This window comes from Macrotis lagotis, chromosome 6 (assembly GCF_037893015.1).
Source record: "Macrotis lagotis isolate mMagLag1 chromosome 6, bilby.v1.9.chrom.fasta, whole genome shotgun sequence".
Lineage (NCBI taxonomy): Eukaryota > Metazoa > Chordata > Mammalia > Peramelemorphia > Peramelidae > Macrotis > Macrotis lagotis.
The window spans coordinates 129,294,152-129,366,240 of record NC_133663.1 but is presented as its reverse complement, the minus strand read 5'-3'; positions in this window follow the sequence as shown (position 1 = coordinate 129,366,240).

The following is a 72,089-nucleotide window of genomic DNA, read 5'->3' as shown; positions in this document are numbered from 1 at the left end:
GTGGAATTTTAAAAAATGAGTGAGAATTGAACAAAGGGGGAAAGGAGGATCCTATGGTTGTAGGGAATAGTGAGCAGTGCATACAGAAGGGGCAGAGAATAGTTCATTTTGGATGGGATGAAAAGCATGGAGTAGAAATGAAACTATGAAACAAATGAGTAATGAATTTTATGATATTTTAAAAGTTTATCCTCCCCTCAAATTGAAAGTGGCACTTCACTTATACAACTAAAAATAATTTAGGCAACCAATCCATGATGGTGCCATAAAAATGTGAGAAAAATAATCTAAAGTCATTCTTTACAGTAATCTAGAAATGTTGAAAAGTTGGGGTATTTTCCATAAAAATATACCCACATCCCATAAGTTTAGGCCTGGGTTCTGTTAAGAGACATAGTTATTTTTAGACAACAGGGTCTTCTTCACAATTGATTCAATTTTTTAACAGATTTTTGTATCTAATTAAAAGCTTTAAATTCAAGTCTTCTGAAACTAGAGTATTGTATCACAGAGGTGCTTGAGTCCCAGCCATCTTTCTTTATGACTTTACATCAGCTGTCATTTTGCAGGTTCATTTTGGTGGCAGGAAAATTAATCTGGTAGGGAGGAAAATCAAAAAAACCTTCCCATGTCTGCTCTATGTGAAGTCCGAAGATCCCATTACCCTTTTCATAACAGACTTACACCAGTGCCCTTAGCTAAATTTCTGAACCTGATTAAAAAACCTGGGCAAGTGAAATAGTAATATTCATAAATTTATACAGACACTTCCTCTGAATGGAGTTCCAAGCATGAAGAGCATCGTATCAATTATTTTCCCAATTTCACTTTAAGTGGGGGGGGTTATGACTTTTTTTTTTAATTAAAAGTATGGATTGCCCAAGGCTGCTACTTAAGAGAGTCTAGGGGGTGGGTTTCTCTAGTTTCATTAAATAGTTCAGCTTCCAGTCCTTCAGCCCTGGGTCTTAGCTCACCTAAGAATACCTATAAATTGCAACCAACTCTGTTACCCATAGCAGAGCCTTAAAAGAAGAAGATGGGAGAGAGAGGCATCAAAGTTACAGCTGGTAAAACTTGAATTCCCAGAGTCTGCTTCTTCTAGAAAAGTAGATGGTGTTTTGGGAAGGATCACTCTATATCTATTTTATTCTCTTGTTCTTCCTGCTAGATTGGTATACCCATCTGCAAGAAAATATTTGTTTCCTTGTTGTCTGTTCCATGCAATGCTGCCAGGAGAAAGTGAATATCTCAGTCATAGGGACTATAGAAAACAATCTATTTGACAGAAGCATAAAAATCATAGTTTTAGAGGTAGAGGGGACCTTTGAAGGTATCTAATCCAAATCATGCATTTAATAGAAGAGGAATTGAGGTGCAGATTATTTGATCCTTATTCAAACAGGATTAAGAAATGTGAAATTCTAATTTAAGGCCTATGACTCCAAATCTAATATTTATACTACACCTCAATATGCCCTATTGTATGATTATAACATATATTGTTTTGCACAACCATGATATCTCAGTAAGCAAAGATGGTGTTTCTATCAGATCTAATACTCTGCTGCCTCTGAGAATACTTTGTTCTTAGTATGGCTCAGATACCATCTTCGCATATAAAGCCTTTCCTGGTGTCCTCAGTTGCCTCTCTACCTCTGGAAATTATGAAGTATTATTTGATCTTTTCTTTGTATTTTCTTAGTAGTTCATTTATCCGTGTTAACTTATCAGGCTTGCTATATGATTTCAAATAGCAGAATACTATGATCTCCAGAGACTTAAAAAGGGGAATCACTCAAAATACAATGAAGATGAGCACTATAACTATAACCAGGCAACAATGTAAAATAAATAAGGGGCTGTGAACTAGAACTGACATATAAGATGGCATCAGGGTGAAAAATGACACAAAAGAATGGTCTAGACACATATCAAAAATGAAAGAGAACAAGTAGGCCATTGGGTTTCTGGAATGAACTTATGTGAAGATATAAATGAGTTCCACAGGATGACAGGAATACAAAGGATGTGATCTATATCTTTGGAGGAAATAACCATATTGATAAGATCAAAGGTCCATTTAAGCAGTACTTCTGCAAGCAAAGAAGTTCTGCTACTCATTCCCTATCCCTGTACTCCCAAACATATACATACACACCCTATTCCATTTATATATCTCCTGGAGGAAAGAATAATTAGAATAATAACTGCTTCTAGAGTCTCTATTTCTCTGTTTCTAGAGTTGATAGTCTGTTGTCCATATTTATTATATTTCTAACCTCAGGGGGAGTTATGAGGATGGAAAATCAAAATTCATTCCTTGTTCTATTCTGTTTTAAAGTCAATGGACACATATTAGGGAATGGGAATTCTCTGAGACCCTGTGGATCTCATGCCCCCAATCCAATTCTAAGTCTGTATCTCTGGTCCTAGTTATAGCTAGCAGTCATGACAGCATCTCTTTAAGACATGAGCTGAAGATTAATGACTGTCAGAGAAAAAAAAGCCTCTAGCTTAACACCAAGGCTCTGTTTTCTCACATGATTATTGTCCAAAGGAATCACCCTGTTTGATATTGATGATAGAATTTTTGCTTGCAATGGTCATTCTCAAGTTTATTTCAGAAATACTTTTTTTTTCCTCTCCTATTGGTCAAGGTTATGTCAAATTCAATAAACATTTGCATAGTTCTAGTTACTTTTAATTGATAGTTATACTTTGTAATGTCTCAGTGCCACAACAGTATTCATTTGACTGACAGATGAGTTTAACTTATGCGTGAATTTATTTTACAGGAATACCCATCCTAGAATTTTCCAACATTAGCTTTTCCTAATCATATTACTTTTCCCTATCAGTGGTATTTCATATTTCTAATTTAGAAGTATATTTTATGAAATTACATATGAGAACTATTAGATGCCAATCCAGAGAACTATATTAAATTTGTAACTTATTTGTATTAACATTTCCTTATAACATTAAATAATTCTGATATCACATGACCCATTCTTTGGATGCCCTTTAGCTAATTTAGCTACTTCCAGTTCCCTTACTTTAGAATTGATACAATAGTAACTATTATATTTTCATAGTAGACAAGGTAACTTAAAGACTAAAAGCCTGGTGTAAACAGATACAGTACCTACTTCTAGAGATATAAAGTTAAATTGTTTGAGGTTGGGGGTTTTGAGCTGAATTAGGGCTAAAGCTGATCATGGGACTTCACCAAGTCCTGAGTGAACAGCCTCTAGGTTGCCTAAGAAGAGATGAACTGGTCCTGGCTGAAAATTTAGAGCAAATTAAAGTATTCATGCTGATTAGTTTTCAGATTTGGGCCCATGAATGGCTGCTACATTTCCAACATAGTTTCAAATAGAAAAAAAAATGCAAATGTGTGTCCTGGATTCGAGAAATTGATCAATAACACAAAGCAAGTCTGGATAATGGGCAAAAAATAAGAAAAAATAACAATCCATTACATACATATATATACACAACTGAATGGGAAAGGAGAAAAGAAGACCAACATATGTTTCCTAAATTTTATTGTCTTAGAAGTAAATAGGATAAAATTTAAACTCTCCAAAAGAATAACTATAATTTATTACTCCAACAAATACTTGTTAGCTGAATGAATGTAAGGACCATTTATGGTTCTAGTTTATATGCACTGTTTGTTACACTGTTCTATGGGCTGATGACGATACAAAATTTATATTAGAAATAGCCCCTTCCTCATGGAACTTATCAATTACTAGAACAAAACAAAAAAGCCCATATAACTGCAATAAAAAACGGGCATGATATACATGAGCAAGGTACAAGACAAAGAGCTATATCAGAAAGAAGGTTATCTTTGACTAGGAGAATAAAAAACTTTGTAGAGGATATTTCTTTTAAGCTCAATTTATCAATTAAATAGACATGTTAAGGGACAGAGAGCAGTATAGTTTGACTAGCAGAATGTGTGGAACAAAGTACATTTATGAATAAGCCTGGAAAAGTAGGGAATTCTTTTTGATAGTCTTTCATCTCCACCTAAGGTTCAGTGTGGCTGCCATGAAAGCCATATCAGGCTGCTGTCATATTGAAGATTATGCGGACATAAAGATTCTCAATTTTTGAAGAAAGCCTTCACTACATTAACATTTTGTGACTCACCATCTAGAAGGGCATGCCTGAGCCAGAGAGCATTATCATTATTTCATATAACATAATCTAAGGTTCTATTCCTTACTCATTTCTTCTCTTTATTCCAATCAATATAGTTTCAAAGGTCTTTTTGTAGTCAGTTGTAATTTAGTGTTCTCTTCTTTTGGAGGTTTAGCATTCTTGATATTGTCCTATAGAAAAAATGTCTTAGTTTTGTTTTGTTACTCTGTTCTTGCTTCTGTCATCTACAAATGTCTTAAAAATTAAATATAAGCTTCTTTTATAAATTTTCAATGCATCCATACTGGGTATCTTAAAATAACTCTTCCTTTTCTTCCTATATCAGAATTATGTGTGATGGTGTCAATAGAATTCTTGGTCCCTTTTGGTCTAGTTTCCTCAGGAAGATTGACATCTGACCTATCCCTCCTCTGAATTCTGTTAAAAATCACTGCACCATCTAAAGTACATATGACACTTTGCTCAGGTTTCTTTTCCTTAACTATCAAGCAACTCAATTCTTCTAGCCCTTAAATAAATGTTTTATAAGTTGAATTGGTTTGTTTGGTTCCCAGAGTGAAGAGAAAAAGGCTACACATAATGAATGCTTTTATTCCCTAAAACCTTTGTTTGCTTTCATACTAAAGATGAATTTTAAGGAACTAGGGAAGGGAGAGTAGAAAACCTGTAGAAAAAAAGTTTATATGTAATATAGGAAGTATAAGGGAGGGAGTGAAAAGGAAGAAAGAGTTGACAGAGGAAGGACTAGTTAATGTGGGAGAAAGCTTTAAAAAGTGAGAAATTAACTATTGAGCAATGAGGGTTTGACACATGCTCAGATGATTAACTGATGCAGTTTTTATACATTTTGATGTTAGTGAGCTTGCTTCTGGGAAGAACATAGTGGTTAAAATTAATAGTTTTGTAAGTGATTCTGGTCAGCTAACTATGTGAGAAAGGGAAGATCTTTGGATTCAGAAGAAGCCAAAAAGGTCTATCAGCACCAGTTGCTTCTTTTTTTTTTTGCCTCATTCACTCTTGGGGGATCTTGGTGACTCCTCTAGCAATAGTGAGAGCCTAAGTAGTAAGCAGAAAGATCTTGATGTCTTCTCTCAACCAAGAACGTGTTGTGCCACCCATCCTACTACAATGTCCTCAGTTGTTGGGGTTTTTTTGATGTCCTTTTTTAGGTGAAAAGAGTAGTCTTTCAAATTCGGAATTTTGCAAATTCAAAAGAGCAAGCTACAAATATCTCAGAATCATAGGCCAGCATAAGTTTTTTAGCCAATACAGAATCAATGCCTCAAAGATCAAGAACTCATCTTTGAGCATGATCTTCAGGACCCTAGTCAAATCAAGGTTAACTAGCATACAAGAGAAACCAACTAGAGAAAGAACATTCAGTGGAACTAAAGCTAAGAAGGAATTGAGCTCAATTTTAAGCCTACTCCTGCAGAGAGCTAATGGTATAATGAGCAGTCCTTTCTCAGGACATTTTGGAATGAGGGAGAACAATATATGTATATTTGTTCTTATCTTGTCTTTGAAATAAATATCCTTTTGTAAAATTCAATCAGAGTTAAGTGGTTAATTGAGGTGGAGATCTAATCAGTGGCCCCTTTACAATGGAGGAAACACATGGGAATCAAAGACTCCACATTAGTGGAGTCTGATTGCAGTAAAGGAGAACTACTCATATTTCTTCTTAAAACCCAGGGGTACTTTCTGATTCTGAGGGGCAAATGGAAATGCCTCTGGGTCTAAGATAGAGGCCTTGATACTATTACCTAGAAATCTACAAAACAAGGTGGAATGTTCTTTTTAAACAGTTTTCAAGTAAAGATAAAACAATAGGGCCCTATTTCTATATTATGTATGGTGTCCAGCATCATCCCTAAGCAAACTTTAAAGAATGAAAGTTAAATAATAATATCAGTGAGTAACCCATTAAAAAGAAATCACTGGGTGGCTAGATGGCGCAGTGGATAAAGCACAGGCCTTGGAGTCAGGAGTACCTGGGTTCAAATCAGGTCTCAGACACTTAATAATTACCTAGCTGTGTGGCCTTGGGCAAGCCACTTAACCCCATTTGCCTTGCAAAAAAAAAACCTAAAAAAAAAAAAAGAAATCACTTCCTTCTGAGTTTTCCATCAGGATTCTTTTCCTCATTCTTCCTCATTGACTTTTTTTAGCTTATATAGTTATAATTGGTATATGCCCCATTCTTCTAGTTCAAATTGTTCAAGTTTTCATTATTTCATAAAACTCTCAAGATTTCGTTGCATTCTTCATACTTTTCAGTCTTGATGAGAGCAGTGTGACAATTTATTTAACCATTTTCTTTATTATTGAATGTTTAAGTAGCTTGTGATGATTTTTCCAATTGTATAATATGTGAAAACCAAAACAGAGTCCAGGGAAGCCCTCTCCACCTGAAGCTTCCTTAGCTAGAATAACAGCTAGCATTTACATTATGTTTAAGAATTGCAAAACACTTTATAAATATTAACTGATTTGATCCTCATAACACCAGGAACTAGTATTATTGTTCCCATTTTCCAAATTATGAAAGTGAGGCAAACTATGGTTAAGTGACTTATTCAGGGTTACACAGCTAGTAAGTGTTAGAGACTGGTTTAAACTCCAAATCTAGCATTCTTATTCACTGAACCACCTAGCTGCCCCCCAAATGTAGGTTCAAAATTTAGCTCTATTCACAATTCAGCAGACCTTTAATAAATGATTTATGCTTTCTCTGAATCTCAGCTTCCCTATTTCTAAAATAGAAGAATGGGACCAGATGGGTATATGAAGTTGCCTTCTGCTCTCAATTCTATGATCCTAAAAATCTTGTACAAAAGTCACTCTGCCCAAGTGGTCAATGTTACTGTGAAGAAGGCTGCATATCATGGTTACAATAACTATTCTAAGGACAGAAGTTTTTCCACTGTTATTATATTTTAGATGTTCAAAATCACTGAGGCAGACCAAGTGAGCTGCAGAAATGGGGCAGGTGGCTGATGCTACCACCCAAAGGATATCTCCCACTCTGAGGTTGCCTATAAATAACATTTTTAAATACAGCTCTAAGTAGTAGACCCCTTAGATTCTGACTGTAGAGATGAATATTTTCCTAGGAAGGAAAATAGGCTAGCCAGGTTAGGCTTTATCATGTTAGAGAAATGATTCTACATAGAAATCCTGGATAGATTTCCCTATGTTTCTATCAAGTTGTTTTTTTGTTTTTGTTTATGTCTATGTTTTTTCCTTCTATATTGTGAGAATTCCTGGACAATGCTTGCTTATTGGGACTTTGGGGATTTTTGTAGTCATTAGCAACAAGATGGTAAGAGTTTACTATGGAGTGAATTGGCAAATTTACTGACAAGTGAATGGGTGAACATCACCTTTGACCTATTCACCCTTAAGCCACACAGAATTCTGCCTATTGTCAGTCTTGTGGCAACTTCTTCAATCTTGTTATTTAGCAATCAAATCCTTCAGTTCTTTCAGGGTCTGGGAGTGAAATGCTTGACATGGTAACTTTAATGGCATGCCAGATGGCATGCATGTCCATTCCATCAATTCTCCCTCCCCCCTTCTGTCCTCCTGACAGAAGTAGTAGCTTCTCTCTTGCTGACACAAAGGATATTAAGACTGTCTAACTATATACTATTTAAACAGCTTTTTGTCAATATAAACAAACAGGATTAAACTCCAAAATAAATGAAAAATGTCTAAATTCATATTCAAAATAAAATCATTAAGGCATTTCTAGACTCAGGCAGGTTTTTGGATCAGGATCCCTTCCTACTGTACAATCCTGTGATTCTAGGATAAGGGATCAAATCCTGCAGGTAATGCATTTGTTACTGAGTCTGCAGCTTGCCATTCCCTCTGAGGACACAGGATAAATGCACCCAACAAGGATAGAATGGATAGGAAAAATCTGCCCCCAAACAAACTCTGCTGAAGCAAATTTAGTGAGAAACCTACACGTGAATATGATTTGTATACTAATAGGACACATTGGATTATAGTGACATAGCACTGTCTCCCAAAGCTCCTGCATTCAGGATACAAAACTGACAATTGGCAGCAACCCAGGTTCTAGCTCTTGAAACCAGAGATGGGTTGGAGAGTTGGCAAGACAGGGGTCCTCTCTGGCTGCAGGTTTATGTAACAACAACTACAGCAGCAGCAGCAGCAACAACAACAACAACAAAACAACCTCAAATGATCCCCAACTTTAAACTCATGCAGTGTCTATGAAAGTATCCCTCCGTGTCAGAGCTTAACTTTATCTGTCAATATGCTTGCCACAAGGTTTTAGATGAGCTACATAAATAAACAATGAATTAGGGCAGCAATTGAAAACTATTTTGCAGAACCAATTTTTAGGATTTTCAGTTAATGTCTCTGATAACCAGTATCATAATAGATAAAATATCTGAAGCAAACTCTAAAGAGAGAGAGAGAAAGAGAGAGAGAGAGTGTGTGTGTGTGTGTGTGTGTGTGTGTGTGTATCTGTGTGTGTATCTGTGTGTGTGTGTGTGTGGTGACAATGTAAAAGTTTGATGCTAGTGAAGAGATATATAGTCAAGAGATATATCAAGAGGATAGTCTGCCTCATCTTCCCTGTATCAGTTCTCCAGTTGTTTGGTTTTGTATTTCTTCCTCTATGAAGCAGAATTCAATCAAAGTATTATCAAATCTCCTATATAGTCTAAAACTTCAGATTCCAGCTTTCATATACTCTTAAAGGCTTTCTTTATCTCAGTTCTAGATTTTCAGAGGCATTCCTGAGATTTTGTTTCTCTTTTTTTTGTGTTTCTGTTTCTGCCTCTCTTCCCCTTTTCTCTCCCTCTTCTCAACTTCTCTTTTCTTTCCCCTTCCTCTCCTCTTTCTCCCTCCATTTCCCTTTTAAATAAAACTTCTTTCTTTTCTCTCTCTCTCCTTCCTTCTTCCCTCTTCCCTTATTAAAAACTTGTGAAGCAATACTGTGTTAGAGAGTTGCCTCAAAACCACAAAAACTTGAGTTCAAAATTTATTTCTGACACATACTAACTATATGACTCTTGACAAGTCATAACCTCACCAATGCATAACAACTTACAATATTGTAAATCACAAAGTATGTGCCAACCTGGATTGGTAGAGTGAGTTTCTCAACCAGAATGCTCTATAAACAATGAATTACAGATCTAGCATCTATGAAAAATTTAACATTGTCCATCAATATAATTAAACTTGTTTGGAAATGAATAATACAGTATATTTTTTCAATCACTCCTTTCCAAGTTTCCATCAGGATTCTTCTACTCATTTATTCTCATTCATTTTTTAGCTTATACAGTTATAATTCGCATATGCCCCATTCTTCTCATTCAAATTGTTCAAGTTTTCATTATTTCATAAAAGATTTTCAAGTTTTCCTTGCATTCTTCATGCTTTTCAGTCTTGATGAGAACAGTGTGACAATTTATTTCTTTTACTTTATTATTGAATGTTTAAGTGACTTGCAATTTTTTTCCCAATTGCACTAGAAAATAACACACTAGTAAAATCTTTGAATAGCTGCTTCATTTTTGTTTGATTATGGCAATACTTTCTTGGCATAATTCTACTTGCTTTCTTCCTATTGATTTTTTTCTTTGTTATCTGACCTTGATCCTATCTTGCAACATGTTTGTATTTTTAAATTCTATAAATAATATAAATTTTATTGGAACTGCAATTAACATTAAAAAAGGAAATACTTCAACTTAACTTGGTTCTTTTGAAGATTTTGGCCTGAGAAATGAAATGATTTAGCTTCCCTACTTGACATCATTAATACAATAATATCTGTTAAGGACTTTAGAAACTTTAAGCTACAATTCAAAGCAATCATGTTGTTTTCCAGATGATAGATTAGAAAGGTATCTTCAAATCTACTTCCAGTTTCAATCTGTCCACAAAAGGGTAAAATCTCTATCTAGTGAAAGGATTATTTTTTATGATTTTGACATTTCCTCTATAAAAGTATTTATTGTTATTGTTCACTCATGTTAAATTCTTTTGACCTAATGAACCATACTCTATGAATTTTTCTAGTCAAAAATATAGGAGTGGTCTTCCATTTTTTCTCTACTGGATTATGGCAAACAGAGATTAAGTGACTTGCTTAGGATCACACGGCTATTAAATGTCTGAGGCCACTTTTGAACATAGGTCTTCATGATTCCAAGACCTGTACTCTATACATTGATATCCACCTAGCTGCATGTTGGATGGTTGTTGAGATTTTTTTTTCTTTTATTCAGACTTCTGCAAATAGAAACATCAAATACAGATAATAATATCCAGTCAGAGTTAGATAATACTAATTTAACCTAGGGTTTGAGCCTAGTTATTTGCATAAGACTCTCTGCTTTGGTGTACTCTCTTCAAGGCAGAAGCAATAATTAAAAGGTCTAACCTTTCCTATGTTTTTATACTAACTCTGACCCTCACTCATGGAGTGATAGTTCTCTCTACCAATGATGGAAATCTTATGCAAATGAACCATTCTTAAATCCTCTCATAGTGTATATTTTCATAGAGCAATAAGATTTATAAGAGTTCTTCCCCAAAAACAATTCTGAGAAATTAGCAATCCTAATATTTTCATTTCTGTTTTATAGATGAGGAAATAGAGACTTAGAATGACTTGACCATAATTTTTAAGTTTGTAAATGATGGAGTTGGCATTAAAACCTGGGGTTCCTATCTATAGGTACAGTACTTTCCATTATGCTTTGCTGTCAGTGTTAAAGGTTTTTCCATGGGAAAAAAAACAAATTAGATGTCAATTGAGCGCCATATGTAGCTAAAATGTTCATTGTCCCAATTTTATTTAGAATTTGAGGCAAAATTTTAATATTTTTGTTATTCTTTCAACCTACAACCAATAGTCATTATAATATCTTTTGTCTGAAATCTGAGCATCACTTGAAACCCAGGGAAAACATTTCTGGCATACAAATGTATACCACTGATAGTATACAAAGCAAGCAGGCAAAAATAAAAGGATTTTTTGAATTAAAATTTGATTTTTATTCTTCTAACTGTAATTATTGAACATGGAGTTTCACTTTTGAAACTAATTTTGGAGCAGCTTACATTTAATTATGAGTATGAAGCAGGTCAGCAGGATCCAAAGAACAATCATGCTAGGGCATAAATCAATGAAGAAAGACTTTTAAAACACCTCAAATCCAGACCCTAGTGTCCTGAGATAAACGGTAGGGAAATTCTCCATCTCAGTAATGTTTTCTTCTAATCATCCTCTCTGCTATTCTAGTCTAATTGGAGTGGATTCCTCTCCATCCTCAATTTGAGTTCTGCCATGCCATTAATTCTTCCAGGTCCTCATGCTTAGGAATCTTTTCAACTCTCATCTCTCTCTGTAGCTTCCCTATCTTTCTCTATTAGAATTTAAATTCGTTGTATTAGAATGTAATTTTCTTGAGGGCTCTCCCCCACTAGCTGAGAGTGGTATTTATTCCTAAAATTTTCCATAGTAAATTACTGGGACCTGTCCTTGGTACATTTCACATTCTTCCTGTGACTAAATCTGAATGTCTGTTGACAGAGTCCATGGAAAGATCATGGGTTATGGTATCACAGGACAACCTGGTTTTACATCTGTTTTCCTTTCATCTATGAAAACTTTGGCAAAAATCACTCATCTGAACTTACTTTCTCTCATGGAAAGTGAGAGGGTTGAAATATGACATGACCTAGGCAAATAGCAGAACTTAGAAGGCATGAATCAAGCCTTCCCGATCCCAACTGAGACTATTGTGAGCAAGGAAACTATGATGAGGATCTTGGGCATGTTAGGATTACTTTGCCCGTAAATAGATTCATCTGAAACCTTGCTATTGACCCTTTGGGTAAACAGAATATATTTGTTTTGTTTTGCTGTTTGCTTTTATTACTCTGGCAATGAGCTTCTGACATCCCAACAATCTTGGGAGCTGCTTTTAACTGGGGGCATATTAATATCTTTTATATTAAAGGGCTCTTAGTGATCTATCTCAGTATTAGATGCAAAAACCCAAGCTGGTCAGAGCAGATGAATTCCAAAGATTCCTTTAGGCTTAAATCCTATACTATAAACTAATAGCAACATTAAACATACATGAGAGCTCAGTTAATGAAAATAGATCAAAATGTAGACATAATAACAACACTCTGAAAAAGGAGTGGATAAAACAAGAAAACAGAAACAAGTTTCTAGTATGTAGTTAATGCAATCCTCAGAGTAATAATTATAGCCCTAAAAACATAGGGAAAAGAGGATTGATGAACTGAATATTAAGATTAAAAAAATTACAAAAGTGATATATATAAACCAAAAATTATCTAGAAAGGGGAAATTTTTAAAATTAAAAGTGGAATAGAAAAATTCAGAACCAAAGAATTGATAAAGTAAAAACTGCTTCTCTGAAAATACCAACAACATCAAAAAAAAGAACTTTAGCTAAACTATTTAAAAAGTGGAAGGAAAATCAAATTTACAAATTTAATGAACAAAGTATAATCATAACAGTGAAAAATAAACAACTTTCAGAATTATATATATATATATATATAAAACTAAATGAAAACAAAACTAATCATTGAAAAGAAATACAAGATTATCTACAAAATTCAAACCAATGAAGTTAATAATTTGCCAAAAATCTTAAATAATGTAGCTTCAGATTGAGGAATTAAGCAATCAGTAATGGAATTTTTGAAGTGGAAGGAAAAATTCCAAATGAATTTAAAGAAAAATTCAACCAAATTTTTGAATAAAAATTAAACAAACCTATTCCACACTATTCCCACAAACTGAAATAGAAAGCACTCTAGTCATTATTATTATGAAAAATTAAACAAGCCAGTGAAAAGTGAAGCAATGAATGAGAAATATAAAATGATAGCTTTAATAAATAATTATTCAAAAGTCTTAATTAAAAGACTGACCAAAAAACTAAAAAGATTACAAAAACAACAAAAACCTTACTATGAGCAAATTGGGTTTTGATCAGGAATGTAAGAATGGTTCAATATGAGTAAAATAATTAGCATAGCCTTTATTAAAAACAAAATTATCCAAAACCATCAATATAACAACTGATCCAGAGTAAACCTTGGATGAAGTTGAGCCCTCATTATTCTAACCAGCAAACAAAACCTAACCCTTTCCCCCCAAATCCCCTGAAAACTACAGACTCAATAGGATACCACAGGGTTTTTATTGAGTAGGGGAGGTAACAAGATCACACAACACTTGATAATCATTTTGGCAAATATGGGGGAAATGGGTTAGAAGCAGGAGAGACTTGAGACAAAAACAATTAGGAGCCTATTTTAATAACCTAGATAGAAGGGTAAAGAATCCTCTCCTCTATTTGGACATGTAGAGAAAATTTGAACTGACAGGCCAACAATAAGCATTTATTAAATGCTTACAATTTTACAGGCATACTAATAATTCCTGGGGAACTAAATGTTATTAAGCTTTGCCATATAAATAGAAAGTCAGTGCTTGCCCTCAAGGAATTTACATTCTAATACAACGACAAATTTAAATTCTAATAGAAAAACATATCACACAAAATCAAGCTGAAAAATGGGGAGTAACATAAAGAAGACTGTAATCCAATGGAAGTCAAACAAAGAATGGGAATGAAGATGTCTGTGCCATGCTCCTTTCCAAAGATTGAGGAAAGGTAGTAAAGTATGGCTCCCAATTTGGACCACTATTCTACTCTACTAAACTGAGGCATTTGGCATAAAGGACCAGCTTTGACCTCTATATGACTTGCCTTTGATAGATAGTGCTATGTCACCCTAGGGAGGTCACTGAAATACTTAATACTCCAAACGTTTTCCTAATGAAAATAATAAGAACTAACACTAATATAGCACTTTATAAATATTTATTCATTTTCTCCTCAAAATAACTCTGGGAAGTGGGTACCATCATAGAGGTTGTGACTTGCCTAGGGTTATATTGCTAATGAATGATTAAGGCTAGATTTGAATTCAGGTCTTCCTGACTCTGGGTTCAGCACTCTGTACCACTTAGCAACCTAAGACGATAATTTGTAGAACAAGTGCCAATTTACACTGGCTATTTGCTCTTCATTTTTGTACAGGATAGGTGCTATCTTGACTTGATTCTGAATTGGATTTGAATGGGGCAGAGCTGCACAAAGTCATCGGCCTCACTCTCTTCCATAGTCATCAAAGTCCAATGGCAATACAAAATCAAGATGGCTGGCAGGAGCCTGTGGTGCAGTAGGTGACCTTGGCATCTTCAATGCTTGACCAAAACTCCAAACTTTCCATAGCACCTGCTTCAGTGTCTTCTGAGCATGAAGCCACAGGTGAGAGTTGATTGAAAGAGGCCACCAAAAGTAGATTAGCAGCTCTGAAAAAGGCATAGCAAAGCCTCCCACCAGAGGAACTCATTTTCCCTGAACACCCCAGCAAACCCTTCCAATCCCTATCCTCCTCTGGCTCCAGATGCTTTGTGTTCTCTGCATATCCATTGTACAATGGGGATAGGGAGAGAGAATTACTATATTTTGAGGAAGAGCTCTGAGTCCTAATCAAGGCTCATTTGAGACCTTGAGACTTTACTATGCCAATGAAATCACAAGACTAGAAATAAGTAAAACTCATTTAAAAATAAAACATAAAAAAACCAAATCTCTACTACAGGCTGAGTCCATAGTTGATTTTCCCATTGGTTTCAATGAAAGCTTTTCCCCCATAGAGATTTTTCCCCCTAAAGGGTAATTTGGAGGAGTAGTTCTATCAGTGTTCTATCAAAAAGAAAAATAAAGGAAAGGACAAGGCATAGTGATACAAATTTTGCAGACACTCTTTAATGACCACAGGAAGAAGAAATACATTATGAAAATCAACATTTCCCTTCTAAGAAGTATGAAAGTGGTTGTCTTAGTGGTCACCATAACTAGAATCATATGCTAGTCAGCAGTTGCCTGAGGAGGTAAACGATGGCAATCCCTGAGTGACCTGAAGTAGGTGATTCAGAGATTCTTTCTGAATCATGAGTCTAACAAAGGGAAATAACTCTGGTACTGGAGTCAGTGGAACTGCACTTAAATTCCATCTCTTATGATTGCTGACTGTGTGACCTTGAACAAGTCACTAAGCTTTTCAAGGCCTCAATTTCCTCATTTATAAAGTGAGAGGGCTGGACTAGATGAACTCTCAGGTTCTTTCCAAGTCAAAATCTATGATCTTCAGATTCTATAGAACATAATACTTTCCAACACATGAAAACCTAAGTGATGAACATTTCTAGTGACATAATCAGGGACAAATGATACTTCCAGAAAGGACTTTTCAAAAATTTTGTTGAGGAAATGATGTTGATCTTGGCAGCACTCTTAAAGACCAAGGGACACAAATGATATTTTCATCATTGCTGCAGTGTGGAAGTCAGAGTTTATGAAGATAAAGGAGGGTATATGATGTGAACAGCTGGCTAAGAGGACAATTTCAGAGAAGAAAATTTGACTTTCTGAACTATAGCTAATTTCCTGTATACTAATACAACAATAATGGGCTCTTGGCCAAGAATAGGTCTATCTAATAAAGATTTGGAAGAATGTAATTTGCTTAAAGAACAGCTGATTTGATTAGAAGGATTTTTAAACTTGATTTTTTTTTCTTTGAGACAGCATACTAGGGTGCTAAATGTCTTAGAGCTGGAATTAAGATGGTAACTAGTTGTGTGACCCTAAGTAAAACACTTTATCTCAATCTCAATTTTCTTGTCTATAAAATAAGTAGAATAACAACACCTGACTCACAAGGTTGTTGTGAGGATCAAATGAATTAATGTATACAAAGTGTTTTTTTCAAACTTAAGGGAATTGTATAAATGCTAACCATGATTATCATCTCATCCATGAGTTCTTTTGTCTCTTCCGCATATTCCAAATGTTACAACCTATAAATGTTATTCTTGTAAGATTTCTTCTATTTCTCCTTCTCCCCTCTGACGTTGTAACTACCCTGGTACAGACCTTCATCACCCCATAGCTAAACTACTGCAATAGTCTGCTGATTGGTCTGCTTGCCATAAATCTTCCCCTGTTACAGTCCATCACCCACTCAGTTATCAAACTAATTTTGTTAAATGCATGGATCTGACAATGTTATATGCCCTCCCATTCAATAAACTCCAATAGTTCTCTTTCAGCCCCAAGATTAAATGTAAAGTCCCCTTGTTTGGCTTTCAAAGTCTTTCCTACTTTTTCTTCCCACCTTTCAAGTATTCTTACAACTTAACAACCCCACCCACTACCACTGCTTACTCCAGTAATACTGGCTTTTATCTTCTGAATTTTCACTAGATGCCTCCTAAACCTGGATTTCTAATCCTTCTCATTTCTGCTTCATGATTTCCTTAAACCCTAGCTAAAATTCTGACATGCAGACATTTGTTAATACATATTTATTATCTGATGGACAATTCATTAAAACACTTGTATGACTTCACCAGACTGCCCAATCAAACAAGATAGATTAGATGAACTTTAAGGCCTTTAAGATCTAAATGTTTATAATTTTATCCATTTGAGCCTTATAACAAACCAGTGAGGTAAGAGCTAAAGATTTTATCATCCTCATTTTACACATAATGAAATAGAAGCTGAAAATTATGAGATTATTTGCTCATATTCATACAGCTAGCATGCATCTGAGGTGGGATTTGACATTGGGTCCTCCTGATTCCACCTCTAGTCTGAAAGTTCAAAAACCAAATAAAACTGCTGTTTATGATGGGGGAGAGGAGAGAATGATAATATATTATGAAGAGAATGCAGAAATATTCATAGACAAGATGGGATAGGAGAAAATCTAGTCAATATAAAACCAAAACTTATTAATAAAAATCTACTGTTTAGCAAAAAAACCAAACAAACAAACCAAATTGCTTTGATGTATGTAATAATTTAGACAAGAGTCCCAGATAAATTTTACCTTTGGTTCTTTAAGTTACATAAGAGACATAACTTCACCTAAATACCCGGAAAAAAATCTAGGACATAATCATTAAAATTATAATTTGAAGTCAATTTAAAAGGAAAGTATCATTGCCTTAAAGGAACATGAGTGAATTAACAATAACTTATGTAACAGTTACGTGGCACAGTAGATAGAGCACCAGCCCAGGAGTCAGGAGGACCTGAGTTCAAATGTGGCCTCAGACACTTAATAATTACCAAATTATGTGACCTTGGGCAAGTCACTTAACCCCACTGCCTTACAAAAAAAAATAGAGTCACTCTTGGAACAGCTAGGTGGTACAGTGGATAGAGTACCAGTCCTGGAGTCAGGAGTACCAGATTTCAGATCTGGCCTCAGACATTTAATAATTACCTAGCTGAGTGGCCTTGAGCAAGTCACATAACCCCATTTGCCTTGCAGAAACCTAAAAAAACTCAATAATTTATGCCTAACTTCATTTTTTTATGTTTATACATATTAGATTGCTAGAATATCATAGGCAAAATTTACTTGGACAGTTTATGAAGAATATGATATTCCCAGTATTTTTGTAAATAAGATTAACAAATATAGTTTGCATAATCTCATAATTTAGATAGATTGACATTTGATTTGAACAATCAAAGCCAGAGAGTTCTGATTGACACATCAACAGCAAGGAGATCTACAATGGGCTGTCATGGGATCTGTCCTTCAACATTTTTAATAATAGATGGCATGTTTATCAAACTTAGACTTTATATGAAGCTGGGTGGAAAAGGACTGAATTAGGAATTAGGAAATATCTGGGTACAATGATGGTCTAATGTTAAAATGAAATCTAACAAGTATAAATGTACAGTTCTTGCTTATATTTAAAAATCTATGCCAGTACAAAAAGAAGACAACATGACAAGAAAGCCATTCATATGAGAGTCTTGGGATGTTAGTGGACTTAAAACTAAGTATGATACAGGAGCTAAAAGTGCTAATGTACTCCTTAAAATTGCATCCAAAAAAAAGTATCTAGAATGAGGGAGTCAGTTTATTCCATTGTACTCTGCAGTTGTCAAAAAACATCTGAAGTTCTTTCCTCAATTCTGACCACCAGGTTTTAGGAAGGACAAATACAAACCTAAATTATTGCACTAGTTTCCTTTCAGGTCTCTCCATTTTCCTTCTCTGCTCACTTTTATTCTATCAGTTATAACACTGCCAGAATAATTATGATCATATATATATAGGTTTGGTCATGTAACTTCTGAGTTAAAAAACATTGAGTCCTTCACCTTGCTACAGAGTCAAGTTCAAATGTTTTTGCTGGTATCTAAGGCCTTAGACAACATTACTTTAGTCTATGCTTCCTTATCTTATATTGTTCATTTTACTAATCCTTACTCCCTAACCCATGAACACTTTCTATAGCCCTTTGTCCCTGGGTCTCTGCTCACATGTCTCTCTTTTTTTAAAGGTATGATTCTGGTTTATTTATTTTATATTATTATGATAATTTTATTATAAGAGTAAACATAAACGCCCTCCCCCCCCAAGAGAAACCTCAACAATAGTGAGAGAGAGGGGAAAAAAATGTACTTTTATCTTTGTTCAGATCCAATGGCTCTGTCTCTGGGGTAAGTTGACTTCTTTATCATAAGTCCACCAGAGAAGTTGCTTCAATATTTTCCCCATAGTTGCTATTATTCCTCCTCACTCTCATTTATTGTATTCTCTCTCTCTCTCTCTCTCTCTCTCTCTCTCTCTCTCTCTCTCTCTCCCTCTCCCTCTCCCTCTCTCTCTGTCTCCTTTTGTCCTGGCCCTGTCCAAAAGTATGTTGTATCTGAGTACCTTCTCCCACAATCTTCCCTCTCTTCTACAACCTATTACCTCCCCTCCATTCTCCCTTATCCCATCCCTTTTTTCTCATTTTTCTCTAGGGTAAGATAGGGTAAGATAGATTTCTATACCCTATTAAATGTGCTTCTTATTTCCTCTCTGAACCATTTCTGATGAGAATGAAGGCTCACTCATCCCCCCTTGCCTTCCCCCCATTCCACTCCATTGAAAAGCTGTTTCTTGACTCTTATGTGAAATTTCTTTGCTCCTTCTTCCTCTCTTTTCCTCCCAGTACTTCCCTTTATCACTCATTGACTCCATCTTTTTACTATTTTTGTACCATTATATTCTGCTCCTTCCTGTGCCCTATCTATATATTTTCCTTCTAACAGCTCTTATAAATGAGAAGGTTCATATAAATTATCAGTATCTTCTTCCCATGCAGGAATGCAAACTGTTCAATATCATTAAATTCCTCATAGCTAGTCCTTCTCATCCACCCCACCCCCCTATGGTTCACCAGAGTCCTGTACTTGAAGATCAAACTTTCTGTTCAGCTCTGGATTTTCAATAGGAAAGTTTCAAAGTTCCCTGTTTCATTGAAATTCCATAATTTTCCCTGAAAGAGGATGTTCAGTTTTGCTGGGTGGTTGATTCTTGGTTGTAAAACAAGATCTTTTGACTTCTGGAATATCATATTCCAATCCCTATGAGCCTTTAATGTAGATGATGCCAGATCCTGTGTAATCATGACACAGTAGTTGAATTGTTTGTTTCTGGTAGCTTTTAGTATCTCTTTGACTTGGGAGTTTGGGAATTGAGCTGTAATATTCCTGGAAGTTTTTCTTTTGGGATCTCTTTTAGGAGCTGATCAGTGAATTCCCTCAATTTCTATTTTACGCTCTGCTTCTAGGATCTCAGAGCAATTTTGCTGTATTATTTCTTGAAAAATGAAGTCTTGGCTCTTTTCCAGGTCATGACTTTCAGGTAGTCCAATAATATTTGAATTATTTCTTCTGGATCTGTTTTTGAAGTCAGTGGTTTTTCCAATGAGATATTTCACATCTTCTAATTTTTGACTTTTTTGGAAGAGTTTTATTTCTCTCTGATTTCTTGCAAAATCATCAGTTTCCTTTAGTTCCATTCTGCATTTGAAGGAGTTATTTTCTTCAGAGAGATTTTTTTATCTCCTTTTCCAGCTGACTAATTCTGCTTTTAAGGCATTCTTCTTCTCATTTGCCTTTTGTTTTTCTTTTTACATTTGTCCTAAACTGATTTTTAACATTATTTTCATCAGCATTTTTTTTATTTCTTTCACCAAGCTGCTGATTTGGTTTTCATGATTTTTCTGTATTGCTCTCATTTCTCCACCCAAGTTTTCCTCTACCTCCCTTAATTGCTTTTCAAAGTCTTTTTTGAGCTCATCCATACTCTGAGCCCATTTTCTATTTCATTTGGAGGTTTTAGATACCAAAGCTTCAATTTTGTCATCATCTGAGCATGTGTTTTGATCTTCCATGGGACTAAAGTAATTTTCTATGGTCAGATCCTTATTTTTCTGTTGTTTACTCATTTCCTCAGCCCAAGACTAATTTACAGCACTTCCAAGGCTTTGGTTTTTTGGGGGGACACCCCACTGGGACCTTTATTCCTTCAAGGTCTTATGCTCTCTTGCAATGTGCTTTGATATGTGCTCCCCTCTGACCCGGAGCTGTGGGGAGGCTCCCTACTATCTTAGTATGGAAGCCCAAACTGCAACCTGGATCTGAGTTGGGTAAACAGAAGCGTCCTGCCCCCAGGGAGAGCAGAGATTTCTGCTTAGCATCTGTGGGCTGTGCTCTAGAGGTGTAGGCTGGTTTCTCCCTATTCTCACAGCAGGTTCTGCAGCTTGTGATCCTCACTCCACATGCATTATGGTGTAGCACACCACCCCTTAAAGCTGTTCCTGGTGATCCCTGGACTGGGCTGTGCTGGGCTGGGCTGCGCTGTGTTGTGCTGCACTGTGACAGGGGCTCTTTACCAATTCCCTGTCCTGATGAAACATACCTTTCCTGTGGAGCTTCTAAGTTATCTTGAACTGGGAAACTGTATCCTTCAGTCTTTCTGTGGGTTCTGCCCCTCTAAATTTTGGCTAGAGTCATAATTTGACTGCTTTTGGAGTTTTTTGGGGAAGGAGTTCCCAGGAAATGCTGCCTTCATGCCACCATCTTGGCTCTGCCCAGCACACTCCTCTTTCTTGAATGCATTTCTTTCTCTCATTGACTTCATCTGTCCCTCAGACCTCAATTAAAATATTATCTGCTTCACATAATCTTCTGTGTTCTTTCCATTGACATTTCCCCTTTGTGTCTCACAAGACTCTTGCTTCCCCACTTCAATGCACTTACTATAAAATAATATATATTCTGGTCAATTTGGATGCTTATCTTGCCACATTGTGCCTTAGAACTGGCTGTCCTGCTTGCCTAGAATGCTCTCCTTCATCACCTCTACCTCTCAGAATCCCTGGTTTTCTTCTGAGGTCTGTTCAAGGATATACTTTCTAAATGAAGCTACTTCTAATCCTCCTCCCCATATCTGCTAATAGTGTCCCTATAAAAGTACACAGAATTCATTTTGTATATCTTCTACTTCTTTATGCATATATTTTCTTCCCTGTTAAAGTGTCAAATCGTTGAGGGCAGGGATTATTTTATGTTTTATTGAACATACTAAACAATGGTTCACTTTAAAGTCAAACAACTACATATTTTAAAAAAAGAATTCTATAAAACATCTATCACTTTTAAGAGAAAATGATAAACTTCCTCCTCTAGCTAAATTTTTTCACTTTTCTCCTGATATCTAAACTTCTTTGCATACATAGATTTTGGCACACTATAGGGGTTTAATGAATAATTGGTGATTGATTCATCTCCATTTGTGCCAATACTCCCCTAATGGACTACAGTCTCCAGGCAGGGATCCATTTATCTAATTTTTGTTTACTCAAAATGTCTTATAGCATAAAACTTTGCACATAGTAAGGGTACTTAATAAAGTTTTTTTTTTAATAATTAAATAAATAAAATATATGTTTCGAATCCTACAAATGGAATGCTTTGAGTGAGAGTGTGATATCTGGGAGATTACAAGAATAATGTCATTCTCAACCATGTGAGGTTACCAGAGCCTGAAGAAATAATTTGGTAAAGATGGAAGCAATAGAACGTGAGTGATTTTTTTATAGAAAAGAAAGACTGGACTAGTCAATTTATTGTACATAGGAGCAAAAGAGAGAGAAGCATCAAAGTTTGCCCTGAGGTACCTTGTAATTTTCCGCAATGGGGAATTTCCTAATTCCTTTCTACCACAATAACCTTGCCACTGTACTGTAACATTACATTGACACATGGTGAAACTCAAGGCAGGCAACAAAATAAAATGAAGGTTTTATGATAAAATTGTTTTCCATTAGTATGATTGAGGGATTTTTATTTCTTTTCCTTTATTTGAGAAAAACAAACATTAGTGCTTTATTGCAAAGCTCTGTGCAATTTAGCTAGAGGATGAATTTTGTCCTTTCCCCTAAAAAGTTCAATATAGTTTGCAGAACTCTTTTTCCCCCCTGAATATACATTTACATGCCATTAAAATGAACCTTTATTTGATATGTTCAATAAAAAAATAATTAAAATATGACACACTTGTTTATGATATGCCACAGCTGAATGGTTGATAGTGTCAAATGAGTGCTTCCAGATTGAAGACGTAACTGTTGTAGTGAATTAGAACAGACACATCTTATAGTATGGAAAGCAGAGGAGAATTACAAGGGATAGTATACTGTATCCATTGATTCATGGGATTAGCATAGATTTAGAACACAAAGGTAATTTAGATACCATTTCATTAATCCAAATACCCCATTTTATAGATGGAATTTTGTAGATATATAAAATTGAGGCCAGGAAATATTTAATGAATTGTTCAAGATCATGTGAATAGAAGAAACTAAACAGGGATGTGAACTATCATCTTCAGACTTCAAACCCAAAGTTCTTTCTGCTAGTCAATCAACAAACATTCATTAAACATTTGCTATTTACCAGATGCTATTCTAAGCTAGGATTCTGCAAAAGCATAAAATGATTCCTGTCCCTGTTCTTGTTTAAATTTGAATAGAGGAGAAAACATACATCCCTCTGAGATATAAACAACAAGAAATACACAGTGTAAAGTAAAAGTAATCTCAGAGGGAAGGTGCTGGAGAAAAGGGAAAGAGGCAAGGAAAGGCCTCTTGCAGAAGGTGGGATTTTACATGAATCTTGAAGGAAATACCATAAGTGGATGTGGGGAGGAGAACAGTCCAGGCAATGGGAATAACCAATAATGAAAAAGACATAGACAGTAGATATACTGACAGGAACATGGAACAGCAAGAGTGCCAATGTCACTGAGTCATAGGATACCTATAGGAAAATAAAGTGTAAGAAGACTGAAAATATAGCAGGAGACCAAATTGTGAAGGGCTTTGAAAAACAGAGAATTTTATATTTTATTTTAGATATCATAGGGAGTCACTGGAATTTATTGAATAATGGGATGATACAGTCAGACCTGCACTTCAAGAAGATCATTTTGGCAGTTGAGTGGAAATTAGAATGGAGTAGGGAAAGATTTAAGGCACTGAGAGTAATAAAAAATTACTGTTTAGGAATGAGGTGAGCAGGACTTCCATCAGTGTAGTGGAGCAGAGTGGAGGAGAGGTAAAGAAGCTGCAAATGGGAGAAGTTATAAAGTTAGAAATAGCAATATTTGTCAACAAATTAGATATGCTTTTTATTAAATGCAAATAAGGAGTTAAGAATGAGATCAATGTTGTGTGCCGTGGTGATTGGGAATAGAGTGGTGACCTTGAAAGTAATAGGGCAGTTTGGCAAATGGGAGCATTGAATTTGAGATATCCAATATATGGTTGATGATGTGAGATTGGAGGTCATAAAAGAGTTAGGAGTAGATAAATAGGTCTTGAAATCATCTACAAAGAGAGAATCTTTTAACCTTTGGGTTCTTATAAGATTATCAAAAAAGATAATACAGAGGAAGAAGAAAAGATAGTCCAGGTCAGAACCTTGGGAGACTCCTACTGCTAATAAGTATGACTTGAAAAACTGATCAGGAGCAATTGGGGGGGGGGATATTGGGCAATATGTAAGTGAATAAGAATACAATGAAGTCCGTAAACTATAATCTTTAAGATTGACTTACTTTCTCTGTGAAACATATTTTTCTGAGGAATGGGGGGTGGTGTTTGGGTCCCCCAAGAATGTGAAGGGAGAATTGTTAGTTTACATCACAAAGACTAGGGTCTGCCTATATTGTTGCCTATTGGCAGGTACTAAATTAAGACAAAAAACTTTGTCTCAATTTCATCAAAAACCTGAGATTAGACCAGGTCTGCCCCACCTACTTCTAAATTAACCTAAGGTCTGTGTTCTTCTCCTTTACAAATGCTCAAGGATGTTGATGTCCTTGCTCCTTAGTATAATGGGCAGGGAGGAGAAAATATATTAGAAGGAATGTAACAATTAGATTTGTGACCCCAACCAATGACTGGCAGGAAGGGACAGGAACAAAGTCTTTCAAACTGCATTTAAGACCTAACATTTCTGGGCTTCCTTGCTCCTCTCTCCTTGAGAGTTGTGCCATTTATTAAGATGTTTTAATAAAAAAAAATTAATCACTCTGGACTAAGTATTCACAAGCCCTTTATAATAATTTCTTCCTTTGATCCTTTGAACCTTAAATTCTTTGGACCTAGATCTGAGGAAAGCATGAAGCAAGTGTCTCATATCCTCTCCCTTTAAACGATTGAATTGCTGTTAATGATACTTTAATTTGAGCTCAGAGATTTCAGCAAAAAAGAAGAAAGAGATTGGAGCCAGTAACTGAAAACATAGAAAATACATTATGGTTAAAATACCTTATCACCTTCCCTTTCCTTCTAGGATCACTACTTTTATTTATTCTGGGGAATGGGATGGGGGACAGAGAAAGACAGAAACGGGGGGTGGGGAGAGGGAGTGAGATGGAGAGAGAGCGATAGACAGAGAGAAGGAGAGAGGGAGGAAAGAGGGAAAGAGGGAGAGAGAGAAACAGCAAGAGAGACAGAGAGAAGGAAATGAGGAAAGGGAAAAAAAGGAAAATTTGACTTAAAAAAATCTGAAAAACCAGTGAGACGTTGAACATGTAGCTGGACAAAAGAAAAACATAGATGATCTATAACTATGACAACAGGAAGAGGTCTTAATCATTCAGCATTTGAACTAATAGGAGAAATATCCCAAGTTCCAGAAGGAGACAAAGACTTTTCTCCCCAGGGCAAACAATACTTTAAAGCACAATTAAAAAGGATTGTATTTCACTGTGGTCAGCAGTTCTACAGATTTTAAAAAAGGAAATACCCTATTGTTAAAAGATCAAGATTAGTTGTCATCAACTTGTTTTTATTCATGCTCCTTATATTCTGTTGACTTTTAGGCACTCTGATGGGCACTGAGGTTCCCCCATAAGGCTAAATACTCACTACATACTTATCTACTTATTATTGCCAACTAATTCGTTTCTAAAGTTGAATGCTTTCATGAACATATAGTAAAACTATCACTATCTAACTATTATCTGTGTCTATTATGTATGTAAAGTAAAAATTGAATTCTATTGGTTTAAGCAAATGTAATCAGGTCTGAATTTCAACTCAATTAATCTTTATACTGTCTTTGTCTATCTGGTTGTCCATAATAAATTTCTAAGACTTTGCATTACAAACTAGTGAATAGGTATAAAGAATGTCATTAGAGAAATTTAGTTTTAGTTTTTAGTTTTTGCAAGACAAATGGAGTTAAGCAGCTTGCCCAAGGCCCACAGCTAGGTAATTATTACATGTCTGAGGTCACATTTGAACTCAGGTATTCTGACTCCAGGGCCAGTGCTCTATCCACTTAATTACCTAGCTGCCCCTAGAGAAATTTATGAATGAAAAAAAAGGGTAGATCATGAAGCTAGAGTAAGTCATATCCAATCAGTACTCTTTGAATACTTGAAGATCTTTTGTCTTCCTTTAAACTCTATAATTCCTTTTCTGGATACAGATGGTATTCTTTATCACAGATCCCCTAAAATTTTTTTCTGATCATTGCTCTGATGGAATGAGCAAGTCCATCAAAGTTGATAATCATCCCATTATGCTGTTTATGTGCATAATGTTCTTCTGTTCCTGCTCATCTCATTCAGCATCAATTCATACAAGTATTTCCAGGTTTTTCTGAAATCAGTCCCTCCTGAGTTTTTATCTAACAATAGTGTTCCATCACATACATATACCACGATTTATTCAAGTATTTCCAAATTGATGGACATCCCCTCCATTTCCAATTTTTTGCCACTATAAACAAAGCTGCTATGAATATTTTTGTACATGTGGAGTTTTTACCCTTTTTCTTGATCTCTTCAGGCTATAGACCTGGGAGTGGTATTGCTAGATCAAAGAGCATGCACTTTCTTTTTTTTTCTTTAACTTAAGGCAATGGGGTTAAGTGGCTTTCCCAAGGTCACATAGCAAGGCAATTATTAAGTGTCTGAGTCCAGATTTGAACCCAGGTCTTCCTGACTTCAGGGCCAGTGCTTTATCCATTGCCACCTAGTTTGCCCTAGTATGCACATTTTATTGTCCTTTGGTCATAATTGCAAATTGCTCTCTAGAAAGGTTGGATCCGGTCACAGCTCCATCAACAATGCATTAGTGTCCCAGATTTCCCACTTCCTCTCCAACATCAATCATTATCCTTTCTGGTCATATTGAGCAGTCTGAAAGGTGTGAAATGATATCTCAGAGATGCTTTAATTTGTATTTTTATAATCAATAATGATTTAGAGCAATTTTTTATATGACTATAAATAGCTTTGATCTCCTCATCTGAGAATTGCCTTTGCATATCCTTTGACTATTTGTAAATTGGGAAATGGCTTGTTTTTTTGTTTTTTTGTTTTACATATTTGACTGTGTTTTATATATATATGTATATATATATATATATATATATATATATATATATATATATATATGTATATATATTAGAAATGAGTCCTTTATCAGAAACACTAATTGGAAAAACTGTTTCCCAATTTACTACATTTCTTTTGCTCTTGGTTACAGTGACTTTGTTTATGCAAAAGCTTTATAATTTAAGGTAATCAAAATTATCCAGTTTCTTTTTTATAGTGTTCTCTATGTCTTCCTTGGCCATAAACTGCTTCCCTTTCCATAGATCTGACATGTAAATTATTCCTTGTTCTCCTAGTATACTTATAATATTATCTTTTATGTCTAAACCCATTTTGGTCTTATCTTCGTATAGGGTATGAGATGTTGGTTTAATCCTAGTTTCCACCATACTATCTTCCAGTTTCCCCAGCACTTTTGATCAAATGGTGGTTTTTCATCCCAGGGCTGGACTCCTCAGGTTGATCAAACAGCAGATTTCTATAATCATTGCCCTCCATACTATCTTCCCTCCTTTTGTCACCTTATCCCCAATCCTCAATATTTTGCTTCTGAATACCTCATTCAATGTGATTACTCCCTTCTATCCAACCCCACTTCCCTTTCTTTCCTCTTTCCCTTTACCCCTTCTTCCTTCCCTTCTTTCTGTTACTTCCTCCTTTCCTCTCTCCTGTGTGTGTTTGTTAATCCCTCTTTGGGCCAAAATCTGAAAAGAGTAAGATTCATGTGGTTCTCATCTACTCCCTTCTTCCTCTCCATTGCAATAAGTCTTTTGTACCTCTTCATGCAATATAATTTGCCCCATTCGTTCTCTTCCTCCCTCCCATATTTTACTGTCTCCCCTTTTTAAGGAGATATTATTTTAAAATCATTCCATCAGAGTCACAATAAAGGCATGAGCGTCTTTTACTTCTGGCTAAGTATATTCCCTCTAATAGTGTTACAATTCTCAAGAGTTATGAGTATCTGCTTCCCAGGTGGGGATATATCCAATTTCATCTTATTAGATAACAGTTTTCTTTTCTTTTGCCTGTTAACCTTTTCATGCTTCTCTTGAGTTGGCTGTTTGAGACCAAATATTCTGTTTACCTCTGGTATTTTCAACAGGAAAAGTTGGAAGTCTCCTATTTCATTAAATATTCATCTTTTCCCCTGGAAGAGAAGGCTCAGTTTTGCAGGATAATGAATTCTTGACTGTATTCCAAACTCCTTGCTCTCTGGAATATCATATTACAGACTCTGCAATCCCTTAATTCTGATGCCTTACACAGGTCCTGTGTAATCTTTATTGTGACTCCTTCGTATGTGAATTGTTTCTTTCTGGTTGCTTGTAGGATTTTCTCCTTTATCTTGTGGTTCTGCAATTTGGCCAAAATATTCCTTGCTGTTTTCATTTTAAGGTCTGTTTCAGGAGGAGATCAATGTATTCCTTCAATGCCTATTTTGCCCTCAGGTTTCAGGATATCAGGGCCGTTCTCCTTCACTATATCCTGAAGTATAGTTTCAGGCTTTCTTTTTCTTCAGGGCTTTTCAAGAAATACCATGATTCTTAAGTTGTCTCTTCTGGATCTATTTTCCAGGTCTGTTGTTTTGCCAATAAGGTATTTTATATTTTATTCTATTTTTTTTACATTTTTTTCAATTTTTGAAGAATTAGTTTCCTCAGATTCTAATCTGCAGGGGTCCTGCCTCCGCGGGGTCCTTGGAACTTGACGGGAGGGATAAAGTCGGCGAAATGAGTTGAGTCAACAAGTGGGTATAGGCAGGAGCAGGTTAACTGTCAGCTGCTTAGATTTATTTTTATAGTCTTAGAATCATATGAAACAAGCAAACTAAAATCATTTCCTTGGTTACAAAAGTATACAAGTTTCATTATTAATCATATAGTTCATATGTTTACAAGTTTGATCATGTAGTGGTTACAAGTGTGATTATCATCATGTAATTAATTTTCTTGTTCCTGCTCAGACCGTGATGACTTCAACCTGCCTGTTGCCTAGTTTGTTGCTGCATAGTAAAGTTATTGATTAAACAGAACTTTCTTTAGAATAATATTTGATATAATTTGTTTAATGGAATGCTTCTATGTTTTTGTATTGCATATGTAATGTTTTCAATATGCTCCCTTGACAACCTATAGCAAGGGTAGTTATGTTTGTCCACCTGTCCGTTGACTCCTTCAATAACTAATTTTCCTTTCAGCCCTTGTTGGTAGACAATGCAGTTTCTATGACTTTTTATTCTTTGCCAATAAACTAAGGCTGTTAGAGTTCACACATTGGTTACCTATACTAACTATTCTCTCACCATCTTTATCATATATTCCTGTGTATGATAAGGGGGGCAAAACTGTTAATTTCCCTGGAATTCTATCTGACCCATCTTGTATCTGGTGTCCCTGTATATATTCTGACATCTCCCTGGAACTCCCAGTGCTGTGTCTTCCAAAGATTTCATAATGCTGAAGCCTTTTGTATGTCTCAGGAAGAGGCAGTCCTGTTAAATTTGGACAGAGTTCACAATCTGTTTTATTCAAGGAATTTCTCTGAAATCCTTCCTTTATAGTCATTCCACTATTAAGATGAGTAAGCTTTGCAATCAGTAATAGACCTATATATATGGGTATACATGGAATCCCTATATATATTGAAGAAGGAAATGTTGTTCCATCAGGCAGTGTGACTGCCCTGAGTCTTCTTGCTGCGACTGTGTGAAACAGCTTAGAGACCCTGGCTCCCAACACTAATCTCTTTTTTTCTTAAAGATTTTATTTATTTTGAGTTTTACAATTTTCTCCAATCTTACTTCCACCCCCACAGGAAGCAATTTATCAGTCTTTACATTGTTTCCTTGTTGTATATTGACCCAAATTTAATGTGATGAGAGAGAGAAATCATATCCTTAAGGAAGAAACATAAAGTATAAGAGATTACAAGATCAGACAATAAAATATCAGGATTTTTTCCTAAATTAAAGGGAATAGTCCTTGAACTTTGTTCAAACTCCGCAGTTCTTTATCTAGATACAGATGGTATTATCCATAGCAGACAGCCCAACATTGTCTCTGATTGTTGCACTGATGAAATGAGCATGTCCATCAAGTTTGATCATCACCTGAATGTTGCTGTTAGGGTGTAAAGTGTTTTTCTGATTCTGCTCATCTCACTCAGCATCAGTTCAATCCCTCCAGGCTTCCCTGACTTCCCATCCCTCCTGGTTTCTAATAGAACAATAGTGTTGCATGATATACATATATCACAGTTAGCTAAGCCATTTCCTAAATGAAAGACATTTACTTGATTTCCAATTCTTTGCCACCACAAACAGGGCTGCTATGAATATTTTTGTAGAAGTTAATCTCTTTTTATTAGAGAAGAGTTTTCTTCATTTATCTTTTGCACCTCTTTTTCCAACTGGCCAATTCTGAAGTTGTTGACTTTTTCCATTTACCCAATTGGGTTTTTGAGAGAATTATTTTCTTTTTATATTTGTCCAATTATGTTTTCAAAGTATTTGTTTTCTTGCTTTCTTGTAAGATGTTAATTTTTCTTGCATTTCTTATCCCAATTTGACCATTTGATTTTTAAATGCCTTTCTGATCTCCTCTAAAAAGTCTTTCTGAGCTGGAAACTAATTCATATTCTCCTCTGAAGCTCCAGTCTTCTCTGAGTTAGAATCTTCACTTCAAGGTCACATTCACTTTGGGCTTGCCTTTCTTCATTTTGCACCTTTTTCCTGGGGTTTTATGTTGGGGAGGAGTTGGTTCACAGACCTTTGGTGTTGAGATCCCTAGAGGCCTTACCCTCTTCAGGGGCTTACTCAGTAGGCTGACCTGTAAAAGATTCCAGAAGCTTTCTTTGGATTTCTCTGTGATGTTGATTATTGGCCTACTCATTAGACCTGGGGGAAGGGGAAGTGGGGTTAGGGGGAAGGCTTGGCTAGCCTTGCACAATGTAGTCTGGGCTCTTGGGCTAGATAGTTAATCAACTCAATCAGCAATCAGGGCTGGGGTAAATCTACTGCCCACACCTGAGCCTTGAGGCAAGGTGCAAATACCTTGGGGCTGTTAGTGTGTTTGTTCTTGAGAAAGTCATGAACTCCCACAGGAATGGGGAGGGGGACTTAGCTAGAAACACAGGGGCTCACAGCCTGAATCTTCCAGGCCAGCCAAGCTGATCGCATAGATGTCTGGGCCCCCAAGCTGGAGTTCTCCCTACTGATGTGCATATCGCAAATGCTTCCACAGTGGCTCTCAGGTCAGTCCCTTACCTCACTCCCCTGCACTGAGTCTCCACTTTCTGGCCCCGCTCATCCACACTCCCCTGATACAGACCTTTTTGGTAGATGATCCTCTCTTTTCTTCTCTGGGTTCTCTGGATCCAAAATCTGTTAAGAGGCTTGGTTCATGTTAGTTCTGAGGGAAGCCCAGGAGAGCTTAAAACAGTGCCTGTTTTCTCTTCCCCATCTTAACCAGAAGTCCCAAATGTATCTCTTCAAAAATACACTTCTGTTTTTTTTTAGGTTTTTGCAAGGCAAATGGGGTTAAGTGGCTTGCCCAAGGCCACACAGCTAGGTAATTATTAAGTGTCTGAGACCGGATTTGAACCCAGGTACTCCTGACTCCAAGGCCGGTGCTTTATCCACTGCCACCTAGCCACCCCAAAAATACACTTCTTGCTATTGTTACTTTATGTTGGCTTACTTATAAATTTACTTACTATATTGACCAGAATTGGGAAGTAGTTAGAGAAACCAAAACAAGATAAAATTTAACACACCTCCTTTAAAGAATGTACTGGCAGACTTGGACAAGGGTCATATAGACAGATGCATTTATTTGTTTATTTGCTTTTAAAATGTTTTTTCATATTGTTTCTCCCTTAATATGTAATGGAGATTAGGAAATGCTTTGTGCCTACCTTTGTTTCTCCAGCACTTAGCATAGTATCTTGCAGATAGTTAGCTTTCAATGAATACTTACTGATTTAATTGAAAATAATGCTAAAAGAACAGTTTTACAAGACTGAGATTGAAATAGATCTTTTCCCCAAAAGAAAAAAATTATCTAATGATTTAGAGTACATTAAATCTGTAAATCCCTTTAAACACTAGCTTTTAACTTTAATTGTGGTGGACCCATGCACATTCCATAATGTTCCTAATTGTTATGGGAAATATGAGGAAGAAAACAAATTCCTTAAAGGAAAATTCTTCAAATTTGGAAATAGCTTCTAGGAAGAAATCTCTCCACCTCACCCCCATCCCATCCCCAATCAGGTTGTCAATGGACTATCAATACATCACACTCCTTGGAACATATTTAAAAGCTTAGATCCACACAGCCATATTAGTGAAGAGTGAAATGAACATTTATCATTCTATTGATTTCCACAGAAATAGTAAAGGTTCACAGAATAATTGGGATTTCTTTATGAGACAGAAAGATAACTAGACTCCCCAGAACACAAGCTAGACTTTCGCAGTATAAATAATTGTTTCAGGAAAAACTGGTACTTCTACTTGGTGGTAATTGTTGGCATCACCATTTGAAAAGGACAGAGCCAGACTGATCTCACTGACCTCTTAGGTCCTTTCTCATTCTAAAGTTTTCCACTCCTGTAACTAATAACAGCTCAGACTCCTACACAATATTATAGTCTATAAAATTCTTTCCCCAAAACTATTATGTGAGAGATAAAACAAAATCCAATATGTCCATTTTACATTTCTGGAAACTGAGGTTCCAATGACAGTAGTGATTTGTTTGTGGTCACCAAGTTAGCAAATCAAAGAGTTAGTGCTTTAATTCTGACTCAGGTGGAACAACAGACAGGGCATTGGACTTGGGATCTCCAAAAGAGGTCAAATCGGGTCACAAAAATACTACCTAGTTGTGTGACTGAGCAATTTACTTAAACTCTCCAAATACCCCCATCAAATTCATCATCATCATCTGTGAAATAGAGAAAATAATATGCATGGTTGTTGTGAGCAGAAAATGAGAATATTTGCACATAACTTTGTCAATCTTTATATAAATTCTAGTGATTATTATTATCCAAACTCAGCACTGTTCTTCAGTAGCAGGACCATTGGAGCATTGGGAAAATGAGGAAGGGTCACAAGTCCATGAAACATAAGGAGGAACTAGGGATATTTATTTGGTCTCAGAGGAAGAATTGAGGGAAATAGAAACTTTAAAAAAGACAAATTTACACTTGGTTTGAGGACAAGCTCCTTACAGTTAGAGCTGAAAGTAGGTTGAACTATTATATGAGGAAATCCATTTCCGTTTTGGAAAGTCTCTAAGCAAAGGCTTGAAAACATTTTGTCAGATGTGTTATAGTATTGAGTGGAATGTTCCCTCTTAAGAGTTAATATTCTTAGTGAAGTCCTCTCAGGGTTAAAAATCATTAAAACAAAGACAGACTATTACTCTTAGACTATTCTTAGAAGAGTCAGATACCACCACCACCCCCCATTCTGCTAGGGAGTAAAACAGTGGACTATATCCAGAAAGACCTTGCATTGATTCTGTTAGGGAGGGAAATAGTGGAAAACTTCCAGAGAAGAGACCTTGCAGTCTTAGCCACCTATTTGATAATGGACTGTGAAAATAGTAGCCTGCCTTCTCTTGTTTGATAAGTGCTAAACTAAGAAGACCTTGCATACTCATACATTAATTCATTTAACAGAAGGTCATTAGAAATCTTCTTTTGATACCCTCGCCATCTGGATGGTGAGGTAATATTTTATGAAAACCTTTCATTCTTCTCTTTGTTGCTGGGTAGATTTTTCAAGTAAAGATCATAACTCTGAAAACATTAACTAATCAGGTTGGAAGAGAGGGGGTTAGGGAGGGGGGAATCCAGCTAGGCCATATAATCTTGTTTGACTGTCACCTCAGGGCAGCTCCTTGATCTTCACTACATCTGTGAGACTTGGGGGTGCCCTTTTCTCCAGAAAAGCCAAAATAAACTTTACTTTTTGCTGAGAGGAATCTCTCTATTTTTTTAAAGTGGAGTCATTCCTCACAGTATGGATTCTGTTTGGGGTCTAGATTTGACTAGATGGATGAAATGACTCCAGAAAGCCTTCCATTTATGAAATTCAGTGAATCTGAAATTTTAAAATATTTTGCTGTGTCTCACAACTTACAACTTGAACTGGGAATTTTTTTGTTGTTATTCACAGAACAAGAATGAACAGAACCTTGAATGGAGAAAGAGAAAGAGGATGGAAGGTGGAACAAGAAATCGCTCCAGCATTCCAAAAGGCTTCAAGTACCACCAGGACCTTCTAAATTGGATGTACTTCAGCAAAACCTCTGTCACGGCCCAATAATAACCCTGTGCTACTATAATCATTGAGCTTATTTAAAAGTCCAAGTTATGGAACAGAGAATAATTAATGTTGAGCTAGAAAGGCACTCAGTGGCCTTCTAGTCTAATATCTTCAATTTACAAATGAGCACCCAAGGCCCAGAAAAGAGGCTAAATGATTTGGCCAAGGTCATAAATCTAGTATCAGACATATGCATGCAGGAATTGTTGGTGTATTATTAAATTTCTTTGGTGGAAAAGAGTTGCAAAATCCATAGATTATTAGAAACCAAAATTTAATTCAATGACCATTTGTTTTGTACCAAAGAAATATAAGACAATATGTTAAGAACTGATGATAGGTGCAGCTAGGTGGTGTAGTGGATAAAGCACTGGCCTTGGAGTACCTGGGTTCAAATCCGGTCTCAGACAGACACTTAATAATTATGTAGCTGTGTGGCCTTGGGCAAGCCACTTAACCCCATTTGCCTTGCTAAAAAAAAAAAAAAAAAAAACTGATGATATAAAAAAAAGAAATCAATTCAAGGAGCTTTCATTTTAGAAATTTCATTTACCTCTCCACCCCCTTCCCCAACTAGACTGAGATGAAGAAGAAACACATTGCTCTTCCAGGTGGCATTAATAATAAAATGAAGTAAAATTCAGAATAATGTTATTTTGGAGAAAAAATAAACTCAGTCTGAAAAACTTTTGTTGATAAAAACAGAAACCTTTACCCATCAAAATCCTCTCTATACAGCAATATGCTATGTATCCTAGAAACCTAGGTGGTCAATTATGCTGAATTTTCCCATCAGAGGGTATTCATGCACACACACACACACACACACACACACACACACACACACACACACACACACACACACACACCCATTATACACCTGTTAGTTTCTGTTGATCTTTCAAATAAGCTGAATTTCATCTATCATAGTTTATACTAATTGAGGTTCCTCAATTGCTTTGGAAGTGATTTTCACTTGACTAAAGTGTTAATAAGATTATGTATATAATTAGTGAGTCTATGTAAATGTTGGAGATTTTGTGGCAATTTGATTTTATTAATCAAATGAAATGTACCAACATTTAATGGAATGAATGTACCAGAGAACCATTTAGGAAGCTTAAACAGGTGTTCTGAGGGGCAATCTACCCTCCAGCCTGCAAATGAGAGCTTACCACCATCAAATCACAGGTTTCTCTGCTACTTTGGGAAAGCAGAGTGGTAGCCAAGAAGACCCAACACTCTGATAGTTTCATTTGAAATATTAAAATTACCTTACACATTTATAAAAGCTGAATTAAGAGAAAAGCTCATTACTGTAAAAGGAGAAAAAAAGAAAAGAAAGAAGCATTGTGGTTGTTGAGGTTCTCCTTTCAAATATAAAATTTGAGAAATTATGTGATTTTAAACAAAAATACCTGACTTTCTAAAATATGGTTAACATGAATATTCCAGGTGACTTGTTAACTGGTGCTATTTCATGTGTCTCAGGTTAGAATTTGATATTGATTTCAAATGGTGAGTGCTCTGATTTTTCTAAAGAGGGAAAAAAACTGATGTATATAAAATCCAGAATAAAAATAAGTGGACTTCTAGAATTAGTTTTTTTCCTTCTATCTGTGTATGCTTTGCTTTTTGTTTTCCTATCTCTAAGTTCCAGTCTCTAAGTTTCCTATCTCTAAGTTTCAATGCTTAGAAAAGGCATATAGAAAGAATGACTGGTTGTAAAGAAGGTGTAAGAATTTTGTAATAAGAAATGGAAATTGTCAATATGTAGATGATGAGAACAGTGTTCCTTGCAATGTATTCTCTTTTAAAATAAATTTTGATTTATTTCATTAAATATTTCCCAATTACATGTAAAAAATGTTAACATTCTTTTTTTAAATTTTGAGTTTCAAATTCTCTCCTTCATTCCCTATACTACCCCCTCCTTAAGAAGGTAAGTAATTTACTATCAATTATATATGTGAAGTCATGTGAGACATATTTCCATATTAACCTCGTCCTTGCAAAATACTCTTACCCTTTTGTGTCTTTTTTTAATTGGCTACCAGTTGCCCCATCTATTAAACTCTTCAATATTTTTATTCCCAAGGCAACTGTCTGTTCCTGAATCGCTAGGGGAGATTGGCTATAACAGTCTAAAATTATTTTCTTCATCCTATCCTTGCACAGAATCAAAAATATATATATTTTTAGAAATGAATGATTTTTCATAAAAGAAGCAAATATGGAATTATGAGTATGTGTATGCTTTCTTTTCATATAGAAGTAAATAAAAAGGAAAATAGTATTGCAGTCCATTCATAGACTATAAGGTGGCATGTTACTATTCTTTCTGATAACAAAATAAATTACTTTTCCTTGAGAGCCAGGTAAAAGAGAAAAATTGATAGATTCACTTAGTGTATTGCTTGGCCTAGTGGTAGAGAATCATGAAATATTATCATTATTAACAAGAAAAACCCTTACAGGACATTTCATTCATTAACTTTCATATGAAGTCTTCCCCTATCCTCCTTGTCAGTAAAAGTCCCAGCTACTTCAACCTTGGATTGTACAGAATATTGACCTTGCATGTCTCTGGGGTATGCATAATATACAATTTTTTAGTGTCTGTTGTGTTAGTTGTTCATGCTAATAGACAGCATGAAGTCAGAACTGTTTTCTCATTTAATCAATCCCCACTTCTCACCCAGCATCTAGAATAGTATTCCACATTGCTATCCTAGAGAGCATCCAGAGAATGTTATAAAAATGGTTAAGAACCTAAAGCCCTTACAATATGGGGATTAAAAGATAAAACTGAGGATATTCTTAGCCTAGGGAAGAAAGGGCCCAGGAAATAATCAGCATGTGATTTTTCATTTAACCTTCGTGTCTCTCCAAAAATGTTGTGTTTTTAATAAGTTAATTATGTGCATTTCAGAAATGGTACATCAAAGACACTTATTAAATGCCTTTTGAAACATTTATTATATACCTGTCCTATATGTTAATATATAACATACCTATGATTTTATTGGTATGGAAATCCCTTCCACTACAGAGTATAATCTCTATAATTTAGAAAATGAGCCATAGAAAGTTGTATGCTATTCACACAATCAAATAGTTATCAAATATTGGAGGAGACAATTAATTCAAGGTCTTCCTGATTCAAAGGCTGACATGCCTATGCAAATGTTGGAGATTTTGTGGCAATTCGATTTTATTAATCAAGTGAAATGTACCAATGTTTAATGGAATGAATGTACCAGAGAACCATTTAGGAAGCTTAAATTAGGTGTTTTGAAAAAAAAAAAATTCCTTCTGCTTTCAGATCAATTTTTGGTTTTATGAATAAAAGTTTCCTTTATTTTAAGCTCAATTTGGGTTTTTATTTAATTTTATTTTTCTATTAAATATTTATTTTCTCTTCCTCTAAATCCCACTACCACCTTGTTCCTGAGTTCAAGAAATGCACAAAACTCAGCCTTCTTTAGAGGTATATGCCACCATGCCCAGTAAACTGCTTCCATTTTAAAGATGAAAAAAACTGAGGCCTAATAAAATTTGTTTTGAAGCATGAAGGGTGAGATTTAGACACTGGTGACTCTAGAACCAGTTTTCTTTGACTCAACCATATTTGTTCCTCAAATAATTTCTATTTCCATGAGTTAAGGTGAGAATTTAGATACTGAAATGGGATTGAAAGCCAAAAAATCCAGTGAACTAGAATCATAAATAAAAATTATTCCTGAGAAAGAAGATTCTGAAGGCAACAATAGTGTGAAAAAGCAACCACCCAATCTAAAATTTCCATTACCAGGATTGCTTTTAGCAATCCTATCCTATTCAATGTCAAATATTCATTAATGCCTTTGGGTCCCCAAAGTATATGGTAGATCTCATAATTAGTAGCAAAATAACACCATGATAAAGATCAAAATGGAAAAAAATAGAAGCTGCATAATGAAGCCTAGAAATATAGGTCAAGCATATTTCATATTGTGGTTTATATACTTATTGAACACAGCACTGTGGCCTCATGGGAGACATGTTTCAGCAAGTCATTAGATATATTTTTTCCTCTAATAATGAACCTCTCTCAATTTTACAACTGCAGAAATACACAACTCCAAGAAAACAATGTTTAATATGCCACATCAAAATGAAGTCTTCTACTTTCTAATACAAGGAAACATGTACAGGAAGAAAAGCCTTAGAACTTGAAAACAAGTTTTTTTTTTAAATGAATGAAGGTTTTTAGTGTGATCTTTCTAGATTTTGGGATGAAAATCTTTACACTTAAAATCTATAGTAATTGTTTCTGAGTACATCAAATAAATTTTCAAGCAAGAAGGTATGTAAAAAATTTTGCCAATGTTAATGTGTACTTGCTATTACCGCCACCATCACCACCACTACTACTATACTAATATCACTACACAATTTTAGCACACCATTTTAGGAAACATAGGATCTAGTAGGGAGACTTTGTGGAGCAATGGTTAATATCCTACTCTACTGGAGGTCTATACTTGAACTTGGTAGGACTTATGCTATGTAGAAACTGAATTAATCTGGGAAATCAATTCCTCTCTCTTCCTCAGAACCTCCTCTCCCCAACTATCTCAAAAAGTGATGGGGGAATTGTTTGGCTTTTTTCAAATCCTAAGTAAAAACCAAACAAAAGAAACATAGGATGACCCCCATTTAGCAGAGAGTGGAATATAAGTGATGATTGGTAATGAGTCAAAAAAGATTTATCAAATAATATTTTATGGCCATAAAGGCTGAGGATACAAATTCAATAGCAGAGATAACCCCCCCCCCCCATAGGAGGTTTTATTCTATCAGAAACAAAACACAGAGGTAGCCTTAGGTAGGGGCAGTTTGGTACATTTACAGTTAAGGTATAGAACAGTTTTGGATCTCCAAAGTGTATGGCACATCTCATAGTTAATAGCAAAATGCTACCATGATAAAGATCAAAATGAAAAAAAAAATACATGGAAGCTGCATAATGAAGCCTAGACATATAGGTCAAACATTATTTCATTTTGTGGTTTATATACTTATTGAACCAGACACTGTAGCCTCATGAGAGACATGGTTCAGCAATTCATTAGACATCTTTTCCTCTAAGTAAAGGAACCTCTTGCGATAATGCAGTTGCAGAAATACGAGAGAGAGAGAGAGAGAGAGAGAGAGAGAGAGAGAGAGAGAGAGAGAGAGGAGAACCTATCTGATCAAAGAGTTTGGGTATTAAGTTGTGTAGAAATTAGTGAGAGAAGGGAGTAAAGTTAAATATTATAGATCTTTTCTGAAATAGTGAGAGAGAGAGAGAGAGAGAGAGAGTTAGTCAACAATTATGAAAGAGGGTTCCAGGGAGGAAGTTTCCTTCAGAGCATGGTCTCTTATATGAGAGGGAAAGAAATTTGGTAAACTATAGAGGGGTTGACTAGAAAAAAATAAAAATGAAACTATGAGAGTAGTTATTTAGTCCTATCTATGTACAACATACTTGTCCATGAATTACACAAGATAGAACCTTCTTATTTCTCATATTGTTTACTTTTACTTTTAAGAATTTTTATTGTTACAAATTTTTATGAGATAGCAAATATAATGAATGGATAATTAAACTTAGATCCAAGAATATCAGTATTGCCACTGATATTGCCAAAAATCATGGATAGATGGATGGATGGATGGATAGATAAGATTAGATAATATGTTAAACATATAGAGATAAACATAGGATGATAGACAGGTAGAGTTTAGTAGATAGATAAAATGATGAAGACAGATCCATTGAGAAAGAAAGACAGACAGATAGACAGACAGATATATATAGATAGAAGACCAATATATCCAGAGAACCAATATAGACAGAGGTAATTAGATGATAATGATAGATAAGTGAATATATAAACAAAGTTCTTTGTGCTCAATATTTCTGACCAGTAATGTACTTTATACATGCTACTTTTTCTAAATGGCAAAATAATAGGGTTTTAGTGGTTTTGCTTGTTTTCTACTTTTTGGATAGCTCTCATTTGAAATAATCCCACCAATTCAAAAAAAAAAGTTCATCCCTAAATCTCCAGATCTTTAGAGTGAACGCTTAAGAGTTACTGAGAGTGAAAATACCTATGAAAATGATATTGAATGGTGGCACTCCTCTCTCTAAATAAATAATCTGCACAGTGAATCAATTTCTGTATCAAAGCAAGTTGTCTATGCAAATACCCAGAATTCAAGCTGAAGTCTGAGGCAAAGAGGAAACCCTTTTTGGTCCATCACCATCATCTGTGGCACAGAGTAGGCAATCAGGATTGATGGAGCAAGTTGGGAAGCCTGAGCCTGGTTCTGTCTTTGCTATGTGACTGTTCAGGTAACTTGGGCAAGGCAGTTTACTCATATGGCAGATTAAAAGGTTGAACTAAATGAATTATTAAGCTCCTTTCCTGCTTGAACATTCCATGATTCATTCAAGGAAAGTTCTAGCAGAAAAAGTCTTTTCCTGTGTAGACCAATCTTCACCCAATCACTCTTTCCTTTATGAATAAAATAAAAGAGCTATGGTCTCTGCTAATTGTAAATGTGAAATTTTTGTGGTTTTGGAGTCATAAAATACTTGCTCTGTCCTGTCACAGAAAAAAAGGCATATCTATTACCCAGATACACTGGACCTGGGATAGTTACTAAAGCAGTTCTACCTGGAAATACAGAACTGTCAAACATCAATCAGCATAGCCACCACTGAGTTGTGGAAAATGTCACAGAGAGGCTCAGCAGGGCCGAGACTGTTAATAATGCATTTTTATCCATTTGTTAAAGAATCTTTCTTGGTATGTACTAAAATATTTTTAGAAAGTATTATCATGTACCTGTAATTTTAAAATTTATAATGTGAGCTTTTAAAATTCAAGAATAACAATAATTCATATTTCTATAGTGTTTTAAGATCTACAAAGAAGCAAATATTTATTGAGCACCAAATTTATGCCAGGTATATTTCATGTGAAAATACATTGTGGATATTATTTGTTACTACTGTTCACTTCTGTCTGATTCTTTGTGACTCTGTGGACCAGAAAATGCAAATACTGTCTGTGAGGTTTTCTCGGCAAAGATATTAGAGTGGTTTGCTATTAACTTATCCAGTAGATTCAGACAAACAGAGGTTAAGTGACATGCCTAGGATCACATAGTTAATAAATGTCTGAGGTTGGATTTGAACTCAGACCTTCCTGATTTCTGACCCAGCACTTTATCCACTCTGCCACCTATCTGTAATATTACTTATCAATATAAATTTGGGGAACCAAGATATCAAAATGAAGGCAGGGATTCCCCTGAGTTCTCCCCTGAACTACTATAAATTACCTTTAAATAATGACCCTAAACAGATTCTAAAGTGGCAGAATGCACAAAAAGACTGAATGAAACAATTTTCCAGTCCAAAACAATTTGAAAGATAAGTGGGAAGGGTTTGTTGCACCAAGGAAAGAAAGGGCCCAGAGTTCAGTCTGGGTTACACTGGAGGAAACTGGCCCCAGCCATTCATGAATAGACTGTGGGATGACTGGGTCCATGGCAGCAGTGGTGGTTTCCAGACCTCTAAGCCCAGAGATTGCCAAGGACAACTTGGAAGGTGAGCAGGAAAACTCTGCCACATCAGGGTGAGAATGGAGCACAGTCCAGCACAGGTGCGCAGATGAGACCCCAGCAGATCAGGAGAGGTCATCAGGAGCCACTGAATCAGTAGCAGCTGCTGCTCCCAGAACTCTCAGCCCACAGATGGTGAGGGGGTTGGAAGGAAATTCCAGGGATCTTCTTGCTATAACTGAGACATTACTCTGTTGCTCTGCCCATACTGAGAACTGGGTCTCAGTCTGGGACCCCAGTCACAGGAAAAGGAGAAGCTGCTCAGCAGAATTTACTTCCAGGAACAGTTCCAAGGCAGAAATCAGGGCTTATGGTCACCTACAGAATAGAGCAAAGACTAGGAGAATAGTCAAAACCCCTCCATAGTTCATAAGACACTGAAAGAATTGAAAACTTGTAGGTTCCTAGAAGTATCTCTGAAAACAGGTGCAAAACTGTCAAAAGCTTGAGACAGTGCATCCTCCACCCTGGAAGCAGAGTTCCACCTTAACAAAGAGTTAAAAATCAAGTCATAGGCTGAGGAAATGATCAAACAACAGAAGAAAAAAAATCTAACCATGGACAGTTACTATGGCCATCAGAAAGATCAAAATACTCAGAAGAAGATAGCAAAGTCAAAGCTTCTATATCCACAACCTCCAAGAAAAATATGAATTGGTCTAAGGCTATGGAAGAGCTCAAAAAGGATTTTGAAAATCAAATAAGGGAGGTAGAGGAAAAATTGAGAAAAGAAATGGGAGTTATGTGGGAAAAATCAGGAAAAATGAATCAGAAGCTTGAAGGAGCTACAAAAAATACTGAAGAAAATAACATCTTAAAAACCAGACTTGGACAAGAAAAGAGGTCCAAAATGCCATTGAGAAGAATGCCTTTAAAAAGAGAATTTGAAGAATTTGAAAAGGACATAAAAAAGTTCACTGAAGAAAATAATTCCTTAAAATATAGAATGACTGTGAGAAATCAAGAAACAAAACAAAACCAAAAGAATGAAAAATCAAAAGAAAATGTAGAATATATCTCATTGGAAAAGCAACTGACCTGGAAAACAGATCCAGGGAAGACAATTTTAAAATTATTAGACTACCTGAAAGTCATAAACAAAAGCCTAAAACTTAAATTTTCAAGAAAGAAAACTGTCCTGATAGTCTAGAAGTAGAGGGTAAAATAGAAACTGAAAGAATCCACCTATACCTCCTGAAAGAGATCCCAAAATGAAAACTGCCAGGAACATTATAGATAAGTTTCAGAGTTCTCAAGTAAAAGAGAAAATATTTCAAGCAGTCAGAAAGAAACAACTTAAATACCATGGAGCCACAGTCAGGATAACACAAGATTTTGAAGCTTCTACACGGTTATCCTAGGGTTTGGAATATAATATTTCAGAAGCCAAAAGCACTTGGATTGCAACCAAGAATCTACTGCCCAGCAAAACCGAACATACTCTGTCAGGGGAAAAGATGGACTTCAATGAAATAGGGTACTTTCAAACTTTCCTGATCAAAACACCAGAGCTGAGCAGAAAAATTTGATCTTCAAATACAAGACTCAAGTGAAGCATAAAAAGAGAAATCAGGAAAGGCAACCCATAAGGGTCCTGATGATGTTGAACTGCTTATATTCCTGCCTAGGAAGATGATACTGATAACTCATGTGAACTTCTCATTTATTAGGGCACTTAGAAGGAGCATATATAGACAAGGTAGGAGTTGACTGTGAAGGGATAGCATATTAAAAGGATGGTGTTAATAGGTGAGAGAAGAATGTATTAGAACAAAGGGGAAAGGGGGACATAGAATAGGGTAAGTTATTTCACTTAAAAATGTCTAGAAATTTTTTTGCAGGGGGATGGAAGAGGGGGAAATTGGAGGGGAATGAATGAACCTTAACCTCATGGAAACAGAGAGAGAGAGAGAGAGAGAGAGAGAGAGAGAGAGAGAGAGATGGAGACAGAGAGTAACATACACACTCAATTGAGTATAGAAATCTCTCTTACCCTAAAGTAGGAGAGGAAAGGAATGGGAGAACGGGGGCAGAGAGTCCTCCCTGGGTGATAGAAGGAAGAGAAGGTTGTGGAAAGGGTTAGACACATGTAAAATCAGTTTTGAGGAGGCATAGGGTGAAAGGGGAGAGAGAAAAGAATAAAAGGAGGGTGGAGGAAATAGAATGGAGGGAAATACAATTAGTAATAGTAATTATGGGAAAGTGTTCAAACAAATTTCTCAAACATAGAGAAATGAGTTAAATTTATTTAAAAATAACCATTTTCCAATTTATAAATGACCAAAAGATATGAACAGTTTTCACATAAAATTATCAATGCTAGATATTTAAATACTTTTTTAAGATGTTCTGACTCACCTTTGATAGGAAAAATGTGGGCTGAACAATTCTATGGTACTACCTTATGTCTATTGGATTGTCTAATAGGACAGAAAGAGAAAATGACAAATGTTGGAAGGGATAAAGGGGGAAATGAGACATTAATGTACTGTCGGAGGAACTGATTTAACAATTCTGTAGTACAATTTGGATCTATGCTCAAAGGGCTGTAAAACCATGACTACCCTTTGACCTAACAGTGCCTCCAGAAGATATGAAAAACAGGAAGGAAAAGGACCTCTATGTATAAGGGTATTTATAGCAAGTCTTTTCTGATGGCAAAAATTTAGAGATTGAAGGAAAGTTCATCATTTGGAAAATGGCTGAAAAAAAATTGTGGTACTATACTTAGAAGAAATGCTTTCTGTTATAAGAAAGGATGAACAGAATCCTTTCAGTAAAAAAAAACCTCACATGAGCAGATGCAATAAGAAATTTACTATTTGCGAAGTAATAGAAATATTGTAGGGTGATCAATTGTGAATGGCTTGCCTTTTCTCAGCAATGCTGTGACCCAAGAGAACTCTGAAGGTCCTATATTAAAGAATACTATTCATCCCTGTGATAGAGTTGATGGTGTCTGAATACAGGCTGAAGCATACTTTTTAATTTTATTTTTCTTGAAGTTTCTTTTAAGGAGGTATGTTTACTTTTACAGCATATCTATTATGGTAATGTTTTTCATAACTAACACATTTTTAATCTATATCAAGTAACTTGTGCTCTCAATAAGGGAGAATAAGGTGGGAGGAAGGGAGAGAATTATGAATTCAAGGTTTAAAAGTTAATGTTGGAATTTGTTTTTGCTGGGGGAAAATAAAATTAAAATTAAAAAAATATATAAACTCTGTAGCAGTTCAATAGTGCTAAGCCAGAAAAATCCCCTACTCCTCCATTGCCTGCAAAGTCATATTATACAACTATGCCAAGTCTTGACTACCCCTTGCTCTCCAGGTTTAGCTTTTTAAGTTCTCAAGAGCACAATTAATTTATTTTATCAATCAAAAATATCTTCATACTTTATAAAACTGCTGCCTGAAAACTCCATAATACCCCCTTCTTGTTATAATATATAATATATTATATATAATATCTAATATCACTTCTTGTTATAGGAATTGTAAGTAAATGCCTTAATAATTCCTTTACACTATAATACCTCATCATTAAGTGGAGATAGCCTAGGTTCTCAACCCAAGAATACAAGCTGGTCCTACTGTATAGAAAAATGATTCAGCATGAACCTAGTGATCTCTGCTGTTGACAATAAGTCTAGCTAAGTAGAGAGAGTCTAATAACCATCAGACTAGCTACAAAATGATGAACTTCTTGGCTATGGTAACTCTGAGATAACCTAAGCTGTTGTAAACTCTCTAAGTTGTTGAGAGTTTACAAATGACATCCATAATAGTACCTATTATTATTGAAAATATTAGAGGACATAGGAATAAATGAAGTTTTTCCTTAAAATGGTAAGTACTACCAAACTAAAGTCACTAACAAGCATTATATGTAATGGGGATAAGCAGGAAACATTTACAATAAGATCAGGGGTGAAAAAAAAGATACGCATTATCACCACTACTGATGTTGAATTAGAAATGTTAGCATTAGCAATAAGTGAAGAAAAAGAAATTGAAGGAATTAGAATTGGCAATAAGGAAGCAAGATTCTCACTCTTTGCAGACAATATGATGGTATACTTAGAGAACCGTAGAAAATCAACTAAAATTATGTGAAGCAAAACAATTTTAGCAAAGTAGCAGAATATAATATAAATCACCATAAATCATCAGGATTTTTATTTATGACCAATAAAGGCCAAGAACAAGGGATAGAAAGAAAATTTCATTTTAAGTAACTGTAAACAACACAAAATATTTGGGATTCTACCTCTCAAGAGAAATCCAGAAACTATATGAACACAATTACAAAATACTTTTCACACAAGTAAAGTTAAATCTAAACAACTAGAAAAATGTCAATTGTTCATGATTAGGTAGAACTAATATAATAAAAATGATAATTCTACCCAAATTAATTTACTTATTCAGGACCATACCAATCAAACTATCAAAAATTATTTAACAGAGCTAGAAAAAATAGTTAATAAAATTCATCTAGAGCAACAAAAAGCCAAAATTATTAAGAGAATTAAAGGAAAAAAACTGCAAAGAGAAAATAGTCTAGCTGTATCAGCTCTAAAACTATGTTATATAGCAATAGTCATTGAAAGTATCTGGTACTGGCTAAGAAATAGAGAAGTGAATCAGTGGGGAATAGATTAGATACATAAGAAAAGGTTGTAAATGACTGTAGTAATATACTGTTTGATAAACCCAAAGACGCTAGTGTTGGGGATAAAAACTCACTATTCAACAAAAACCATTGGAAAAACTGGGAAACAGTATCACAAAAACTAGGATTAGATCCACACCTCACACATTATACCAAAACAGGCTCAAAATGGGTCCAGGATTTAAATATAGTGTAATACCATAGACCAATTAAGAGAACACACAATACTCTGTCTGTTAGATCTGAGAGGGGAGAAATTTATGACCAAACAAGAGAAGGAAAACATCAGAAATTACAAAACGGATGATTTTGACTATATTAAATTAAAAAGGTTTTCCACAAATAACATCAATAGTACCAAGGTTAGAAGGAAGGAAGAAAACTGGGAAACAATTTTCACCAATAGTCTTTCTGATAAAGGACTTGTTTCTCAAATATTTAGAGAACTTACTCAAAGTCATTCTCCATTTGGTAAATGGTCAATGAATATGAACAAGCAGTTTTTAGAAGAAATTAAAGCTATTTATAGTCATATGAAAAATGCTCCAAATTATTAGTGATTGGAGAACTGCAAATTAAAACAACTCTGAGGAACCACCTCACCCCTATCAGATTGGTTAAGATGACAAAAAAGGAAAATTAACAATGTTAGAGAAGATGTAAGAAAATTGGGACACTTGCAGGGTTGGAGTTTTGAGCTGATCCAGTCATTCTGGAGAGCAATTTTTAATTCTGCCTAAAGGGCAAAAAAAACCTGTCCATACTCTTTGATCTAGCACTACTAGGTCTCTATCCCAAAGAGATCAGAAAAAAATAGAAAAAGTCCCACATACTCAAAAATATTTGTAGTAGCTCTTCTTATAGTGACAAGGAACTGGAAATTGAGAGGATGGCCATTAACTGGAGAATGGCTGAACAAGTTATGGTATATGAATGTTATGAAGAACTGTTCTGTAAAAAATCATGAGTGGCCAAATTTTAGAAAAGCACAGAACAATGCTGAGTGGAATGAGCAGAACAAAGAGAACATCATACACATTAACAACACTATGAGACGTTCAGTTATGATGGAGGCAGGTCCTCTCAGCAGTTCAGTAATCAAGGACAATCTTGAGAGATCTGTTAAGGAGAATGCCATCCACCTCCAGAGGAAAAAAAAAATATGGATTCTGAATGCAGAGTAAAGCATACCATATTCTCTTTTTAAAAACTTCTTTTATATTTTTCTTTATTTCTCATGTTCTCCCCCTTATTTTTAATTCTTCTTTCACAATATGATTAATATGGAAATAAGTTAAATATGGTTGTACCTGTCCAACTTTTACCAGATTGTTCAGTGCCATCGGAAGGGGGAGGGTGGTAGAAAAATGTGGAACTCAGAACTTGCAAACGGATGAATGTTGAAAACTACCTTTGCATGTAATTGGAAAAATAAAATAAAATAATTTAAAAATAATAATATAATAATAATTGTGACTTTGGGTTTAGACAGAAGTCTAATTCTTATGGTTGATCTATACAAGCTTCATAAAGGAAGATCTTAGGGCGGCTAGGTGGCACAGTGGATAGCCCTGGAGTCAGGAGAACCTGAGTTCACATCTGACCTCAGACAGACACTTACCCAGCTATGTGGCCTTGGGCAAGCTTTGCAAAAACCTAAAAAAAATGCAGCATAAAGGACAATCTTGCCATGGAAGAGAGAACATAAATATTTTGGGGGGTGGGTGGGATTCAGATCCCAGGAGATATTTTTTTCGATTTTTTTACTTCCTTTTTCTCTTTTAATTTTTATTTTTTGGAGAAAGGTCTCCCTAACTCACATAGGCTGAAAGCTATGGGTCTAAGATCATTGATTCACCTCCCCTCAAACCTCTGCATGTCCTCTGCTTCTCTCACTGACATCCCAATCCACAAGCCCTTGAATGGATCAACTCAGAAACTTTGACTTACTTGGTTACTAACCTGGGCTAGTTCACCTTTCCCTAGGCATATCAAGAGAATATTTAATTGCTCCTATTTTTTTAAATTAATGAATAGTCAGAGCTCTCATAATCTGATAAATGCCTTATCATAGGTAGATAGAGAATTTTATATTTCTAAGGTCCCATTCCTAGGAATAACAATTAAATATGTTATTTATAATTTTAGTTTGTGATGGCCAATAGCTACCTCAAACCATGACAATAATCAAGCCTTAAGGGGTCTGATTCCATGTGGGCTAGGTTACAAGTATTAGCTGTTTTTCTACTACTTTCAGGTTAAGGTCTTGTGGTTAAGAAGCAATAATTAGAATCAATATAAAACAGTTTCATCTCACAGTGTTCCCAGTCATATACAGCAGCCCCCTTTCACCTCCCCAATCCTAGCATTTCTTTCAAATGTGCAGAAATACCTTGTGTTAAACTTCATAATTTTCATTTAATCTTTGAAAAGCTGATTAGACTTTACATACTAGATTTTTAGCAAAGTAATAAATAGAAGTCAATAATATATTTATTTAAAAATTTATTTTTGCCTTTTCTTTTTATATTACAGTCATTACTACATATGCCCTTTAAATACCACTCTCCTTCTCTTCCTCCTCCCCAAAGAATTAAATCCTCCATGGAGAAAAAGGGTTAAGTAAAAGCAACTGATATTCTGATGATGTTGATAATAATCAACCTGCCATATCTCACCTATCTGATACCTTTTTTCTCAAAGGTTCAATGTAGTGACCATTTCAATCATGAGTATATTTCATTAAGGTAGGAAGAAAAAAAAGACTACCCCATTTCACTGATAGAAGATTTGAGGAATGTTAGATTTTTATTTAGATATTTATTTTATACTAGAAAAGGGAGCTAGCCTAGTACTTTTACTCCCTGTTCCACATTCCTCTTTGAATGCTTTAGATTTGTTTATATGACTGAATTTATTTTGTCTTCCCATTACGCTGTAAAATGTTAAAAGATATGATTTGATATTCTGTTTTGTCATCATGTATTGCCAAAATAAAGAAAAACAGCCTTAAATGAAACTGTTTTATAAACCTATAAAATATTGAGGTTGAGTCATAAATGTTAAAGCTTTTATATGACCAATTCAGCAATTGTTGAATTTCATTGGTTTTTGATCACTCAGTGAGCTATCAGAAAGTTGATAAACTGATCCAGATGACTTCCCCCTGATTCATGAAAATAGTGCTTCTCCCTGACAGAATTCTTGAAGAAGAATATTTATATTCTCAATGCTACCATCATATCACTCTGTCTCTTCTCTCAGATCGAGAGCCATTCATGCTTTCATCTCTTGCTCATTTATCCCAAGGGACCCATTTAATGGATTGGAGGCCTTCCTCGATTTCTCATGCCATGGCAAGGTTACCAGTAGTGACTGGTATGGCATTTCCTGTCATACATTTCATTTGATAACATTTTTACTCCCATTTCTCTGAAGTGCTCTGATTTGTTCTAGGACTCATCTTGTACCTCTCCATTGTTCAATGTGTAATATTCTTCAGAAGCTATTAATATAAACACCAATAAAACATGGTGGACCTTGTTTCTTGGAGAAGTGTAGCAGGTTCATGAAGTCAATCCAGTCAGTTCCCTTCAGTTCTTTTCATAATCTGACCTAAGTATAATTATTTATCTATTGAACTATTAATAATATAATCTGGGCACAAAAATTCAAGGACTGTTTTTTCAGGAGGGTTACATATCTTCCAGTAGATCGGTGCATCTCAGTCACTCTATGCTGATGGAACCACATTGATTAGAGATCCTAGTGAGATGGGCTGAACACTTCCATAGTATTCTAAGCAGACCATCATCCATCAATGCAGAAGCCATTGACAGTTTACCTCAAGTTGAAGTTAATCCATTCCTAGCTAAATCTCCAAATGAAGAAGAGATTTTGAATGCCATTTCATGTGGCATTTGAATCCTTTCATGGGGCAAAATACCTTGTGCTGATTCTATTCCAATTGAGCTTAAAACTAAAATTATATCTTCTATAGAATGTCTCTCTCTTTATACCTCTTAATTCTAGTGTTTTCCCTCTTCTAGTTATTTTCTTCTTTTATTTCATCTGTATGAATATATCCAAGATTGTGATATAAGAGTTTACATGAGGTGGCACAGGACTTCAAGCCAAGATAGAAGATCTCCTATAACTATAACTATTCAAATAAATGCATCAAATCACATAACAATTAAGAGGTGCAAGGGGAAATAATTTTAAAAACCTTTTTCACTCCCAAAACTGTGGAAAAGTCAGAATAGTAAAAAAGGGGGCTTCTATCAAAGTCATTATCAATGAAGGCAAATAAGCTGGTAGCTTCCTAGATAGAGCATTAGAGTCAGGATGACATGAGTTCAAATCCATCCTCAGACATTTGATATTTACTAGATATATGATCTTGGGTAAGTCACTTAACCCCCCCAAAACAAAACAAAACAAAACAAAACTAAGAAACCAAAAGGAAGAGCAAAATGAAATAAAATGAGAGGTATGTGAAAAAATATAAAAATAGAAATAAAATTAAAATATTTTTAAAAAGAGTTGATAGCTCCCCAGAGAATACTCTACAATGGGTGTCCACTCACAGGGTGGACCCGGAGGCCACCACTGTTGGTAGTGATGAGTATGGCATAGTAATGCTCACAAAGAGATAGATCAGCTTCTTAAGGAGTCTGAGGCCCCTAATATTTCATCTTGAGATGCCATTGGAGATCCTAAAGATTTAATCTATTTAACCTCAAAATTCTAGTGCAGGATTGGGGTGGGAAGAAGTGCTACCCCAGGAGATGAATATCTGCATAGAAATCCAGATGATTCAGAGTAAAACCAATAGGGCAGCTAGGTGGCACAGTGGTTAGAGTGCCAGCCTTGGAGTCAGGAGGACCTGAGGTAAAATTTGCCCTCAGACACTTAATAATTACCTAGCTATGTGACCTTGGACAAGTCACAACTCCATTGCCTTGCAAAAAACAAAAAAAACAAAACAAAACAGTAAAACAAAAAAAGGCTGACTACCTCATCCAAGAGCACAGTAAGGGGTAGAACCTGGCCCTTTCAAAAACTATAGTTCAAGAACTAAAGATGGAACTTTTAAGTTGGAACTAACTAGTTTTTAAAGAAAAAAAATTATAGCTAGATATATTCCAAAAACAACCTAGCAATATGTTTCCCTATAATGGTTCTAAGCAAAACAAAGGAAAAAACTTCTATATTACCTAAGGAATACAAGGAAGAAATTAAGAGACAAAAATGAAATAGATTAAAGCTATGGTGCAAAGTTACAAGAACTTAGAAGAGAAAGCAGTAAACCTTAAATAAATAATAGGCCTCCTGGAAACTAAAACAAACCAAACAAAAATCACTGATTCCATGAGACAAAAAAAGAAACATTAGAATAAAATCCAAAATTTCAAAAAATTGAAGAAAAAATAATATTCTGGATGACAAAAAAACAAGTGATATGGAAAATAAGTAAAAATAAAGATAAAATAAAAATTAATGAACCCAATGAAAATTAGCTTTAATAACCTAGATACATGATCTTTCAATAAATCATAGATGAAAGCTATCCATATCAACTAGAAATAGAGGGTACCAAAACTTTGGCAGTCTGGTGAAGTTTATGAGCCCCTTTATGGAGTGAATAACACTTTCTTAAATTCAGGAAATAAAGAAAATATATAAAATAAATTTTATTGAAATAACTCTAATAATTTTTTAAATGGCACACATGTTAGCTATGAATCTCTACCTTAAAGCTTTAATGTCTTCAAAGAGTATTAAGGGACTCTAATAAGAAAACCAGTATAGATTACTTCTAATCTGAGGGATTAAAGTAAAGAGAAAGGAAGGTGAAAGTGAAACATACTTTAGAAAAGAAGAGCACAGGGCAGCTAGGTGGCTCAGTGGATAGAGCACCAGCCCTGGAGTCAGGAGGACTAGTGTTCAAATCTGGCTTCGGCCATTTAATAATTGCCTAGCTCTGTGACCTTAAGAAAGTCACTTAACCCCATTGCCTTAAATAAATTAAAAAAAAAGAAAGGAAGAAGGCATTTGGCTTTACATATATATGTGTGTGTGTGTGTGTGTGTGTGTGTGTGTATGGCTGACTTTGGTTGAACATCAAATCCAATAGGGACATAAGTGGCTTTGAGGACTTGAGTTAAAAAATAAAAAGAGCATAATCCGAGAAAATGAAAAATTTCAAGCAAAATAAATTTGATTTTGAATGGCAGATTAAGAAGGAAAACATAAGAATCCAAAAAGAGGATCATTTAGTAATTAAATGATCAATTTGTGTTATATTGATATAATGGAATGTTATTATATCATAAGAAATAATGGAAGAGGATTCTAATTAGTTTGAAATGATGTAGAGTAAAATGAGAAGAACCAAGAAAACCCTTAATACAAGGAAAATAATAGTATAAAGAAAAACAATTTTGAAAAATTTTAATTGATGTAATAACCAACCATATTTCCCACACAACTATAATAAAGAATGCTACCTATGCCTAGAAAAGGGAAAATTAACTCAAGGTGCAGAAATACATTTTTGGTCAGTGCAAGAATTCAGATTAATTTTGCCTGACTATTTGTTTCAAGTTTTCATTTTCCTCTAAGTTTTTGATTGAATTGAAATATTATGTGCATGATTGGAAGGTTATATATTAATTGTACCTCTGCAACTCAAAATATAGTTAATGTATAAAATATAGTTAATGTATAAAAGAGAAATGATAATTTTTAGTGGATTAGATGTTTTATTTAAAGCTTAGCATACAATATGAATGTATAGGGTGAATAAAAAATACTAATAATGCTCTCTGAGATTTAGGTTCAAGCCTGCCTAATATGACTCTCAGTTTCAAGAAGGTTACATTAATAGTAATTGTAAACAAGGGGGATAGGGGAAGATCTTATGTTTAAGTATAATTTTGACATAACATTCCAGAATAGTCACCATTTAGTCCCTTTCTTCCTTCCTGTAATACTTTTCCCTAAAGAGTGCCTGGCTGTGACTAACATCCTAATCTTGAATTACACAAGAGAAGTTGTTGACTCCATGTGTGTCATGGTGCCAATCACTCCAAAAAGGTTCAAGAGCAATGATCTCATTAAGACAAAATTTAAGTTTCATTAATAAGAAAAGTTCTAACTTTTGTTCTTTCTACTTTCCTAAAGGGAAAGATCTAGAAAATGTCTTAGGTTAGAAAATATTATTTCTTAATATTTCTAGGGAAACTAAAAGAAAGGTTTTTAATATACCTATAAAATACATCAATTGCTTTCTTACTGTACTTTCCATTTATTTTGTTGTAGTCATATTTTTTTGGTTCTCTTTCCTTTTTCTTTTATCAGGTTGTATATTCCATATTACTCTGAATTCTATATATGCTATTTCTTAATATTTCTCATTATTCATTAATAGTTATTTATATTTATGGGGCACAGTATATCTATTTGCTCTCATATTGATAGTTGGCCACAACCACAAAAGTGATACTATAAATATATTTTGTGGATATGAGACCTTTGATTTTGGTTTAAACTTCCTTTGGATATATGCATAGAATTAGGATCTCTGAATCAAAAAGTATAGATTTTAGTTATTTTCATTGCATAAATAAGCATTTTTCTGAACATAATTGAAAATTGCTATAAAAATTGAACCAATTCTGTATCCCTTACAAAAATGACTTTCCCATTGGCATATTTGTCAATTAACTAGCTGAAAAGTGAAATCCCAGAGTTTATAAGGATGCATTTTTCTTATATTGGAGATCTATAATATGCTTCTTAATGGTCTACAAGTTTTCTTTTGAGAATCATTTATTTATATAATTTGATCACTTGCCCAGTGGGAAATTCTTCTTGTTCACATACATGTAGCTTATATAAACAAACATGTATGCACACCTACATTTATTAGATAAGATTCTAATATTAAGACTTTTCCAAAACACAATTTTATTTTTTATCCTAGTTGCATTGATATTATTCATGTAAAACTGTTTCAGTCTGTGTAACAGAAATATTAAATTTATCAATCCCTTATTTAGATCAGATATATCCCTCGAGTGTTAGGTACCTGCTCTGACTCACCATTTTGGGGTTTTTTTTGTTGTTGTTATTGTTGTTTTTGATTTGACCAACAGAACAGGAGATCTAAATGTATATCACAACACTCCTGAACCAGATTAAAATGTAACTATGAAATATGTCACAAAATAAATAAAAATACAATAGAACATAGTTAATGTTAACATGGGGTTTTCTAAGTTAGTATGCCACTTCAAGAATCCTTATATATAGTTTGGTAGTTCCCTTTTCTATTTGAATTTGATACTACTGGTGTAAATTGTTGATCAAAGCCCACTTTTTACTTAATTGCTTTCTAGCTTTTTTAGCATTTCTTGTAAAATAGGGAGTTCTTCCCCAAGAAACTTGAGATAAATTTTGTCGAATACATGATTGTGGGGCTTCATTCTCATCTAATCTCCACCCTTTATTTATCTTTCTATTTTTAAACTGGAAACATAGATTCAATGATTCTGCTTTATAGTATAATTTAAGGTATGGAAGCGCTATTCTCCATTCATTACCACCTTTTTAAGGCAGGTAGTCAGTCATTAAAGTGTTGGACTTGGAGTCATTGAAACCTGACTTTAAATCTTGCTTCAGTTACTGGTGTTTCCTGGCAAAACAATTAACTTTTATTGGCTTCATTTTCCTTCTTTGTAAAACGTGGGTAATTAAAGTGCCTATTTACCTTATCAGATTGTCAAAATATTATGGGGTGGGGGGGGGCAGCTAGGTGGCATAGTGGATAAAGCTCTGGCCCTGGAGTCAGGAGTACCTGGGTTCAAATCCTGTCTCAGACACTTAATAATTATCTAGCTCTGTGGCCTTGGGTAAGCCACTTAACCCCGTTTGCCTTGCAAAAACCTAAGGAAAAAAAACATTATGGGGTGTTGGAAGAATCATAATGAGCTAATGTTTGTGAAATACTTTGCACATTCAAATGCTACATTAATGCTAGTTTTAAAAATGATTTCCTTTTAAATTCTAGAATTTTGTTCCTTCAAATGATTTTAAAATTGTTTTTTGGTGGCAGCTAGTTGACATAGTGTATAGAGCACCAGCCCTGGAGTCAGGAGGACCTAAGTTCAGATCTGGCCTCAGACACTTAATTACCTAGCTGTGTGATCTTGGGCAAGTCACAACCCAATTGCCTTGCAAAAAAATTATTTTTGTCTATTGATTACTTTTAACATTTTGTAGATTTCACAGTGCTTAAATATGTTATTTTATCTGATTCTTATAATAACCTAATGAGGTAGATGCAATTTTCATCCCTAATTCAAAGAAGAGAAAACTGATTAAGATAGTTTAAATGATATGTCCATGGTCATATATCTAGAATCAGCAGAAGGATTAGAACACAAGATCTTTTGATTCCAAGTCTAGAACTCTACTTGTCCTACCAACTAACATTTCCTTGGTAGTTTGACTGACAAGAATTATCTTTATGAAATAGCAGCATCTTTTTATGCAGTACAAGCTAATCAAATGGGCTGCTTGTTGGCACACTGGATAGAGTGCCAAACTTGGATCCCAGAAGATCTAAGTTCAAATCTAGCTGAGACACTTACTAGCTGTGTGACCTTGGTCAAATCACTTAACCTCTTTGCCTAGTTTCTCATCTATAAAAATGATCTGGAGAAGAAAATGGCAAACCATTTCAGTATCTTTGAAAAAGAAAACCCTAAACTGGATCATGATGCATCAGACATGACTGAAACTAAATAAAAAGTATTTAGACATAAAAGACATAGACAGATTATTGTTCTGATAATGAACCAAGCCTAAATTGTACAATTTAGCTTGATTAAAAAAATGAATCTATCATTTGACTCTTTCTCAATACTTTTAAGTGTTCAGACTAATTCTATTTTTATTTAAGAATTTCCATTAATGAAATATTTTACTATGTCCTATTTCTTGTACATTAGTTTTTCTTTATGTATTACTTATTTTGCACAGGGGGTGAAAATTAGCATAATGTTACTTTAATGTTTTGTCAGGGCTCTAGGGGCTGAATTATAAAACTAAGGTCTGTTACTCATAATTGGGAGTGTAATTCTGATTGTATTGAAAAGTCTTTTTGGAAAGAAATAACTTTAAAAGTAATGGGGCTGAGCATTTTGTCTATTAGTTGATTAAAGGCAGTAGTTCAATACAGACAACCAACATGAATTTTCATTATAACAATACCATTATTTAACAAATTCTCTTTAAAGAGTATAGTAATTCTAACGACTTAATGATGGGATAGATTAGCATCATTATCGTTTGCTCCATATTTAGAAACTGAAATACTTTATGATTAAGTAACAGTCCAAATGCTGAAGTTAATGAGTGACATAATATAGATTGAAATGGAATTATATACCAGAATTTAAAGGCTGGAAGGAATCTGAAATATAATCTAGCATGATCTGCTGAGCAATCCAGTGTATAGACCACTCGACCACAGTGTGTCTGGAGTTTAATCCAAACACATTTCTATGATTACATAAGATTATCCTCAAGAATGTGAAAGCTTGATAAGAAAAAGTCAGTTAATAGCTACTTTGAAATCTAAATGGAATACAGGAGGCCACAAAGCTTAGAGATACCATCATTGCCACAGGCTTCCATGGAGAGAAAAGGTTCAGTTTCCTCTGCAAAGAAGATGGCTGAAGAAAATAAGCCTTCAATCCCAGTAACACACTCTAAATTGGATCATCTTACAGTGAAACTGTAACTTGTCTTAGAGCAAGACCAAAGAGTAGATGGTGGAACAAAACCCTTATACTTTTAGCTACACCTGTGCTTTGAATAAGTAGTGAATTGGAACATATTAAAAGAAACAAAATCACTGACATTTTCATCAGGGCCTAATGAGAATTGAAACAGAAAATAATTTGTTTACAGGGAAGTAAAATCAAAATCCCTTAGACTTCATTGTTATGTCTAACTAATTCAACATTGGCAAGGCAAAACATTCCCTAATAAAAATCAAATGAGGGGTGAGAGGTGGAGAATAATGATTGGAGGACTGACTAATTTTCTTTAACTCTCTCAGCTATTTGTTGTAACAGTTTTAAGACAGCTTTAATCTTAACCAAATTTTGGGAACTGGATTGGACTAATTTCACATTTGACTGGGAAGAAAGCAGACAATGATTGCTGCCTTATCTCTACTAGAGTAATGAGAAAACATGGTCCAACGTCTGACTTCTCTATTGCACCCTCCAGCATAGAAACAATTCCCTAAAGCTGACTATGAGGCAGCATCTTTAATTTTTCAGTTTCCCTCAAATTTCAATAAAAGAGATGTAGACTTAAAAGAATCCCATATTAGTGTATGAGGGTTGGTTTAATTAAATGTCAGTGTCCCTGAACGGGGAAGGAAAAGTGATACAAAAACTATTATCCTCCCTAAAGATACAGATATGGGAAATACTGTTTTTATATATTAGATGCTGATAAACTAATCAATATTATTTAAAATAGATGAAAAGACACAGTCTTTCTGTGAATCTAATAAATGATCAAGTTTAGAGGCAAACTTCAGAGATAATACATGTATTGGATTTTGTCTTGACTTCCTCAAACCAACAAGGTAAGCATGTCATAGTAAATAGGGATCCAGCTTTGTAATTAGAAGACTTTGATTCAAATTCCCCACTGACATACACTATCTATATCATTCTGATCAAGTTACTTAACTCTCAATATCCCAAGTAATTATCTTATACTATATAAATTACAGAAAAGTTAGTTGTCTACATTAGAACTCACTGAGGAGCTGCTTAGTGTGAATGAAATCTCCAGTTCTGATAAATAAAGGAATGAAAGAATGAATAAATAAATAAATGTATATGTAAACAAATAAATAGATAAAAAATAAATAAACAAAACTTAGAAAAAGCAGCTGATTGCTTCTATCTTTTGACTTGGAGGAATTTTAGATGCAGTCTTATTACTCACTGTTACTTCATTTTGAGTTATCTGGAACTCTGGGGTATCATTTCAGTTCCTACCTATTGTTCAGGGAAAGAATTGTGGAAATGATCATATGGATTCATTTAATAAACAGAATGCTATATGAATGAGCCACAGAATCTAAGTGAAGCTACATCTCAAGCATTCTACCATATCTTCCTGGAAGGACCTCTGGTGCAGAAAACAGTTTGTTAGGATATTAGCAAAACCATCTGGAAAGCTAGTCTGCAGTCATCATGCACATATTCCAAATCCATTCATTTATAATATGATAATATGACTACATGCTTACTTTCCCATAACAAGTCAACAGAGTTTATACTCTTAGTTAAGTGAGGGTTGATTCTTCTTCATTAGATTTATAAAAAAAAGTCATTCACTACATCTTCCTAGAAAAAAAGGTATGCTTCCTGTTCTTTTCCTAACATGTCAGTTAATTTTATTTGCTAAAGTTAGTTGTAGTTAGGGATTAGAAATGGCAATGGGAGGAAGTAGAAATAGACATTTTGACAAAAGAAAAGTCTTAATCACAGAGTGATAAGAGGATAGGAAATAGTACAGGAAGATAAGTAATGTACCCTGGTTATGGAAAAAGGAGATATTTTAACCCTTAAGAGAGAAGCATTAGAAGCATGTTGAATTTATATTTGTAAAGATGAGAGAGCATCTCTGTTACCTCCAAGTATAGAAACTGCAGAAGCATAAAATGTCTCCAGTATGTATTGAGTACATGGCTAAGTGGGAGAGGTTAGGGAATAGAGTAGCCAGGGTGATTGTCCCTTAATAACTCTTCAAGACATCAGACTATAATGCTGACCTTGGAGTCCAACCTCAGACACTTGATACAAGTTGTGTGACCTCAGACAAGTCACTTGACGCTGTCTGCCTCACATCCATGGCCATCTCCAGTAGTCCTGATTCATATTTGGCCACTGGGTCCAGAAATGGAACTACTACATACTCCTTTCTGGAGGAGAAAGTGAGGCTGATGGCTTAACACAGTCCTCCCTTACTCAAATCCAATTTATGTGCTTGTCATGGCATCACCTCCCTGAGATCATGGAATATTCTTTGAGAATGAAGGACAAACATCATCAACACCAACTGGCATAGTTCAACACACTGAGAGGATGCAGCACTCTGAAGAGACCATGATAGACTGGAGTCAATATTAAATGCAAAACTTATAAGTTACAAGACTCAGAGACGTATATTGATAGAAGTTATTCTACAATGTTGATTCCAGTTGTCATTTGGGGACAGGCAAAGGTATTAGGAGAGGAAAAAAAGCTTGTAAAAAAAACAGATAGGGACAAGAGATATTTGTAAATATTCAAGAACACTGGGAAATATTAATGAACTGATTAATGAATTAATTCATCTTCCTTGAATAATAATCATCATTTATTATCATAATCACAGGAAAACTGTTGCTTATGATTACCCAGACAAAACATAAATCCATAAAAAAACTGTTTCAATTAATGTCACCATAATATAATAAGAAAAACATTTTTAATAATCTCCAAGCCATGTGAAATAAAACAATTATAGATTATTCAGACCTCAGATAAAAAGTAAAAACCAAAAAAGAATAGAATAAGATACATATATTATCTCCATAACCTTCTTTTACTGATGTTGTCAAAAAGACTCTTTCAGTGCACCTATAGAAATGAGCTTACATGGGGCAGCTAGTTTGCACAGTGGAAAGAGCATTGACCCTAGAGACAGGAGGACTTTAATTCAAATCTGGTCTCAGACACTTGATTCTTACTTAGTTGCATGACTTTGGATAAATAACCTAACACCACTGCCTCGCAAAAGCCCCCCCCCCAAATGAGCTGGCATTCTAACACTTTTATTCAATTGCAAAAAGTCATTTTATTATTTGAGCAACAAGACTATAAGACATTCAATAAAAGCAATATTAGACTAGCAACTTATTCTATCTCTGTAAACTTCATCAATAGGGATGAGAAGAATCAGATATTATTATTATTATTAATGATGATGATATTTTACATGTATACAAAACTACAGTTTTCTTGCCATTTCTTCCTTCTTTTCTACCTTCTTTCCTTCCTTCCTTCTAAACCATTGCTTCTGAGCAGGGAAATTTTGACTTTGTCTTTGACCTGGATCAGTTTGTTTCTGCTTAAGGCAGCCTGGTTTGTCTCCTACTTCTGGAGTCACACCACAGTGGTGCAGACACTTAGCTTTAACTCAACTACATCTCAGAATTCCCAAACTCAGTTTGTTTCCCCAGCATGAGAGATTATAGGCATATACCACCCAACCCAACAACTTTATAATTGTAAAGACATTTTCATGCAAACTATCTTATTTGAGCTTCATAACTTGATTTCTTCCCTGAAAACATAATATTTAATTACTTCACACTTATAATCAGGATATATGTAGACAGTGGGGATTGTTGTTTGTCCTTCATTCTGTGAGAGGACCACGACATGAGGGAAGTGATGTCATGACATGCCAGTGACTTGGATTTAAATGAGGGGATGCTGTGCAAAGTCACCAACCTCTTAACTCTGGAACCACCTGGGTCTAGGGGACAGGTACAAATCAGGATGAATGGAAATGATCCTGGATGCAGGGGGAGATTGACCTTAAGCTAAGTTCTTTAATAAGTCTCAGTTAGACCGAAACAAGGACCATTCCATGATTATGGCAGCTAAAAAAATAGAAATGAAGCAAAGATTGATTTCTTACATAGTCAAAAAAAAAATCAGTCTGGGAAGGGAAGACCCTCACAGTTTCTGACTATGATTGATATTCATTCAAACTCAATCAAGGATCAAAACAATGACTAAATGGAACTTGGACTGAGATCAATTGTTGAACAAGAGTGATTTGGGACCTGTAAGTCCCAAGATATCTAGTCATGTTTCAGAGATAAAAATTTTCAGTCCTAGGGGCGGCTAGGTGGCACAGTGGGGCGGCTAGGTGGCGCAGTGGATAAAGCACTGGCCCTGGAGTCAGGAGTACCTGGGTTCAAATCCGTTCTCAGACACTTGATAATTACCTATCTGTGTGGCCTTGGGAAAGCCACTTAACCCCATTTGCCTTGCAAAAAAGAAAACTAAAAAAAACCAAACAAACAAACATAATTTTCAGTCCTTTGGAAGAGCATACTAGATAAGGATAGAAAGAAAGAAAAGAAAGGAAAAAGAAGAGAGGAAGAAAGGAAGGAAAGAAAAAAGGAAGATCAGGTCTTATCTAGGCTCTGAGGATACAATGATAAAGTTTCTCTAATTTACTAGATGAGATATAGCATATGTATAGCTAATTACAATATAAGATAGAAGTGATATGGGCAAAGGAGAGCATTAGATAAAGGTCTTCATTTTTTTCCTCATTAGGGAGCTATAACTTTTAGATGGTCCTTAGAGAAAGAAGGCTATTTCAATGACAGAGATGAAAGAGATATATTACAGTTACAAGGGACAGCAAGTGCTAAGACAAACAAGAGAAGATTTGGGTATAGTTAGTGCTTCTTTTTGGTTTATCCATGATATTTATGAAGGTGAATAATATAAAATAGTATGAAAAGACTCTCTGGAGCTCTAATAAGCATCTTGGTGCTAAATGAGAATCAGGAAAAACTTGAATTTAAATATCACCTTAGTTACTATAGTGGTGAGTAAATTACTTGGGACAACATAAATTAATAAGTTGACATACAGTACACCTTGTCACTTTCTTAACATCAAATTAAAAAATTTAATATGCAATATTTCTTCCATTCATTGTAGTCCTTATTTCACATGATCTGACACTGTTTTCATAAGATTATTCTTTAGGTTTGTTTTTTTTTTGCAAGGCAAATGGGGTTAAGTGGCTTGGCCAAGGCCACACAGCTAGGTAATTACTAAGTGTCTGAGAACGGATTTGAACCCAGGTACTCCTGACTCCAGGGCCAGTGCTTTATCCACTGCGCCACCTAGCTGCCCCTGTTTTCATAAGATTTTGATTTGTATTGGTTAATTCTGCAGCATGAAGTCATGTTTATCACATTGGATATTTAGTATATCTAAAATTTTCCCCTTAGGCAACCTTGAATCTAGAACAATGAATTCTATAATTTTTTTTTCAAACAAAACCTTAATTTCTCACCCTCCCACATCATACTAATTAGGGAAAAAAAGACAAAATCTTGTAACAAATATGCATAATTATAGAAATCAAATTCCTACATTCAAAAAAGTATGTCTTTGTGCTTTTTGAGTCTATCACTTATCAAAAGAAGGGTTTGGTATGGTTTTCTCCAGTCATAGTCTTTATTATGATTATTATGATTATTATTATTATTAACTCTATCATTATTACTGTTTTTAGTATTTTTTATGTAAGAAATGCCTTCCCTATCTCTTTTCCCATTGCTACATACACTACCTTCCACACTACCACTGAGAGGGAAAAATAAGCAAACCAAATCATGCAAAACAAATTCCCATGTTGGTCATGTCCAAAAGTACATGTCTAACTCTGCATGTCTACTCCACCAAGTTTTTGTCAGGAGTAGGACAATATCCTAAATAACCTATCTTCTGGAATATGGTTGTACATTGTTTTGATCAAAGTTTTGTATTCCAAAATTATTCATTTATGCAAAGTTTCTATTATAATATAAACTATAATCTTGATTCTGTTCCTTTCATTTTATATCATTTCAAAGTGAGGTTCAAGAGATGTTCATTTCCCCCCCTTCAAGTTCTCCCTTATTCATATAGACTTATACACCCCCCAATTATATGAGATAATGTCCATTCATTCCTCCCCTTTTCCCCCTAATTTATCTTTTTCTCTCTCCTTTTCCTTTCTTTTATAAGATCAACAAAAACAACAAAAATATTCTCTGGGCAAAGTGCCTTTAGATTTAAGATTTTGAATGCCCCAATCCCTAAATTCCTGCTGTGGGCTAGGGCTGAGTCCAAGATCAGCTCTGCGTATACTATGCTGCTGACTTAGCTCACAACTCTGGGCTCTGCATCTAGGCTCCTGTGGGAGATGCTTTACTTTTGTCTTAGGCAAAGAACAGCTCTGGGCTTCTTGCCCTGCTAACCTAGTTAGTCAGCACTGGGCACTGATTCTAAGTTTCCTCCCCTAATTACTGGAATGGGCTGGAGGTTGAGTTCTGGACTAACCTTACTGGGATCTCTTGAGTGCCCCCTTGGGATGGCCAGAGGGGATGATGATTTGGGAGGGGTTTTCAATGGAGTTTAAGACCCACTTCATTGAAGCACATTGTATGTTTATTTCAATTTCTTGTATAAATTTCTTAAACTTTCTTGCCTTTTGACATGGTGCAAGTTTATGTTGCAGTACCTCACCTCCAATTTGAAATTTATTTTTTCCTGGAACAATCATAAATACATGCATATGTCTACTATATATACATATTATATACATTTGTATATGTATGTGTTTATATGTGCATATACATATGTACATATATTTAATCATTTTTAAGAATTTATACTAAAGAAATACTTATTTAAAAGTATAATCATTTTTATCATTAGACTATGCTAATTTAAGATATAGCATGAAGCTATGATTTTCTCTTAGTTTTCAGGGTATTTGAATTATAGCTTTACCATTAAAATAAAATTTAAAATCTTATTTAGTTATATACTAAAGTCTATTTAGTAGTAATATTTCATAGTTTGGGTTATATAATTTAAAATATTCTTCGAAATTTCACTCTTAAGTGAAATTGTCTTGCCATCTTTCTTGCCAAAATTAATTCTTTCAGTTGTACTCTTGATTCAGGTCATCTCTTCTGCTGACTTATCTTCTCTAAATGTTACTTCCTATCAACTACCGAGCAATATACTCAGGTCCCCATATCCTAAGGAAGGAGAAAGAAATGGAAATTTCCCTTGACCCTAATAAACACTTAAATCTATCATTCTTCCTATTCACTGCTACATACCTAGAAAGAACTTAGCTATCACCTGTTCTTTCCTCAATCCATTCCCAATTGCCTGGTACCTTAATGTCAGTTCTACTGCAAAGAATACCCAAACAGTCTTATTCCTAATATCTTATCTTCCTAATTTTTATCCCATATTACTTCCCTCCATAAATTATTTCCTTTAGACAAATTATACTGCTCTCTATCCCCTGACCATGCATGGTGACCTTATATATCAAAGCCTTTAATCAACCATTTTCCTATCCTGCAATATCTGCTTTCTCCTTTCTTGCCTGTTGAATTCTTAATCCTTGTAAATGTCCCCCCTCCCCAATGAGGCCATCCCTCATCTTCCTGATTAGAAATTAGTTTTCCCTCTCAGACCTTACATAGGAGATAGTTGGAATTTATCATGCTCCAATGTGTATTATACTTCTCTGTGTTATCTCCTTTCTAAAGTTGAAGGTCTTTTGTGGGTAAAAACTCTCTGATTTAAACCGTGCATATTCCCCAGTGTCCATGTACAGTAAGAACTACATAAACTTTTTTGTAATTATAAAATAAATATCTTATTTTCAGACCATAACTCTACCCACTAGACTTAGAATTGCTGTTGTTTGCTTTTACAAAATATAAACAGTTTTTAAATTATAACTATTAGCATTTTAAAGACTTCAGATGAAATCTTCACAGAAAACTCATGGGTTTTCATACATATCCTTGGTATTCATTATAAGTTCTGAATTTGGAGAAGATAAACAAATTTAGTTTTAGTCATTACCCTATCTTTTAAGTACAGTAATTATTGATTAATCTGCCTCTGGTTAAGTACATTAGAGTGTGCCTAATGGTCTCCAAAAGAAGATGAAGGGCCCTTCACCTGAGTATTATAACAATATTGATCAAATAAAATGGTTTTTTTTATCCTTGTAGAATGGTCTAAAGAAAAGAAATAAATTAAAAAAAAAACACTTCACTTCTAGTTTCTTAAACTCCCTCTTGAGATATTCCACAGGAAATCTTGAACCCTTTTCACCTTTTTTTTTTTCATAAATTTCTAGCTGACCACCAGAATGATTAGGCTCTTGACACTATGTGATTCATATGCTGAATGCTTAAGCAAAAGGAATATACCAATTTGCAGAAGATTCCTGATGATGGAGGTGATTTTTTTTTGTTTATTTTTGTTTTGGTGCAGGTCAGATACCCTGGAGAGATTTAAGCATACAGAGTAACTTTACAGATGGAAAAGATTTTCCTAATACAACCAATTCTGAATTCCACTGTCAATCATTTAAGAAAAAAAAAAGAAAAAACAAAAAAAAAAGAAAAAAACTCCAGACTCTTTGTTAAACACTAGAGATAAAAGAAAGGCAAAAAATAGTCCTGCCTTCAGAGGCATGCATTCTAATGGAAGAGATAATCTGTGACTAGGAGCAAATATATAGAAGCAAGGTAATCAGAGAGAGGAAAACACTAACAGAGAGAGAGGAAAGGTGGTTTGCAGACTCCTGGGACTTGAGGTGAGTCTGGACTGGAAGGGACTGGAAGGGAAACAAGAATTCAGAAGAGAGGAAAGAGTATTCAGGAACGGAAAATAGACCATTGACTCAGAAGGGTGATTGAGTATCATGTTTGAAGAACTGAAGGCAGACCAATGAATCTAGTACTGAGAATGAAGAAGGGGGAGGGAGAGGGAAGAGAAAATAATAAAATGACTGAAGAAGGGGTAAGGTCATGGAGAGCTTTAAATCCCCAATAGAGTATATTCTATTTGATCCTGGAACTACTGAAACTCATTTAGCTAGAAAGATCTGTGCTTTCAAAAAATAACCTTGGCAGCTGCCTGAAGGATGGATTAGAGTAGGGAGCAAAATGATGTGTGAAGACCAACTGGAAGGATATTGCAATAGTCCAAGTCAGAGGTGTTAAAGGCCTGAACTATGGGTATAATTATATGAATAGGGAGGGAAAAAAACTTATACAAAAATATTAAAATGAGATAGACAATACAATATTAGGCAAAGGAATGGAAATGTGGGATATTGGAGAGTGAGTATTGGAGGGTGATAACAAGGATTCTGGTCAAGTGCCTAAGAGAATAGCAGAGTTTTTAACAGTGATGAGAAATTTGGGAAGAGGGGGAGATTTAGAGGGGAGAAACAGGAGGTCCATTTTATTCAACTTTCAGAATAAACTGTGGGGCAACCATGACTATATTATGGCTAGGCCTCCTAGTTCAAAACCTTGAGTTGTTTGTTTACTTTCAAGCTTTCTCTCAGGCTTCACCTATATCCAATAAAGCAAACCAACCACCAAACAATAAACATATTTAGAGTTTTGTAATGTGACAGGCATTATGCTAAGTGCTTGTGATAAAAATATAAAAACAAAACAAACAAAAATAAACCAGACTTGCCTATCAAGGAGTTTATACTCTACAATCCGCCAATTCTTCTGCTACAATGTCTCTCAGGTTTATTTGATCCAATTTTCATATACATAGCTCAGGTCCTTATCACCTCAGAAATAGATGATCTCCCTTCCAACTTCGAGAATCTATGACATTATCCAATCTAATCATTTAGAATTTCCTATTATTCTTCATGGGCAGGTAAGTTGAATAGAGTACAGAGCCTAAAGTCAAGAAGAATCATCTTGAGTTCAAATCTGACATTGCAAACATTTACTTATGTGACCTTGGCCGAGTCACTTAATCCTATTGGGGTCAATTTCCTAAAATCTCTAAAAAGAACTGGAGAAGGAATGACAAAGCACTCCAATATCTTTGCCAAGAAAACCCCACAAAGGATCACAAGGAATCAGACTTACTAAAACAACTGAACAACATTCATCCCTTTGCAACAGATAAGTAAACATCCTTATGTCTTCTAAAAATTATTTTAAATTAAAATTTATTTTATTTAAAATAAAAGCAAAATTATTTTATTTAAATTTAAAATTATTTTTAAAAATTTTAAATTATTCAATTAAGGATTTGTTAGGCACCTAATATGTACCAGGTTTAAAGAACAGTTTAAAGAATAAAACAAACCCATCTTAAAAGGAATTTACATTCTGATATGAGAAATGATTTTCCAACTACTGTCTCTACCCCAAAACATTCTGAAAAGAATACTCCCTTATAATAGAACTGCTAAACTAAGAAACTATATTGGCCATAACTGTGAGCATGTTCAATCTGTATATTCTATGGAAAGGAATCATGGAATCAGAGCTAAAAGGATACTCAGAGTTCATCTTGTTTAAATCTTTGATTTTAAACATAAGGCAACAACTTGAGAGAGGTGACCCACCACTAATAAATAATAAAGCTGGACTTCAAACCCATATTATCTGAGTTCAAAAACAGTCTTTTTTCTACTTTACTAAGGTATTCTTGACTATCAGTTCACTAGAGCTAGAACTTGTCACTGCATTGGTTTTCTTTGATATTAATATAGTTGCTATGACATCTGAATGAATACTGTGCATTCATTTATAGAAATCTCAATTTTCCCTGAATGCTTCATATGCAATATTTCATATATTGTGACAACATTCTTTTATAATTATATATAACAATTTGTTCCCATTTACCACCTTGATGAACTCTTCACATATCTTGTCTATTCCTGCTTCTGCACATCAGAAATGTGCAGCTACTTCCTTAGGTTATATTTACATGCATGACTGTAATTAATAGGATAAGTTTCTTTGTTGTTGTTTTTAGTTTGCTATGATCAATATTTGACTAATGGGCTAATTGCCAAAGGACTGGCCTAATCATTTTAGTGATTCAGAGACCAAATAGATTTGATTTTAGTGAATGTAAAATAAATACATTTATGTAACACTTGCACATATAATGATTTTCTGGGCACTTGAGACATAGAGTTCAAAAACAAAGGCTTAGAAACATCAGTACTGTGTATATGACAGTGTGAGGGATTATGGATTAGTTTTAGTCATAGGAGGAAAATATAGGAAAATGTGCTTTTTCCCTTGTTACCATTTTTTAATGTGAAATTGTTTAATATAGAACTCAAAATTGACCCACAATGAACTCCAATAAGGGAGTGTGCCATTTAATGTTTGAACAAATTTTCAACCAAATGAGTAAAGCTATTGACATTTGAAAATAGGGTATGGAGATTCAATTACATTTTAAAGTGTAGTCTACTAGAGATGTTCAAACTGTGTACGTAAAATTGAACACAAAGAGAATTTAATCAAAATGCTAGCTATTAGGTAGAAGATTGTTTCTCAAGCAGGGATGCAGGAGAGCATAGGAAATTACATTAATACAATGTCAAAAGCTCTAAAATAAAATGTTAAAAATTAGGTTATCTACTAGGTAAATTTCATAGTCCACAGAAAGCTTTTTTCAGGTACAGCAGTAATCATTGTTAGATGTGCTCAATATTAACAGAACCAAAATATTTAATAGGACTGATTGCAGATTTCCATGAAAATAAATACCTCTTCAGTTTGGTATTTGCTAACATTTTTGATTTTACATTTAGAACCAGAGAATTACGTACTCTAATTTTGTTCTGAATGTTTCTAAGACATAAATTATACAACGTGAATGCATCCATGAAACTAAACTATATCACAGAACCCAACATAAGAAATACCATATAATACTAGTAAAGATTCAATAAATATCATCATTTCTTTTAAAACACAAGAATTTGTTCATGTATTAGTTTTCTTTCATCAGGGAAAAGAGAGGTAGAAGAACTGCACTTGGTATACTAAACAAATGAGAGTTTTTCAGGTGCATAATTATTCACTCGCATCAATTTTAAGGTGATAAATCATTAAACATATGCTGAGGAACTTGCAATGGTTGGTGAGGAGGATGAAATTGATGAGCCCAGATGGACCCTCTGCATTAACAGCACAAGCCCAAGATGGTTCAAATTTTAATGAGGTCTGCTGTTAGCTAAGAGGCTGATGGGATTTATGTGGGGGGAAAGTCAGTGGATGGGGATAATCTCAAAGGTAAGCTCATCCAGGGACTTCTAAAATCTGACATCGGCTGTGATGAAGTATAGTAATTCCAGATCTACTTTAGAAAATGTCACAAATAAAAATTGCTAGGATTATTGACAAGGATTTGAAAGAGACAGTTGTCTAGATAGTATAATTTGCAAAAATGATCCATGATTTCAGATATGGAAAGAAGTTGGAATTTGGCAATTAACCCATTAGTCAAATATTGATCATAGCAAACTAAAATCAACAACAAAGAAACCTATCCTATTAACCAATACAGGCATGCATGTAAATATAGCCTAAGGAAGTAGCTGCACATTTCTGATGTGCAGAAGCACTTGAATTGTGTCATGTGTGTTTGACTATATATTTAAATTTTCATGTTTGTGTTGGTGGGGGTACTTTTGGCTACACTGTTGTTCAATCATCTTATCTGTGTCCAACTCTTCATGACCCCTTGTGGAGTTTTCTTGGCAAAAGCACCAAAATAGTCTCCCATTTCCTTCTCCAGCATTTACAGATGAGGAAACGAAGGCAAAAGATTCAACCCACTTGCCCAGATCATATAACTAGTGTCAGAGGTCACATTTGAAATCAGGAAAAATGACTTTTAGTGACTCCAGTTCCCAGTTGCTCCTTCTAGTGACCCAAATTGTAGCCAATCATTTTGATTGTCCCAGTTTTAATTATCATTATTCTTTTGTTTATTTGATCCTTTTAAAATGTTTCTTGGTAAAGTTATTATGTAATGTTGAAAACAAAGAAAAATCTGATTCCATGTTGATGCATTAGAAATATCATTTGTAGTATCCATTGGGTTTTTTAATATTGGAATACACTGTACATCAACCACTCATGAGGAAATATAACAGTTGAGTGATGTAACAAATATGTAGTTCTCTACACTTGTGGACAGAAGGTAAAGTTAATTTTTAATAGTTTTTTTCTCTAAATAGATAATATAACAATGTCAAAATAAACAGTTAATTTAAATCAATTAGTGCTGCTACTGTTCTAAAAGCATAAAGAACATATTCAAACTGGTTAGTCTATGTAAACAAAAGGAAAAGTTTAGTTTGATGCATCAAATCTTTGTCTTTTAAGTCAGATGGTTCTTTGTTTTAAGTGAACATGGTGAGTAATTTTACCTGAGTAAAATTGTGATATTTAAAAATGATAGCTAAACAGTAATAAGATGACAATTTTCAAGGGCATCTAGGTAGCAACAGTGGATAGAGCACTGGCCTTGGAGTCAGGAGGACAGAATTTCAAATCTAGCTTCAAGCACTTGCCATTTACTAGCTGTGTGACTCTGGGCAAGTCACAACCCTAATTACCTCACATCCAGGGTAATCTCCAGTCCTGATTCATATCTGACCCAGATAACTCTGGAAGAGAAAGTGAATCTGGTGACTTAGCACAGCATCCCCTTCTTCCAGAGTAAAGGACAAAAAATCATCATATACAGATTTCAAGATGGCAGGAACCTTAGAAGCCATATAATCTAATGCTCTTAGTTCAGAGATGAAGAAACTGAGTTCTGAAGAGTTTCAATGACTTACTCAAAGTTGATATTTGAAATTAAATCTCCTTACTCCAAAACCAGCCCTTCCCACTGTTCTGCCCTGCCCCTATAGTTTTGCCTTTGGAAGTAGGAAAGGGTGGAGATAGTGTTCACCAATTAGCATTACAGTTCAATGTTTTCCCTATTCTGCTTGGCTTAGAAAAAAGAGAAAGGGTCATCATTCAATCTTCCCTTTTCCTTCCTGTGCTTTTCCACCCCCATTCATGCATTTTAGTTTTGATTGTTTTTTTATGAACTGTGTGTTCTTAGAAATTGACTTAAATTCATGACTTTTGTATTCTGATAGCAGTATATTTATAAAGCACAGTGGGTACAGTGCTGGTCCTGAAGTCAGGAGGACATGAGTTCAAATTTGGCCTCAGATGCTTATTAACTACTTGACTTTGAGCAAGTCACTTAACCTGGATTGTTTCTCATCCAAGGTCATGATCCACATTTGTCACTCTGATCCACATTTGGCTCCTGGAACCAGATAACTCCAGAGGAGAAAATGAGGCTGATGACTTAGCACAGTACCTCCTCACTCAAATCCAATTCACTTGTTTTTCATTGCATTACCTCCCTGATATCATGGTCTTCTTCTAGAACGAAGGACAAATATCATCAATTATCTAGAGATTATTTGAATGGAGTAGTTTAGTTGCCTGTGCATTTACTTGATTGTCCTTATGCAATAATTTGAGAACTCTACAAATTTCCAATTTTTAAAAATTCCAATCTGGAATCTGAAGGCTTAATGG